Genomic DNA, 72,089 nt, shown 5'->3' with positions numbered 1-72,089 from the left:
GCTGTGTAGCATTGAGAACTATGTCTAGATACTTATATCACAACACAACAATGGGAGGAAAAATTATGTATACATGTATGTGTAACTTGGCCCCCATGCTGTACAGCAGAAAAAAAAATAAATTAATTTTTTAAAAAAGAAAGAAACCCAAACACTTATGGGCAGTTAATCTTTGAGAAAGGGGGGCAAGAACATAAAATGGGGAAAAGACAGTCTCTTCAGCAAGTGGTGATGGGAAAACTGGACAGCTGCATGTAAATCAATGAAATTAGAACACACCCTCACACCATGCACAAAAATAAACTTAAAATGGCTTAAAGACTTAAACATAAGACAGGATATCATAAAACTCCTAGAAGAAAGTGTAGGTAGAACATTCTCTGACATAAACCATACAAATATTTTCTTAGGTCAGTCTCGCAAGGCAATAGAAATAAAAGCAAAAATAACCCAGAGTTCCTTTTGTGGCCCAGTGGAAATGAACCTGAATAGTATCCATGAGGATGTAGGTTCCATCCCTGGCCTAATTCAGTGGGTTAAGGATCTGGTGTTGCTGCGAGCTGTGGTGTAGGTCACAGACACAGCTTGGATCTGGTATTTCTGTGGCTGTGGCATAGGGTGACAGCTGCAGTTCCAATTCATCCCCTAATCTGGGTACTTCCATATGCAGTACCCAAAGCCCTAAAGAAAAACAAAACAAAACAAAAATAAACCATTGGGACCTATTCAAACTTACAAGATTTTGAATAGCAAAGGAAAGCATAAACAACACAAAAAGACAATCTACAGAATGGGAGAAAATAGTTTCAAAGGGGGCAACTGACAAGGGCTTAACTTCCAGAATATGCAAACAACTATACAACTCAACAACAAAAAACAAACAACTCAACTAAAAAATGGGCAGAGGACCTAAATAGACATTTCTTCAAAGAATACATACAGATGGCCAATGGGCACTTGAAAAGATGCACAACATCAAAAGTTATTAGAGAAATCCAAAACCAAACTACAAGGAGGTACTATCTAATCCCAGTCAGAATGGAGAACAGAGTTGTCATTGCCAAGGAGCTGGGTAGGGAGTGGGATGGACTGGGAGTTTGGGGTTAGTAGTTGCAAACTATTACATTTAGAATGGATAAGAAATATGGTCCTACTGTATAGCACCGGGATCTCCTGGGGCAGAACATAATGGGAAATAATTTTTTGAAATAATGTAAAAAAAGAAAAAAGAAACTGATGAAGGAAATTAAAGACAACACAGATGGAAATATATTCCACTGTCATTGATTGGAAGAACTAATATTGTTAAAATTTCCATACTACCCAAGGCAATCTTTAGATTCACTGCAATCTTTCTCAAAATACCGATGCAATTTTTTTTTTTTTGTCGTTTTGCCTCTTCTAGGGCTGCTCCCATGGCATATGGAGATTCCCAGGCTAGGGTTCTAATCGGAGCTGTAGCCACCAGCCTACGCTTGAGCCACAGCAATGCAGATCCGAGGTGCATCTGCAACCCACACCACAGCTCATGGCAATGCTGGATTCTTAACCCACTGAGCAAGGCCAGGGATCGAACCCACAACCCCATGGTTCCTAGTTGCATTCGTTAACCACTACACCACGACGGGGACTCCCCAATGCAATTTTTTTCACAAAAATAGAACAAGTAATTTTATTTATTTATTTATTTATTTTTTAGGGCTGCACCAGCAGCATATGGAAGTTCCCAGGCTAGGAGTCAAATTGGAGCTGTAGCTGCTGGCCTACACCACGACCACAGCAGCATGAGATCTGAGCCATGTCTGTGACCTACACCACAGCTTATGGCAACACTGGATCCCTAACCCATTGAGTGAGGCCAGGGTTGGAACCTGAGTCTTCATGGATGCTAGTCAGATTGGTTTCCCCTGAGCCACAAAGGGAACTCATTTCTTGTTTTAGGGAATAATTTAAAAATTTTATGTAAACACAAAAGAATAACCAAAAAAATCTTTTGAAAGAAGAACAGAGCTGGAAGAACCAGGTTCTCTGACTTCAAACTATATTGCAAAGCTACAGTAGTCAAAATAGTATAGTACTGGCACAAAAACAAACACATAGAACATGGAATAGGATTGAGAACTCAGAAATAAACCCATGCACTTATGGTCAATTAATCTATGACATATGACCCAATAATTCCGTTCCTGGGTGTTTAACCAAAACCAAAACCAAAACAATAATTTGAAAGGATGCATATACTCCAATGTTCATAGCAGCACTATTTACAACAGTTAAGACATAGAAGCAGCCTAAATGTCCATTGAGAGAGGAATGGATAAAGAAGATGTGGTACATAAATACAATGGAACATTAATCATAAAATGACTAATGAAAATAAAAACAAAAATAAACAAATGGGACCTATTGAAACTCAAAAGCTTCTGCCCAGGAAAGGAAATCATGAAAAAAATGAAAGGATAATGCACAGAATGTGAAAAAAAATTTCAAATGAAGCAACTGACAAGAGTTTAATCTCCAATATATACAAACACTCATGCAGCTCAATATCAAAAAAACAAATACCCCAATCAAAAAATGGACAGAAGAACTAAATAGACACTCCTCCAAAGAAGACATATAGATGGCCAAAATGCGCATGAAAGGATGTTCAACATCTATAAGTCATTAGAGAATTGCAAATCAAAATTATGGTGAAGTATCATCTCACACCAGCCAAAACGGCCATCATCACAAAGTGTACAAACAATAAATGGTGGAATAATGTAAGCAAAACATTTTCTTACATCACCCATACAAATGTGTTCTTATGTCAGTCTCCCAAAGCAATAGAAATAAAAACAACAATAAACCAATGGGACCTATTCAAACTTACAAGATGTGCAAAGCAAGGGAACCATAAAAAAAGAAAACCTATGCAATGGAAGAAAATATTTTCAAATGATGCACCAGACAAGGGTTTAATCTGCAAAATATACAAACAACTCATACAAATCATCAGCAAAAAAATGAACAACACAATTGAAAAATGGGCAGAAGACCTGAATAGACATTTCTCCAAAGAAGATGTACAGACAGGCAATAGGCACATGATGAAATGCTCAACATCACTAATTAGAGAAATACAAATCAAAGCTACAGTGAGGAACCACCTCACATTGGTCAGAATGGCCATCATTAGTAAGACTACCAATAGCAAATTCTGGAGAGGATATGGAGAAAAGGGAACCCTCCTACACTATTGGTTGGAAGGTAAGTTGGTACAACCACTATGGAAAACCATATGGAGATACCTCAGAAAACTAAATATAGAACTATCATATGATCCAGAAATCCCATCTTGGGCCTATATCCAGACAAAATTTCATTGAAAAATATACGTGCACCCCTATGTTCATTACGGTACTATTTACAATAGCCAAGTAATGGAAACAACCTAAATGTCCATCAATAGATGAATGGATTAAGAAGGTGTACATATATGCAATGGAATATTACTTAGCCATAAAAAAGAACAAAATAATGTCATGTGCAGCAATGTGGATTGAACTAGAGACTGTCTGCTCTGTGAAATAATTTGACAGAGAAAGACAAATACTATATGATATCATTTGCATGTGGACTCTCAAAAGAAAATAGTGAATATAACAAAAAAGAAGCTGACTCACCAATACAGAGAATACACTAGTGATTACGAGTGGATAGAGGGAGGAGAGGGGTGTCTACAGGTGTAGGGATTGAGATGTACAAAATATTGGATGTACGATAAGTTACAAGGATATTTTGTACAATAAGAAGAATATAATACTTTGTAATAACTGCAAGTGGTACATATCCTTTAATAATTATATAAAAATAAAAATAAAGGAATGTAGAATCCTAGGCCCCATCCCAGATATACTGTGTAAGAATATGTATGTAAACAATATCCTAGTGATTCATTTGTGCATTACAGTTTAGAAGTACATTATATTGGTTTCTATTGCTGCTGTACAAATCACCACAAATTTACTGGCTTAAAATAACACAAATTTATGATTATCTTATGGTTATGGAGGTCAGAAGTCTAAAATCAGTCTCGTTGTTCTAAAGTCAAGATGTCAGCAGGGCTGGTTCCTATGGAGGCTATAAAGGAGACTACCTGCCCTTGCCTTTGTCAGCTTCTAGAGGTCTTCCGCTTTCCTTGGCTCATGGTCCCCTCCTCCATCTTCAAAGCTGGCAAGAAGCACAACATTGTCATATCTCCTTCACTGACTCTGATCCTCCTGCCTCCATCCTAGGGATGGATCCTTGTGATTGCATTATGGCCACCCAAATAAGGGCAATTTTCCATCTAAAAATTATTCATCACATCTATTACTCCACTTAAATTGCATCTGCAAAGTTTCTTTTGCCGTGTAATGCAGCATATTCACAGGTTCTAAGAATTAGGACATAGATATTTGGAGGCACATGATTCAGTATAGCATACCCTCACAGTTAGCTCTTAGGCTTATCAGCACTATCCTCCCTCCCACTTCCATTCTTCTTCAGAGAAGGTTTTCATTAACCAGAAATGCCCTTTGGTAAATACTCTAGTTAATGAAATTTTACATACTACTGCCAGTGCTCCATTAACTAGAAAGAGATTGCCTTGCTCAAAAATTGCTTTGTTCAGTAGATCATAACAGGAGTTAAATATAGTAGCCCAGCTCTCAAGAACTGGAGTAACAAAGTGTGAACTCAAATCCTGATGCTTCCATTAATCAGCAATTTAGCCTCAGTCAAATCCCTTCACTTTGCCGAACTCCAGTCTCTCCTTTGTAGAGAAATAAGAATAGACCCCACCTCAAAAGGCTTGGAGAGAATTAAAGAAAATGGGGTTCCTCTGTTTTGTTTTCTCTCAAGTCCTCCCTCCTGAGTGCTAAGCGTGGGACTGGCCTAGAGCCAGTGTGCAGGAAGTCCTTGGTGACTCTCTGGTGCATTGTAAATTGCTACCACATCCACTCTTTATTTGTGGGGAATGACCCACCCAAGGACATCCTTGGGAATTGTGAGGGTCAGGGTTTTCAAGCTCAACATGCTGCAAATCTCTAGTGTGTTTTTACTTTGCGGGATTGCAAGGCCAATTGGTGAGTATACTCCATAATGGCAATGAATGTTCATGGCTGGGGAAAGACATGTAGCCTAGGATTCCTGGTGGGATAAGGACGTACACAACACCATGAACCAGCAAAAGATAGGATTCCAATTTCACTGGGGGAAGTAGAGATGTTGAATAGACCAAGAAAGAATCAAAGGTGGATACCGGCTTATAAAGCTAGATATTGAGCCAATATTTGGAGAGAGAATTTGTCTAAGCCTCACTGTCTCCTATGATTACCTGGAAAAATGTCCTCTGAAGCCATGGCAATGGCTTTTCAGAAAAAGACTTTTAATCACTTCTGGAAGTTACCATTGTAGCTCAGTGGTTAAGGACCTGACTGGTATCCATGGGGACATGGGTTGAATCCCTGGCCTTGCTCAGTGGATTAAAGGATCCAGCGTTGCCATGAGCTGTGGTGTAGGCCACAGGTGCTGCTTGGATCTGGCATTGTGGTGGCTGTGGCATAGGCTGGTAGGTTGGCAGCTGCAGCTCCAATTGGACCTTAGCCTGGTAACTTCCATATACCACAGGTGCAGCTCCCCCCGCCGCCCCCCAAAAAAGAAAAAGACTTTTATTCACTTCAAATGTGTGCTACTTTGGTCTTTCTCTGCCTAGCTCTCTTCTTAACACATATGCATTTCCTGGCTTTGAAAATTTTACAAGTGAAATTCATCAAAAATTGGCATTGTTGGAGTTGCCGTCGTGGCTCAGTGGTTAACAAATCTGACTAGGAGCCATGAGGTTGCGGGTTCGATTCCTGGCCTTCCTCAGTGGGTTAAGGATCCGGCATTGCTGTGAGCTGTGGTATAAGTCACGGGTGCGGCTCGGATCTGGTGTAGCTGTGGCTTGGAGTGGGCTGGCGGCGGCTACAGCTCCAATTGGACCCCTAGCCTGGGAACCTCCATATGCTGTGAGTGTGGCCCTAGAAAAAGACAAAAAAAAAAAAATTGGCATTTTATATTCCAGTAGGGTGGGCTGAGTGGTCTATTGTTCTCAGAAAGTTTCCCTGCTTTCAATGCTACCAATAAGTTGAATTTGTAAAAATACAGATGTTCCAGAAAGTCATAGTCCACTTCCTTGAAAGTTACTGGATAATTGGCTAAGGACAAAGATAATTAAGATCAGATTAAGAAGATGAAGATTTGGGAGTTCCTGCTGTGGCTCAGTGGGTTAAGAATCCAACATAGTATCCATGAGGATGCAGGTTTGATCCCTGTCCTCACTCACTGGGTTAAGGATCTAGCATTGCTGCAAGCTGCAGTGTAGTTTGCAGTTGCAGCTCGGATCCCACATTGCTGTGGCTGTGGTGTAGGCCAGCAGATGCAGCTCTGATTCAACCCATTACCTGGGAAGTTCTCTATGCTGGAGGTGCAGCCATAAGAAATTAAAAAAAAAATAAGATGCTGCTTTGGAAGCTCATTTGGGTACAGTTCTAAACCAAATGCTAACATAATTTTAATTGTTTGAGAAACAAAGAGGCTATTATTAGCCTTATCTCCCTCTAGGTGAACATGGCCGGCAGGATGGAAGTTAGAAGAAACATTTGATCTTCTGTCATCACTTTCAATGATCTGACTTCCAGAATTGAATTGTGAGCTTCTGTGTCAAGCAGTATATGGAGTGCATGTTTTAGAAGTAGTCTCAGGAGTTAGAGGTTTACCCAGCAAAGTACTTTTCAAGTCATTGCACCTCAAACTACTCTTTCTTTCATTGGATTAGAGGCCCCTGTTTTGGTTGGACAGTGGCTTTTTGAACATCATAACAAATGGGTCTGGGTTGAGTTTGAGCCCAAGGTAGGTGGGGAAGCTGAGAATGAAACAGACTTCTGTGACATTCTGTTTGCCTCTTACACATTCCTTTCTTCTGAAAATTGCCCCCCTTCCAGCCTGGTGGCATACTCAATACAAAGACCCCTACTGCCTCACCCTAGGTGTGAGAACTTTAGCCAATTAAAATGCCCCAATACCATGGACACAGTAATTGGTGGTGTGTGTCTGTATCTGACCCAGGTAAGGCAATGGAGTCCTTTGGGAGAAGTTGCCTTGGGTATTAGAGGAAAAAGTATTCTGCTGCTTCTGAGACTATAAAACTAATTGACCCATGGGTCCAATTTTGTAAAAAAAAGACACAGCCCCATAGAATGAATCCAAAAAGGAAGAAAAGAGACTGACTCTTATAGTTTATTTAAATTCCTGGATCCAGCCATGATGGAAACCCCTGGACTTTTAATTACATGAACCAATAAATTCCTTTAGCTTATGTCAGGTCAAGGAGTTGCAAATAGCATAAAACTAACTGAATCCTGGTAAATACAAGCTATTCTTCTCTCAATCTTCACATTATCTAAAATTCCAACTAATCCTTGAGGTACAGCTTCATTCTTCCCAGGAAGATTTCTTTGACTGCTTAAACTTTCAGGGATCTTTATTTCTACCGAGATTTGACTACGTGTTTCTATCAGGCAGGGTCCAAGCAGGAAATAGAATATACCCCAGATGATCAAAATCAAGAGAATTTAATGAAGGGACAACTTATAGGGCTGTGGATAAGGCTAAGACAACTAACAAGAGATGTTGAGGCTTGTAAAGATTAGCAGTGAGCTGTTCGGTTCTTAGAGGTGAAGACTTGAGGGGAGGAACAGCATGACTGGAGCCTAGTGAGAGCCTGGGGCGGGGTTACAGAGGATAATCATGTGTGTTGAGGCCTCAACTCCTAGTTTGGTAGAGGACTTTACATGGTTCTTCATGGGTGCAAGTAACAGATATACTCCTGAGGACTCAGGAAGCCAGTAGCCTCAGTCGACCCAACAATTTTCTCTCTGCACCTTGCAGGAGTATCATCAATTCTAGGAGCCATCAACTTTATTACCACAATTATCAACATAAAACCCCCTGCAATGTTCCAATACCAAACACCTCTATTTGTCTGATCAGTACTAATTACAGTTGTGCTGCTTCTCCTGTCTTTACCAGTCCTAGCAGCCGGTATTACTATACTATTAACAGACCACAACCTAAATACAACTTTCTTTGATCCCAAAGTTTGAACATATGTTAGGAAGAATAGGCATCCCACTAGATGTTTGCAAGACCTCTGTTTCCTTGTCCTAGTATAAGGGAAGTTTTGAGCAAAAGAACACTCCAAAATGATAACAGACCATTTGCAATAGTTTTAAGTAAATTGTGCAAACCAGTTGTTTTGTCAGAAAGGACTCCATGGACAACACTTTGGATAATATACTCCAAGGGTCTGGAATATAATTCCTGAAATCAACTGAAACAGGCAAGGGCACAAAGGAGAATGAGATGCTGAGGCCAGAGAGATAGAGTACATGCTATTTCCTCAAGTGGTATGAGAAATTGGCCCCATTTCAGTGTGATTTCCAGGTAAATTCACACACTCCTTCATCTTGCAGTTGACATTCCAATTCAATAACATTGCTTCTCTGTAGGTGGCAGCTTTCTCTTCCATCTTCTCCTGGCAGCCTGTGCATACCATTCTTCCTCACTAGCTATTTCCTTTTCGCCTACCATTCTTCTTCTCTAGCTATTTCCTTTTCGCCTCTTGGCCAAGCAATAACTCCCCCAACTAGTCATTTCTGAGCAAATCCCACCTTTGGACCTCCCTTTGGGCAAAGCCATTTTGCACAGCTTGGGCTGGAGAGGAAAGGATAGACAGGCAGGGAGAAGCAACCCCCATCCCCACTTTGTGGCTAGTTTGTAGCCCCGCCAGGCAATAATTATGGCAAATGACAAGTAGAAATTAACCCCTACTGATTTCATTTCCATAAGATCTAAATAACAATCCTTACCAAAGACATCTTTCAAATATCTCTCTGGCAGAAAATATAGGGGTCTGTCTCAGATAAAATATGTTCTGAATACACATCCAAAACAATTTCTAAGAAAGGCAGAATTAAAATCAATATTTCTAGTTTATGCCATTCCCTGCCTTCATGAAGATATGCAACTTAATTTGCAAGCATTTTGCCCGACAAGGGACATTGCCTTCAATGCTGTCTGGATCAGAACCACTCATTTCAGACTTATTATATGTTACACAATATTCAAAATGTCACTCCCACCCACCAAACTGGCAGAGCAGCAACACTTTCAATAATGAATTATTTGTATTTATTTCAATACAGTGGGAACAGAATTTGAAGCGTTAGGAATTCTTTTGCACCTGAAAGCAATTACAAATAACTGTATTGAGCCCAAGATTGTAGCAAGCTTCACTCAGCTTAGATGGTCTTTAAAGGGATTTTAGGGGAAAAAGATAAGATTCTTCCTTGCTAGAACTTAAAAAATTAAAAATATATAAACAAACACACACACAGCAGGTTCTAAACATTTTCATAGTGTGGGAAATCAACTGCATGGCTTTTATACTCAGACAATTAAAAACGCTTAGCAAAGAGTGTTTGAAGTTGAATAAAAGAGAGGGAGAAAGTGTCTTTGTAGTTGAAAGTCATTAAGCACTTAGGAAAAGCAGTTAGGGAAAGCAGAGGTCTCTTTTTTTTTGTTTTTTTTATGATTTTTTTTTATTATTATTTTCCCACTGTACAGCAAGGGGGTCAGGTCATCCTTAGATTTATACATTGCAGTTACAGTTTTTTCCCCCACCCTTTCTTCTGTTGCGACATGAGTATCTAGACATAGTTCTCAATGCTATTCAGCAGGATCTCCTTATAAATCTATTCTAGGTTGTGTCTGATAAGCCCAAGCTCCCGATCCCTCCCACTCCCTCCCCCTCCCATCAGGCAACCACAAGTCTCTTCTCCAAGTCCATGATTTTCTTTTAGCAGAGGTCTCTTATTCATACAAAAGGGACTTTTTGATTCAATTAACTTAATTGGAAAGATATACAATAAAAAATCTGACATGAGACTGACAAGCTGAAATAGTCTTGGAAAAGCTTCATATGCTCTAAAGTAGAGTGGAGGAGGGGAAGAAATGCAACAAATCCAGAGCATAATAGGGTAAACATTTGACTGGGTCTAAACCAGGGTGCAGCTGTAGGGAAAATTGAAGCAGGACTGGGCAGGGCTGTAGATTTCTCTTCCCAAGACGTCCACAAGGGAAACAACTAATAACAAATTACTTATTGCCTGGCCTTGAAGAGAAAATGAGAAGTTGGAGGAAGAAGCACTTCACAGGGTTCAAATAAAGACACCTGTGTAAGAACTGTATTATTTACTTGTTTACTGTATCGGTCAGGGCACGCTGACAAATATTCCCAAATAGAGCAGAAGTTTTTTTCTTGCTGATATTGTGTGTTCAGGCACAGGCTGCAGGAAAGTTGTTAACGTAGTCATTCAGGGACTTTGAGCATCTCAGGGTTCACTCAATACATGCTTCCATGATCTGTATAGTCAGAAAATATCTCCTGGCAATTTAGGTACTGAGTCTAACACTGCTGCCTGGAAGTGACACAGATCACTCCCAATCACATTTAATTGGCTAAAGAATGTCACATACCACACACTTCAAAGATGGTTGAGAAAGTACTGTCTTACCATGTGTTCTAAGGAAGGGAGAACTGGAATAAATGCCATCATCCTTGTAACCACCATCTCACTCAATAGATAATTTGGCCAAGCAGGCACCAAAAACCGTGTTTTTTTGTCCCCCTAGGCACTTTATCAAAAGTCAAGATAGAAAAAACAGCAACAACAGCAACAACACAGTCTTTTTCTTGAAATAAAATCACAGAAACAAAATTAAGCAAGAACATATAAACCCATAAAACAATTTAATGCAACTAGATACAAAGTTTTACTTAACAGTATGGTGAATTGTTGGAAGAAACTGTCACACAAGTATAAGAATGATTCAGAAAAGGAGAGAGAGAGCTGTCCAACAAAGAGTTTGGGCAAGGGATCCTGTAGGAGGGCTCCCCAGCAAAGCCTTGGAGCAAAAGAGTGACTAAACACAGGGCTCATGTGTCTTACTTAATACTGTAGCTCTGTAGAGCAAGTGATATCATTACTACTTTACCTAAGGAAAGTGAGTTTCTGAGAGATCAAGTAACTTTCCCAGGTCACACAACTAGTACAGGGCAGAGATAGTAAGGAATTAAAAAATGTGAGGTATAGAGCAGAGGGAATGGCTAAAATAAGACTTCAGATTTGATTCCAAGGGGAAAATAAGAAAAAAATAGAGCAATAAGGAAAGTATCTGTGATGGTTAATTTTATGTGTCAACTTGACTGGGCCACAGGACACCCAGACATTTAGTCGAATATTATTCTGGGTGTGTCTAAGAGGATACACCTCTTAGTGCTGGATGAGGTTAACATTTGAAATGGTAGACTGAGTAAAACAAGTTGTCCTCCCTCACGTGGGTGAGCTTCATCCAATCAGTTGAAAACCTCAGAACAAAAAGGCAGAGTAAGAAGGAACCCCTCCAGCCTGACTGCCTTGAGCTGGGAGAGAGGTCTTTTCCTGCCCTCAGATGTGAGCATTGGCTTCTCTTTGGTCTCTAGACTCCTGGAATTTGGACTGGAACTTACACCACTGACTTCTATTTCTCAAGTCTTTGGACTCAGGTTGGAAGTACACCATCATCCCTCCTGAGAATCTAGCTTTCTAAGAATTTTCTGACTTCTCAGCATCCATAACTGCATGAGACAATTCCTAATAAAGTCTCTTTCTATACGTCTAAGAAAATGTATCTATATATCATCTATCTATCTATCTATCTATCTATCTATATCATCTTTCTATTCATCCAATTGGTTCTACTCCTGTGGAGAACTCTCATACAGTATCCAAACCATAGCAGCTCTAGGCCTGGGTAGTATGGAAGCAAATTACCACTCATGTTCCAAAAGTCAGGCTTTGAGAGTGCCTGAGTGGCCGTTTCATCAGGCACAAGAAAGTAAAAAGCAAAAATAAAAAATCTCTAAAATGTGCTTTGGCATATTTTAGTAACTGTCTAAGGAGCTATGGAGGCCTAAAAAATATGAAAAACTTTTCTATCCAAAATGGGTAAATAGTATTTTGTAATTTTTTGTCTTAAAGGAATAGATTAACAATAACCAATAACACAAACTATCCATAATGACCTATTTCTGGAGGCTCAAGAGTCTGGGACCCAGGAGCGAAACTTGTCCACAGCTCCAAAGTCAGTTTGGGTAAGAGCTGTTACATCAACTCATAAGTCTCCTAAAGCACATCCACTGCCCTCACTGCCCTACCCAGGTTTGATACATAGGTTGACTGTGTCCCTACAGGTTTCTTAGTACTGATTTAAATCTTGACAAAGAGTATAGCTTGGTAGAAAAGATACCAGCTCCTCGCCCCACTGCCAGATCCATGCAGATCAAGTCTTATCTAAACACACACACACACACACACACACACACACACACTAAATACTCCAAAATTACCAATCTGCCTATATTTTCACCATGAGACCTTTGAATCTCTTTACAGAATAGTCTGAAATTAGAGAAAGACAGCTTGAGTTACCTTGTTAGATCTCATTTTATGACCTGAAATGTATCTCTTTTTCCTCTCTGGGACTGAGTTTCCCCATGTTTAATATGAGAGGAGTGAACAAAAATAATATTGCTTAAAGAGCAAAGCCCTGGGAACTCCTGTTGTGGGGCAGCAGAAATGAAACTGACTAGTATCCATGAGGATGTGGGTTCGATCCCTGGCCTCGCTCAGTGGATCAGGTATCCGGTGTTGCCATGAGACGTGGTGTAGGTCACAGACGTGGCTTGGATCCAGCCTTGCTGTGGATGTGGTGAAGGCAGACAGCTGCAGCTCCAATTCAACCCCTGGTCTGGGAACTTCCATATACTGTGGGTGCGGTGCTAAAAACCAAAAAAAAAAAAAAAAAAAAAAAAGGGTAGGTGGAACCCTAGTTGTTGAGGCTGTTAGGAGTTCTGAGGCTAAAGTCTTTACGGCCATGTAAGACTGGGAGTGACTGGATTCCTTACTCTAACTTCTCAGGATATTTAATGTTCCACTGTGCATTGTAATTCCTCAAGAGGCTCTTTCCTTAACTGCTTTGACCATGGAATCCTTCTATTATATGCTGTGACCACTCAACCTGGCTCTCTCCAAGGTCCTATGCAGATATAATAGTCATCACCCAATGAAGCAGTGAGCACTGCTGACTGTCATAATCCCCTCCCAAAGGGCAGTGCCCTTGGACAAGATCAGGCCTCTAGCTTCAGCCTTTCAAACAGCAGAGGGAAATTTCTGGGATATTGGACTGTCCATGGAATTTCAGGTGAAAGAGACGTTAGGATCTAAAAGGTGATTTTGTAAAGGAGAGGTCACATGCTCACTAAGGTCAACTTGGCAGTTTTGCTCATAGAATTCAGTAGATGCCACTAACTCAGACTCAGATCTCAAAAATAAGATTTTTATCCACATGAGAAAAGCATGGCTTTGGGACAGAAGTCTGATACTAATACTTCCTAGACCATTTATCTTGGGCCAGACCTTGTTACCTGGAAAACATATTCTCTATTTCATAATTGAAAAATTGAAATTTAAGAGTAATCAAATGTTAATTATTTATCCTTTTTATTAGGGTTTGGAGGGGGCAGGAGTTTGGGTGATTCATAAAATGCAACAGCTTTTTATATAGCAATAACTATATGATTTTAGCTATATTATTTTCAGGGCCTAATATAAAATATAGATCCAGGGCTTCTTATATAAAAAATAGGAATATACTAAATATTACTAATGATAAATTTTATGCCATGTGTATTTTCCTATATTAAAAAAGCATAAAATAGTACAAGCAAAAGAACTAAAATATAAAGACTTATCTTTTAAAAATAACCTGTTATTTATAAAATATAATGGAGTAGTATGATATTCAACAATATAAATTTAATTTTACGTAATATAATAAATAATAATTTATGAGTGTGATATTTTAATTGATCTATAAGATTTTTTCTGGCCACTTTTTTTTTTTTTTGGTCTTTTAAGGCTGTACCCAGGGCATATGGAGGTTTCCAGGCTAGGGGTCCAATCGAAGCTGTAGCCACTGGTCTATGCCACAGCCACAGCAACACTGCATCCAAGCTGAGTTTGTGACCTACACCACAGCTCAAGGCAACGTGGGATCCTTAACCCACTGAAGGAGGCCAGGGATCAAACCCGCAACCTCCTGGTTCCAAGTTGGATTGTTTCCTCTGTGCCACGACAGGAACTCTGTGGCTCACTTTTGTACAAGTTTATTTACTTAGGTAAAAGAACTTTTACCTAAGAATTATCAAAAATTCTACTTTTAGCAACTTCATTTTCAACTGATATAATTGAAATAAATGTCAGCCACTCTTGGCAAATGTAAGATCACAAATAATTTTAATTTTGAAAAGCATTTTTCCGCTAACTTGACTCTTGATAGAACTATTAAGAGTATGTTATAGGCTGCAACAACATTGAAATACACTTCTGAACAATTATTAAGCAAATCTAAAAGCTGATGATTTTGTGGAACAACTTTTTCTAAGATTTAACTTTTCATACAAATCAGCTTTGTGTAACTCTGAGTTTAAGTATGTATATAAATTGATACAATGTAATTTTAATGTTTCCTATGACATCTCTAACTTATAGCAATCATACAAAATAGTTTAAGTAACTTCATGATTGGTATAATTCAATATCCTGTCTATATATTTTATCACTGTTTTTAACTACAAGAAAAAATAACATGAAAAGGATTTCTCTTGGGAGTTCCCATTGTGGCTCAGTGGGTTAAGAACCCAACTAGTACACAACTTAGAATAGATTTACAAGGAGATCCTGCTGAATAGCATTGAGAACTTTGTCTAGATACTCATGTTGCAACAGAAGAAAGGGTGGGGGAAAAACTGTAATTGTAATGTATACATGTAAGGATAACCTGACCCCCTTGCTGTACAGTGGGAAAATAAAAAAAAAAAAATACAAAAAAAAAAAAAAAAAGAACCCGACTAGTACCCACGAGTTACCCATAACTCAGTGGGTTAAGGATCCGGCACTAATGTGACACAACTTAGATCCTGTGTTGCTGTGGCTGTGGTATAGGCCAGTAGCTGCCGCTCCAATTCAACAACTAGCTTGAGAACTTCCATGTGCAGCATGTATGGTTCTAAAAAATAAATAAACAAAATTCTCTTATTAGCAGATATTTTATATAAAACTTCATATGAAGGATTTCCTATTATGGCTCAGTGGTTAACAAACATGACTAGTGTCCATGAGGATGTGGGTTCAATCCCTGGCCTTGCTCAGTGGCTTAAGGATCCGGCGTTGCCGTGAGCTGTGGTGTAGTTTTCAGACGTGGCTTGGATCCAGCGTTGGTGTGGCTGTGGTGTAGGCCAATGGCTACAGTTCCAATTGGCCCCCTAGCCTGGGAACCTCCATAGGTTCAGGCCTCAGTCATGGCCCTAAAAAGAAAAAGACAAAACAAAACAAAAATCTTCGTATGAAAAAGGCGTTCTTCTTTGTTAATGTGAACATCTTTAAATTTAAGTACATTTTTTTTAATCCTGTGGATGTCTTTTTTGCAACATTATAGGAGTTTTCAAACTTTCAATGCTTTACAATTTCACCTAGAATTCTTTGAAGGATTCTAATAAATCCCTGATAGGCTTTATTGCAGTGTCCGTATCTACACTATTATTTTGTAATTGTTCCCTGATAAAATTTCCTGCTTGAGCACTGTTCTGACACTCAGACCAAATATTTAATATTTGTATGGATACTGCAAGTTGTGGCTGCTGCCTCCACTGCTGCTTCTGCTGCTACCACCACCATTGTTGCCACCGATCTGGACCTGGCTCTTGGCCCTGACCACTCCCTGGGTACCCTGTAGTGCCCTCAACTAACCTAGGTACGCACACCAGGTAGCCAGGCAAACTATTTAGTGTACCAGCTGCCCACTGGCTGTGGTGCTCACCAGCCTGAACTCACACACTTGCTTGCTGTTCCCTGTCACATCTCTCTTCAGTGTATGTTCCATTGTCCCAGGGAATTTTCTTACAAAACAAAAATTCCAAGATAAAAATATAAAAGATTTCAAGACGGCAACATCAGAGAATTAAACTAAGGTGTTCTGTGTACCTGCGAAGCTCACAGGCTCATAAAGCCAGCTTTATGAGCCATATGCATGCAACAGCATGGGGAGTAGGGTGGAGCAGATGTTGGTGGGGCAACACTAGAGTCCCTAAAGAGACTTGTTCAGGGATATATAGCTAAGCAGAGGCAAAGCTCTGAATCACAGGGTCACCCTTCATCCTTGAAGCTAAGGATTCTAAGCAGGTTTATAATATGGAAATCTGTAGTTCTCCTTCTGAGGATTTGGTTATATGCCTCTCACTCAGTGACTCCAGCCAGCAGTGGCTCCATCCGGGTTCAGATATTTTACCAGAAGCTAGGGTAATCGATCCTTCAGAGCACTTCCTATATGCCAGGGACTTCACATATCTTGTTTCTCTTTAATTCTCACAACAAGCCAAGGAAATGGGTGGTATTAAACTGATTCTATAAATGAGCAAATAGACTGGTAGAGGGTCAGGTTTGCATTCATATCTGTCTGACTGCAGAACTGTTGGAATTTCCACAAGCAGAGCACTAGATCTGAATCCCTTTACTCTCAGAAGAGCTCCTTGGGCCCTCATTTGGACACTGCCACAGAGTTTATATGGAATTTAAAAGGGCTTGATTCCCCTAGCCTGAAATACATTAAGAGGAGAAAATCAGGAGTGTGTGTGGGGGGGAGATATTCCACAATACTTTTAGAAGTGATGATAAAACAGGGTGAAAAATCCTTTTCCCTAAATCCAGGTCAATGATCCCACATTACTTCGGGCTGGCATTCGATGGTTCTGCACAATGCAGCTAACTCTGAACTTTTTCATTTTTCTTATATTGAGTCCATGTTAGGATTTCAATCAACATAGAAATATTTCATCTAAAAGATGGCAGACATTTGTATGAGGAGGGGATCTTTGAATGCACTTGGGGAAAAATACACATAGGGTGAAAAATAAGGATTAATTTGGAGGTTGAAGGTAAAAGTGGACTTTGGAATGAATTTTACAAAGGAAGTCAGAGTTTAATTGGGTGCGGTAAGGACCTCTTGGGACTTTGACAGGTTTCTGGGATTCTATAAATTCCTAAGCACCCAAGACATGATTTGAAAGTCCTAAATTCAGTAGACATAGAACTATCTTTGCCTTCCTTAGAGAAAGATTGTTGATTGATTATTCTGAGAAAAATTCCTCAGGAAGTTTTCCTGAGAAGACGGTCCCCAGTATCTTTTGAGGAGCCTATTAAAATGCAGATTCCTGAATCCCACCTAAGACTGGCCAGTCAGATCTCTGGGATATGAAGCTTGGCACCTGTATTTTTAACTAGCCTCCTAAAGGATTTTTATGTGTTAGCATTTAAGATCATTGACTTAATGCAAAATAACCTCTATCTCTTGGAGAATTTCCAGTTGGGGAAACATGACTGACCATGACTGACCACTGAGGGAGTGTTTTCAGTTGAGGCTATGTTTGCCTTTCTGATAGACTCGTTCTGCCACAAGAAGCTTACCTATTTGTTTCTTAAACTAGTTCACCTAGGGAAGAAGCTGTTTTTGCATTCTTCTGGTACAATTAAGACAGCTGATTAGATACAAACCCAACTGTGTTATAGTTCATTTTGTAATAAAACTTCTTTTCCGGAGTTCCCATTGTGGCATAGTGGAAACGAATCTGACTAGGAACCATGAGGTTGTGGGTTCAATCCCTGGCCTCACTCAGTGGGTTAAGGATATGGCATTGCTGGTGTAGGTTGCAGATGTGACTTGGATCCTGCGTTGCTATGCCTGTGGCATAGGTCAGCGGCTGTAGCTCCAATTCAACCCCTAGCCTGGGATCCTCCGTTTGCAGCAAATGTTTCAAAGCAACAACAAAACCCCTTTTGTCCCCCACACAGTTATATATCTTTAGCCAGGAGGGTGCCTAACAGCTCTAGGCCTGGAATCTTCCTTCTAGGAAGTATAATCACCATGGGCATTTTCTCCAACAGTTGTGGTGATGGGGTCTGAAGAAACTGCCCCATCATCTTCCCTTATTTCACTCTGTTCTTAGTTCAGAACCTCCAAACTCTCCCTAAACTGGAGTTTTCTCATTTAAATCACACTAATTCCTTTTAGCCTTGAAGGAATAAATAGGTGAGTAAGTAACATGTTGCGGTTGTACCTATTGACCCTGAAATCATCTAAGGGACTTGAAAGGATAAAGATGATATAGCAAGATGTCATCAGTTAGACACTAACAAGATAGAGAAAGAGAAACAGAGCCAAGGATGAAGCTGCCACCAAAGCTCACCACAGAAAGTCTATTCACTGCCAGTGCTTTGGCAATCAAGGGAAAGGAATCTGGATTAGTCCCACAATGTAGTTGAGCTCAGTGTCTGATGGGCAACCTCCAGGGAAAGCTAAAGAGATTCACAGGTGTGTAGGCTTAAGATAAAGAACCAGGTCACTGGCCAATGAAGAAATCTCTGAGACAAAAATTCCTCCTCTTCCTATCTCCTAAGGTAGCTGGAAGGGTCAACGGACATTTAAAGGGGGCAGAGTACAGAATACACGTTATTACCATACACATCACAAGTGTGAGGAACTATTGTTATTTATCACCTTAGAGTAATTTGATACGCCTTCTTTGAAGTATTTTATAAATGCATGAATGAATTTGAAGCCATGATTGAATCATATGTTATAGACATATATAGAGTATATAATCTTAGAATTTCCCATGATGTGCTTGAAATTTAGAAGACACTGCAAATCCCTACTCTTCTGTTTTGAAGACCAGCATCATATTCTCAATCACTGTTTCCTCTTTTGTGAAATGAAATTGAATGTGGACCATAGGAACATCATTCATTTTAACAGCTGGATAATATTTCATTTTGGGATCTAATCAACATTCACTGAGCTGATTCTGTTTTGGTGGCTTTTTGGATTTGTTTTCAATTTTTAGCTCTTTAAAACAATACAACAGTTGGCATCCCTATATGTCTCATTTCACATGTTCACAGCATATCTGGTGGCAAGTATTTCAATTTCACCTTCACAAGAATCCCATGTGGCAGGTATTCTTATCATTTTTTTTTTTTTTTTTTTTTTTTTTACAGACATGGGACCTCACATTGCTAAAGATATATCTAATGGCTTAGGTCCTATAGCCAGTAAATGGTATAGCACCTATTCAGTAACATACCCTCTGCAAGTGTAGGGAAGCTGGGAAAACAGGAGATTTTCCAGATACACAGACAATGAATTACATTGCGTAGGAGATGTGATGGAGGTCCCAGCAGGGCAGGGCTCATGATGGAGAAGTCAGGCTGGGCTTGGAGGTCAGGCTTCAACCAGCACAGAGGGCAACGTGGCCCCTCAGTGTGAAAGGCTGCAGAGGCCGAGGCATAGAGGGATGAGGAGCACATGGAGGAGAGGAAAGGCAGCTTTGAGGAAACTGTGCATTTCTTCCTCACATCAAGACCTCCATCCTCTGGACAGAAGGAGTGGATGTGGTGGAAACCCTGAATCCAGGATGAGATTTCTTTCCCAGTTCCCCTTCTGCCTACATGCATGCAGCAATTTTTCAGACTGCCTTGGAGAATCCTCAGCTCTGGATAGCATTGCAGATTGTGGCTGATGACCTGGTGACTAGCTTTGAGGTGCCCTTGTGAGGATTTAGGGGCCAAATAGGTGAGAAGATAGGATGCCAGGGATTCTGGTTCTCTCAATAAAATATCTTCTTGTTATGTTCAATGTAAGAGGAAACTTTAAAACAGAGAACAGATAATTATTATTTTACAGCAAGAGCAGCCTCTATTTTTGTGGAGCTAGAGGAGGAAAGCTTCAGTTGCTTGAAGATGATTGTGTTTTTGGAGAACACCTGCGATAGAGCAGGAGGAACACATCACAAAATGGAATGAGTCCTGTTGGGTATATTACCCTTCTCTTAAGTTCCAGGTTTTTTTTTTTTTTTTTTTTTTTTAAGCTTATGTATAAATGTAATCTGAACTCAAAATAAGGCCTGCTTTTCTTAGAGTGAAATTATAGTATTCAAAGATAGAAAGAAAATAGGTTGAAATGCAATAACCCCTCAGTTCATTACTGGAAGTTTAAGGAAACCCAAGGAACAGCTTTATGAAGAAGAGAAGAGAGAGTTCCTGTTGTGGCTCAGAGGTAAAAAACCCGACCAGTGTCTGAGGGTGCAGGTTTGATTCCTGGCCTTGCTCAGTGGATTAAGTATCTGATGTTGCCATGTGCTGTGTGTAGGTTGCATATGAGGCTCAGATCTGGTGTTGCTTTTGGCTCTCACATAGGCAGGCTGCAGCTCTTATTTAACCTCTAGCCTGGGAACTTCCATATGATGCAAAAGTGGCCCTAAAAAGGAAAAAAAAAAAAAAAAAAGAAGAGAAGACTTGTGCAGAGAGAAAGAGGGAAGACTCCATGCTCTACTGCCACCGATATTTGGGCTCCTGGACTAGTTAAGCCCATCACTGGACAAACTTTCACTGAGGATCCACCATCTGCCAAGATTGGGGTATACCAGGGCATGACTGTAAACAGATAGCCATGGGCCTGTTTTCCTGCCTCAGGAAGCTAAACAGCCTATCTGCGGGTAGGTGGGAGTGCAAGTGCAAGCCCTCATCTATTCCACTGAGACCTAGTCAATTGAGTGGCTTTGGGAACATATAAGGGGCAGACAACATCCTAGAGGAAGTAGCCTCTGAGCTGAAATAACAGTGATATTTTTTGAAGTTCCAATGTGGCACAGTGGGTTAAGGATCTGGCATCACTGCAGTAGTGCCATAGGTTGCCACTGGGATACAAGTTCGAATCCTAGCCTGGGAACTTCCGCATGCCATGGGTGCAGCCAAAAAAAAAAAAAAAAAAAAAAAAGAGAGAGAGAGAGAGAGAGAGAGAGACTGTAACAGTGAAATTTTTGAGTCTTCCAAGTGTCAGATATTTTAATGCATGAGATAATTCACAACAATAAGAGATTAGTATTCACATCCACAACTTACAAAGAAAATATTACTCACAGAGAGGAAGCAATTTTCTCAAGTCACATGGCTAGTAAATGCCAGAAGCCAGTTTCTTTGCAGCTTGTATACTTCCCTAGCCTATCACTTGACTTCTCAATTAAACAAAGCATTCCTGGACTAAAACTCTATGTTAGAGGAATGGACAAGCCACAAGCTGGGGACATGTGCTTTCTCTCCTGCCTAAGTCTGGGACCTTGAGGTGTAGCCCCCTCCTTCTTTGGATATCCAGCTGTTTCTCTTTGGAACTAGAAGCTAGGGAGCAGAGGAAATCACTCATTATCTGAAGAAATGTGACAACTTGTTTTATCTTCATGAGATATTTGATGCTCCACCTCTTCCCCCTGCCCTGCCATCTATCACAGAGCTGTTTGAGTTGCATCCTTATTTTGGTGCTTAAATGCTTGGGCCTGATCGGAGCGGGTGGCAGATCCTGGGAAATGGAGTGGAACCCTGATGGAAATTATTAGGAATGCTTCACATTTTAAAGAGCTCTTCAATCTTTCAAATTGGACTTCAAATGTAGAAGATGGCAGGCTCTTAAACAAGTGAATCACTTCCATAATTTTAAATAATGCCCCCTACTGGGACTGGGCATCCTTTTGTGTCCAAGTTGAGGTGCTTATTAAAGTGGTTGGAATGACAATGACAATATTGCATGTGGGGAGTCCTGGAGGACAGAGTCCACAGCAGTTTCCTGAGGCCTCAGGGGACCAGTGGAAGAGTGTAACATATTCCCTCATTTAACAGAAATATATTGAATGACTACTGCATGTCACAGGCCCTGAACAAGCATAGGAGAGATATGACATTGGACAGGGTCCTCACATGCCTGTCTGCATCCTAGAGGGTAGACATGGGCAAGGCTCCATCCTAAAGGTGGCTGCTTTGATTGGAAACTGAGCTGTTGGATAATTGGGGGGCAAAAGGCCTTCCTTTTAGTCCTCACTCACGCTTTTCTGTTTCCCCCAAAGGTCCTTTTGCTGGTAGGTTGATGCTCAGGGCTTGGGTCCATTATGATGTCTCTGTTTAGAAAAGCCTTGTGGGAGGTCCCATAGTGGCTCAGTAAGTTAAGAAACTGACTAGAGCCCATGAGGATGCAGGTTCAATCCCTGGCCTTGCTCAGTGGGTTAAGGATCTGGTGTTGCAGCAAGCTACAGCCTTGGTCGCAGATGCAGCTCGGATCCCACATTGCTATGGCTGTGGCATAGGCAAGCTGCAGGTACGTCTGATTTAACCTCTAGCCTGGGAACTTACATGTGCCGCAGGTGTGGCCCTAAAAATAAAGAAAAAAAAATGGAGAGCCTTGAAAGGGAGAGTGCTGAAGGCCCAGACAAACTATAATGGGAAGGAAGTGAGATATAAAGTTTGAGAGTGGGAGGGAGTAGAGTTTTGTGAGTCTAAATTGCCAGAAGATCCAGCAGTGTCATTAGGATCTGCTCAACTTTAGTAAGCAGAAGACTATCTGTGAGAACAGGATTTCACGGTTATACATCAGGTTTCTAACAGGGCTCTAGATCTGTGTAGATGTGGCTAAAATTACATACATATGATGGTAGTTATACAGAAAACTTTTATTATTCATCCACATCTGAAAACCCAGAGATTCATTTCAATCTAACAAATCTTAAGCCCCGACTCTTCTAAAGGCCCCTTGACAAGCCTTGGTGAGAGGGGAGATTTATCAGGATTCTAGGGAAAACTCCAGGATGAGCTTTCTCTTCAGAATTCCATTTTCGAATTGCAGTTAATTCTGCTTTATATCTTGCTTCCTGGAGGGCATGCAAATGCATGTTGACCAATCTCAACTCCTTGCTGTGATATTCAAACATACTTGGGGAAATTAAAACAGTGATGCCAGTCATTAATGACCACTTAATTCTTTTTAATCAAGGTGCAACCTGCTGTGTAAATTAGCAAAGTCAGATTTGTTTGAAAAGTAAACAAAGAATAAACAAGGAGTTTATTTTTTTTAGCAATTAGTTCATTGCTAATTGTACTTGTAACCCTGGAAGATTTTGCTGAATTCAACATAGGAGCTATATTAGCTTCTCACTCCCTTGATTAGTTTTGACACCCTCTTTTATTTATTTATTTATTTATTTTGATTACATCACAGATTACATTTTTTTTTTGCCTTTTTTGAATTTTTTTTTTTATTTCCCCAATACATTTTTTTTCCTACTATACAGGTCAACATGCTCTACAGTAGTTTCGACACCCACTTAAAGAGAATTCTTTGGCTTACCTCATTTGCCTCATGCAAATATCCCTCCCTGTCATTGACCCTTTGCTGACTACCCAGGCCTTATATACAAATTGGAATGTAACAGTATCTGATCTTCCTGCCTCAATCAGTTAGATAGAAGCTCAATGAGGGAAGGGTTATTGTGTTGACAGTTCTATCTAGATTACAAGCACAGTTGTTTAAGAAATATGTGTGGAATTAATGTCATCAGGGACATTGCCTGTTCTGGCTACAGTCCGCTATGTGATAGGAAAGTTTTATAACGATGAATAGAAGAAGCAGTGAGCAGTTCAGGAAAAGATGAGGGCTCTTCCTGTCGTTCTAACTCATAACAGTGCCTCCTGCACACCAGGACATGCACACACATACACACAAACAGGTGTACACATTCTGCCTTCCAGAACAAGGACGGGTTTTAGGAACTAAGTAAGAGCAGAGGAGACATATTCTTGTGGCCATAGCTGTAGCATCTTTTTGTCAAACCCTTTTTCACTAAAATCTTTTTTTTCCCTTTAGCTTTTTTTTTTTTTTTTTTTTTAAAGGGCCGCATCTGTGGCATATGGCAGTTTCCAGACTAGGGTTCGAATCAGAGCTACATCTGACAACCTATGCCACAGCCACAGCAACACAAGATCTGAGCCTCATCTGTGACCTACTCCAAGCTCATGGCAATGCCAGATCCTTAACCCACTGAACATAGCCAGGGGTCAAACCTGCATCCTTATGGATACAAGTTAGATTCATTACTCCCAAGCCACGATGGTAACTCCTAAAATCTTTTTAATTAAACTCAATGTGTGATCAATAAATGCCATGATGTGGCAGTTCATTAAAAATTTTAACAAACTGTGTTGTAACAGATTTTAGAATAAAAAATCACGTGCTTCCTCCTCATACATTGGTTTTGCCATTGCTTATTTTTTTAATAATGATTTTTATATTTTCCATTATAGCTGGTTTACAGTGTACTGTCAATTTTCTACTGCAAACCACATTGACCCAGTCATACATGTATACCTTTTTTTTTTTACATTATCATGCTTGATCATAAGTGACTAGATATGGTTCCCAGTGCTATACAGCAGGATCTTATTGCTTATTCATTCCAAAGGCAATAGTTTGCATCTATTAAGCAATTTTGAGTTTATTTTTGTGCATGGTGTGAGGGTGTGTTCCAGTTTCATTGACTTAGATGCAGCTCTCCAGTTTTCCCAGCGTCACTTCCTGAAAAGACTGTCTTTTTTCCCATTTTATATTCTAGCCTCCTTTGTCAAAGATTAATTGACCTTAGGTGTCTGGGTTTATTTCTGGATTCTCTATTCTGTCCCATTGGTCTGTATGTCTGTTTTGGTACCGGTATCACACTGTCTTGATGACTGTGGATTTGTAATAGTGCCTTAAGTCTTGGAGAGTTATGCCTACCGCTTAGTTTTTGTTCCTCAGAATTTCTTTGGCAATTCTGGGTCTTTTGTGGGTTCCATATAAATTTTTGGATTGTTTGCTCTAGTTCTGTGAAAAATGTCATGGGTAATTTGATAGGTATTATTTTGAATCAGTAGATTGCTTTGGGTAGTATGGCCATTTTTACAATATTAATTTTTCCAGCCCAGAAGCATGGAGTATGTTTCCATTTCTTTGAATCCTCTTTAATTTCCTTGATTAATGTTTTCTAGTGCTCAGCATATAAGTATTTCACCTCCTTGGTCAGGTTTATTCCCAGGTATTTGATTTTTCTTGGGTGCAATTTTAAAAGGTATTGTATTTTTGTATTCATTTTCTAGTATTCATTGTTAGTACACAAAAATGCAGCTGATTTCTGAACGTTAATCTTATATCCTATTACTTTGATGAATTTTTTGATCAGTTCAAGTAGTTTTGGGGTTGAGTCCTTAGGGTTTACTTCATATAGTATCATGTCATCTGCATACAGTGACAATTTTACCTCTTCTCTTCCAATTTGGATACATTTTATTTCTTTTGTTTATCTGATTTCTGTGGGTAGGACTTCCAATACTATGTTGAATAACAATGGTAAGAGTAGGCATCCTTGTCTTGTTCCAGATTTGAGTGGGAAGGTTTTCAGCTTTTCTCCACTGGGTATTATATTGGCTGTGCGTTTGTCATAATTGGCATTCACTATGTTAAGGTATGTCCCCTCTATACCCATTTTGGTAAGAGTTGTTATCATGATTGGATGTTGGACTGCCATTGTCACTCAATTTATTCTCTCTAGTCTTCATTTCCTCATCCCCAATGGAGCTGATAATGAATAACACAAATTTATCTTGTTGATAAAATTGTTCCATACAATGAAGAATAATAAGTTACAATTTTTACCTATTAAATAGGCAGGTTTTTCTTTCTTTTCAAGGATATAACTCAGGGTTGGTCAGGCTACAAGGAAATGGATACATTTGGATACCTATGGTAGTGGGGATGTAAACTAGTAAATGTATCAAAGGGAACATTTGGGAACATGTGCCAAAAATTTTAACATATTTATACCTTTGACCTAATCATTGCTGTTCTAGGATTTGATCCTTAAAGAACTAGTTAGTGTGACAAAACTCTGATGAACAACCTTATTTTTAAAGTGCTGTATAAAAAGACATACAATTGAAATAATCTGATATCCAACAATAGGGAAGTACTTAAATAAATCAAAATATATTCATATAATGAAATAGCATGCAACTTTTAAATGACAGTTTAACATGAATTATTAACATGTATATTTTATAATTATACCTACACAAATCCATAAGAGATATCTATCTAAAAGTAAAATTACAGTTGGACAACATACAGTTGGAAAATTTACAGCTGTATATGTGCACACATGTACTTATGTCAAGGGGAAAACGTCTTAAAGGAGCAATATTTTAATGGCAGTTGTTTTTCAGTCAATGAAATCACACACTGTTGGAATTTTGTTCTTTAACCTATTACATTTGTCAAAATTTATATCTCCTTTAATATCAGAAAAAAATTATTTTAAACTTATCTTTTATGAGTCTAAGTACTTGGTAAACTAAAAAATACTGTCATATATTCCTTTTTATTTTTATTTTCTTGTCTTTTTAGGGCCACACCTGTGGCATATGGAAGTTCCCAGGTTAGGGGTTGAATTGGAGCTGAAGCTGCAGACCTATACCACATCCACAGTACTGCCAGATGTGAGTGTAGACTGTGACCTACATTGCATCTCAGGGCAATGCTGGATCATTAACATACTGAGAAAGGCCAGGGGTTGAACCTGCATCCTTATGGATACTAGGGTTCATTAGTGCTTTACCACAGTGGGAACTACATGTCATACATTCTTGTCTTATCCTTTCCAATGGTGCTCTCCACCCCCTGAGCTCTCAATGATACAGAGAACTTTGTTCATGATTGAGATCCCCACTGGCCTTCCCCTCATGGTCCTCTATCCCAAAACTGTCCAGTCTGTACCATCTGGAGGCCTGAGGCTCAAGGCTCAAAGCAACAACCTACCCAATGACAACAAAAACCGGCAACATGTTGATTACCTTGGTAATTTACTGCACATTTAGATAATAGATAATGGACTGGGGCTGTGGAGAGAGGAAAGTTCCAGCTGACACTCTATCATCTCCCAAGCTATGGATTTTGTCATTACCGTATTTACCTTGTGTTACAGTTGGTGAAGATTTTATTTATGATTGATGGCAGCAGATGGGCAATTTATTCTGCTGTTTACTATTTATGGTGGTGAATGTGGGAGTAAATGCAGTCAGAACACTTGGCTAAGCATTTGCTAATATCTTCTATTGACTGAGACACAGAAGAAGAATATCTATGGTCCATGGATACAGCCTTCTCATAGGAAAGGGCCCAGCCTACTAGGAGCTATACTGCCCAGAGGCCCAGGAAAGGAGTGCTGATCACTTGACATTCATTATCTCATGTAAGTGCCATATTCAGCTGAGAAGCACATGTGATTATCCCCAGTTTTCAGAAGTGGCAGGTAAGGAAACTGTCTCTAAAGTCACAAAGCTGGTAGGTATCAGGTATAGGATTTAAGGATAGCACTTCTGACGCTAAAACTTATTCTTTCTGCTACCCACACTACTGCAGTATCTGGGATCTGATTCTCCAAGAAGCACACCCTGAACAAATGATTGATTAAGGAAATGCTCAAAACAAACAAGTGAACAAACACACACCCAAACCAGTAAGGGTATGGAGGACACAGGACAGAGGATGAAAGGAATTCAAGAAAAAAATGTGATTCCAGGTGAAATCCCAGCCATACACTGATTCCAGGGGAACCATGGGGCATAAACTACACCTCAGAGTTTTTCCTGCTTGAAGGGAAAGAGCCTAGCTTTGTAGCCTCACACAGGTCAATCAGTGGCTGAGAGCCATCTTGGGGTGGGGAGGAGGTCATTTCCAATGGGCCAGGCAGCTCTGGCACTGAAAGGCCATCCCTGGAGGAAGGTCCAGCAAAGCAAGGGGGTGGGGAACATGTATAGCTAGTGACAGGCCTCTGAAGGGACCTGGGCAGGACACTACTAATGTGCCAGAGGGAAAGAGTGAGGCTGAGGCAAGAAAAAGCCTGGGTCCAAGGCAGGGGACAAGAACTTCAAGCTAGCTCCCCACTGTAAAGGGCCTCAAGATCAGTCCCCAAGCAAGGGGATGAATGGGATACATCTTTAGAAGGGCAAATGTGAACCTCACCGGTTAAACACATGTTCCAAATATTTCCAGCATCCCTTTGTGACCCACCATGCATCTCACCCCTCATTTACAAAAATATCCTTAAACTTTTTTTTTAAAATCAATTCCAAGGAGCTGTAGGACTAATACTCTAATACTGGTCATAATGAATAAAATTTTAATAACTGGAATGGTCTCTGTTAAATATAGGGCAAAGAGATTTTATTTTTTAAAATAAATGTTCAATTACATAATAATCTTAGATTTACAGAATAATTGCAAAAATAGAATAGAGAGTTCCCATTTACCCCTCATCCAGCTTCCCATAATGTTGACATCTTGTATAACCATGGCACATCTATCAAAACTAAGTTAACATTGGCACATTACTATTAAATAAACTACAGACTTTATTTGGATTTCTCTAGGTTTTCCACTAAGGGTCTGTTTTCTGTTCCAGGATCCAGTCCTGGAAACCATGTTACCTCTAGGAGAAAGCTGATTCTACTACTCCAAGACTGCCAAGCTCAGTGCTTCCGTTGATTTGATTCCTTCCACTCTTAATTTGTTTTTCCTCCATTTTTACACATTGCAGCTTTCCTAATCAAAACCAAGCTCTAAAACCAACCCATACATTTATTCATTTTTTTCTTCTGGAATTTATTCAACATTATTTATTTGGGACATACTAGGTACTAGGCATAAACTAGTTCTGAGACTACATTGATGAGAAAGAACATTACATGTGTGTTCCAAACAGCAGTGAAGATAATTGTTAACTCGATGAACACATAAACAGATGTGAAATTACAAAGTGGGACAAGTGCTAGAGAGGAAAAACTCCACATGAGAATTTTATCTGTACAGAGAGACAGAGACAAGGAAGACTCCTGGGCCTCTGGCCTGTGTGTCGGGTGGCTGGTGGCACTCTTCTGAGATTGGGGATGTGGGAAAACAACCAGGTTTATGGGAGGAGGATTGTGAGTTTGGTATGAAATGCCCACACAGAGATGTTGGATAGGCAGTTGGGTAGATGTGTTTGGACCTCAGTGTAGCAGCCTACTCTGATCTTTCCAGCCAGATGTATTTCTCTTTTCTTTTACTTTGAATCCCTATGACACACTGTCTAAATCTATTTTATGGCACTTATCTCAACCTAATAATAAAAATTGGAGTTTCCTGGTAGCCTAGCAGGTTGGGGATCTAGTGTTGTCACTGCTCTGGCTCAGGTCACTGCTATGGCATGAGTTCATTCCCTGGCCTGGGAACTTCACATGCCACAGGCATGGCCAATAATAAAAATAATAATGATAATGATAATAATACTACTTAGTTTTGTTCTAGAGATATTTTTCTTCTTCACTTATCTTCTGTTACAGGCTCTATGTTTCGAAAAGCATCCTTTATCTTCCCCACACTATTTAACACAACATCTGTATCTAGAAGGTACTTAATAAATGTTTATCAAATTGAATTGGAAGGCATATCAGTAGACAGCATCATAGATCTCTGATGATATCGAAGAAATGGATGTGATCTCCTAAAGAGGCGTCAAACTAGTGTTTCCCAAATGACATTTCACAGATACTTCTCTGTGATATTGATAGCTCTTCCGCAAGAGGGAGGATTTCATGGCCAATTAAATTTATGAACTCTGAGTTAAACAGAGTTAACTTGATTTCTTTACTGTAGGAATTTCAAAAGGGAATAGACTAATAAATGTTTTAAAATGTATTCAATAACTCACTCCCATCCTCACCCCCTTATTTTTAGAGTATCTAGGAAATCTAGTGTCCTAAGAGCAGTTTGAAAATGCTACAAATCTTGTCTGGTTTTCCTACAATTCATCCATAGTGGCCAACATTTCTGCAGAACGAAGAAGACATGATATACACACTGCCCTAAGAAATTACCAGAAACAACCCATTGCCAGTGACATACTCCTTCCCTGGGAATGTAACCCATGGACCCCAGGCCTGTCCTGTCCTATCCCTGACAAAGATGCTCTAAGTGACAGCAGACAGGGTTTCAGCTCTGGCATCTTTCATAGCCCCTATACTGAGTGGAGCAGGTAGCTGCTGTTCCACAGAACTCATGGATCTCTGGGTCTCCCTGGTTGACTAGGCTCCTGAACAAGGCAATCTCAGGTAGAGCAAAGCAGCATCGGATAGGAGAGGGGCTCAGGGATGGGGGGGTGGGTATGAAATCAAGCAGTCAAAGCATATGTCTGGGAAGATAGGATCTTGAGCTTAAGCTCAATTAATTGGCTTCTGTGATTGGGGCAGGCAAAGGGAATGCTTAAGTCGGAAAGGCTAGCAGGGGCAGAACCCAGATGGGCCAGGGTGTGGCATCTGAGTGTGAGAAGGTGGTAGAGGCTGAGAAGGTAAGAGAAGGCCTGGATTTTCTGCAGCCCCATTTAAGCATCTGCTAAGAGCCTGGGTGTGGACCCCTCAGCACAAGAAGGGATGCAGGGATAGAGTGGACAGAAGCAGAGCCTGGAAAGGTGCCACCCAGGAGTGCTTATAATCCTGCAATGTGGAAAAATATGCCTATCTGCAGTTGAGACACTGAGGACAAGCCTACTGGCTGCTTCTCAAGAAGGCGTGACATATTGCAGAGTGCCTTCCATGCCAATGACAGGTGTGGTCAATGATGGAGGGAGGCTTCTCCTCACAGCAGCTGAAGCCATTCACCCCGCAACACCTCACAACCCCTGGTGCTGAGCAAAGATACCTCTTACCCACACACTGCCAAGTGCTCACATGTTAGATCTGCCCTCACCACACAGGAGCCTCAACCAAGACTTCTAGGTCAAAACCCAGGCCTGGCCTTACTTCCACAATGCATCAACTGGGAGACAAAACCTACTATCATACGTTTTTATATTTTGTCTATATCAGATTCAAAGTTGGAAAACTAGACAATTATAGCCAGGTCTACTGTGGAAGCAGAGAATTAAAAGAAAGGGACCCAAACAAGAATTGTTTCAAGAACTTCAAAGGACAGGCCATTAACTGTAATTATATGGGGATGGGACAAAGAATCCCCAAAGAGCTGGGGGTATTTAGTGTTGAAAATAAAAGATTCAGAACGACAAGGAAACTGGCTCCTATATCCAAAACATTGGCTTCTGCCACATAGTGGAGGTCTTGTGATGGCTTTCTGCTCTGATCTGTTCTGATCTGGAGCTTTCAGAATACTTGGCTCAAATTGGCATAAGCAGTGAAAGCATTGACTGAGTTGTATAACAGAAAAGTACACTGGCGAAGGTCTTCAGATAGGGAGTCCAGCAAGGATTCAGTTTTTCCCTATTTCTCTCCTGTTTCCCATGTTGCCAGCTTCATCCAAAGGCTAACTTCCTTTGTGATGACAAGATTGCTTCCTTTTAGCACTTTAAAGCCTGGAGACTTCTTTTCTAGAAATAGAAGAGGGGCTATTGACGTGATGTTCTCAGAAACGATGGTGAGTTACCTCTGACTGGACCAGCTTAGGTTACAATTGCCTTCTGTACCCAATCGCTGTGGCTGGGCACATGGGGACAGCCAATTAATACAAGGGATCACATTCCCCCACTGTCCCTGAGGGTAGGAGGAAACCCATACAAAACATGCTGCTAAGAACAGGGAGATGGGGGCTTCCCTTTCTGGCAATGTACAGAAACAGACACTGGGTATCACACATCCCACGAAGACAGTTAGAGAAGCTTCTATTTGTGTGCAGTTTCTCAGAAGTCCTTGAGACTCCTGCCCCTTCTTTTCTTTTTCTTTTTTTAAGGGCGGATGGAGTCCCAAGGATCTCCCCGAGAGCAGTAGGTACAGGGCAGTGGAGAGTAGACATGTTAGTAGAAAGGTCGAGAATAAGCAGCTCATTATAACACATTCCCTTCTGTTCCAGGGTGATTCTCCACCACCTTTTGTGAGCTGGACCAGACCTACCATCTTATTTATCCTAACACACTCTCAATAAAGCCTCTCTCTAGACTCCTGATGTCTGTCTATGGAGGGCTAGAGGTATGTGTGGAGCCCTATCACACACAGAGAGTTCCCCTGGAGAGGAAGTGCATCCTTAGAGCTTCTGATTGTGAATGTGGGGGGAGCTCTCCCTCCAAGTTCCAGCCTTCCCTGTGTGCTCCCTGACCCAGGCAGCTCTATCTAAGACACTCAGACCAAGACAAGACAGGCTGCTCTTGCAGTTGGAACTAATACCCTTCAGTGGTTGACATGGACATGTACCACCCAGATTCCCCCCCCCCCTTTTTTTTGTCTTTTTGCCTTTTCTAGGGCTGCTCCTGTGGCATATGGAGGTTCCTAGGCTAGGTTTCTAATTGGAGCTGTAGCCACTGGCCCATGCCAGAGCCACAGAAATGCGGGATCTGAGCCGCATCTGCAACCTACACCACAGCTCATGGCAACACCGGATCCTTAACCCACTGAACAAGGCCAGGGATCAAACCCGAAACCTCATGGTTCCTAGTCGGATTTGTTAACCACTGAGCCATGATGGGAACTTCTCCAGATGCTCCTTTAAAGGGAGGGCTTTTTGCCTGGATGCCAGCATGTGGTCATAGATGTCCTTTAGCTGTTGGCCCATCAGAGCCACGCCCTTCCTCGAGCTGCCTGCATCCCATGATTTGGCAGAGCTATAAGGCTATAAGGGCCTGCTCACATCAGCCTGAGGCAGAACAGCTCTGAGGGCTCCAATTTGGCTACCTGAGATTCTAGGGCACATGCTACTGCTTCACTTCCTCTGCCTGATCTAGCTCCCTCCTCTTCCCTTCAGTGGTTTATCTCCAATACAAATCTTGTGCCTGAAGGCCTGTTTCACTGCATGTGCTCTGGAGAGCCCCACCTGAAGCTTCTTGCAAAGGCCAATCTCTGCAGTGTCTGAAGTGGCTTCAGTGACAGGACTGAGGGTACTACTGAGGAAAATAGAGGAAACGGATGGGCCCCTGCCATAGCAAAACTGAATTCCAGAGCCCCCTGTTTTCTTGAGACTCTCCCTAGTTGACCAAGTTATAGAATCAGTCAAGTTAGTTTAAAAATTCTCGTGCCTTCAGGTTCTGGGCTGCTAGAATAAATGTGTGAGGGAAGCAAGGTAGACATGAGGAGCACATGGAACCTGTGAGAAACAGGACCTTGTATGCCTTGCCCAAAGGCACTAAAATAGAAACAAACACACAAAATCATAGTAAAACATTATTATTATTATTGCCCTTTAGGGCCATAACCATGGCATATGGAGGTTCCCAAGGCAGGGGTCTAATCAGAGCTACTGCTGCTGTCCTACACCACAGCCACAGAAATGTGGGATCTGAGCCACATCTGTGACCTACACCACAGCTCAAGGCAATGAGCTTAACCTTAACCCACTGAGCAAAGCCAGGGATCAAACCCGCAACTTCATGGTTCCTAGTCAGATTCATTTCCCGATGTGCCACAACGAGAATTCCATTTTTTTTTTAAACATTCTTATTTGGGCAAAAAACTTTTAAATGTCTATGATTCTTAATTGTCTCTGGGCAGCTGGTTTGCAAGATCTGGACTAAGGGAAAGACTTTTGGCTCTTTTTCTGTTTCCCAGTCTGTTAATAGGACCTAGTTTAAGGGTTTATTTGGACAGCTGAGCAAGATAATTCCCAGAAATAACTGAGTGTAATTCCTGGCCCATAGATCATGCAGTAATTCCAGCTATTATTATAATCATTATACTAGTTTTGTAAAAACAAACAAACAAAAAAATCATACCAACCTTATTACTGTTCTCCACAGAACAAAATCAGTGCTACTTGGCGGGTCCTGATGCTAGGACCTGGTTTTGACAGCCCAGAGCCACCACTTTATACATTTATATGTGTCCTGAACCAATTGATTTCAACCTCCCTCTCCTCCTCCCCTACAAAAGCCTAATTTATATTTTAATTTACTGATGGTAACTGAATTTGGAGAGTAAATACTCTATAATGGAAACAATAGTAAATCACTGCCCTAATGAGTAGGCACAGAGCCTTTTTCTGGGTAAAGTTCTACATTCTGAAGCATTTTCCAAGTAATATCTCCAGCTCTAAATATTTTATGATCAGTTTGAAGCAGTGTTTGGGGCCCAGGTCTCCAAGGATGCCAAGAGAGGACATTAGTGTATGAGAAGCAATTTTCCCAGAGTAATGAGCTCTGCTGGGGCTGCATGATGAACCACTAGGGCAGCAGGCAGTCCAGGAAAGCTCCCACTAAGAATCAGCAAAGCCAGGGGTACCTTGGATGACCCTTTCCTCTTTGTCTATAAAGCAACTTCAGAGTGACTTAAGGAGCTACTGTTATTACCATCCTGAATTGGTGTAATGACAGTTAAAAGTAGACATTTCAGTAGTTCTGCACCTTTTCTATTAGAATTTTTTTTTTGCAATTAACATTTGTTATGTATGTGGATTCTACCTAGTAGTGGTAAAATGTGCCAAGACAATAAAATGTCTAATTTTTTTCTAATGATTTTTTTTCTTTATAGCTGATTTACAGTGTTCTGTCAATTTTCTACTGTCCAGCATGGTGACCCACTTACACATACAAGTATACATTCTTTTTTTCTCACATTATCATGCTCCATCATAAGTGACTAGACATAGTTCCCAGTGCTATATACCAGGATCTCATTGCTTATCCATTCCAAAGGCAATAGTCTGTATCTATTAACCACAAGTTCCCAATCCATCCCACTCCTCCCCCTCCCCCTTGGCAACCACAAGTCTGTTCTCCATGTCCATCATTTTCTTTTCTGTGGAAAGGTTCATTTGTGCCATATATTAGATTCCAGATATAAGTGATATCATATTGTATTTGTCTTTCTCTTTTTGACTTACTTCACTCAGTATGAAGTCTCTAGTTCCATCTAGTTTGTTTTTGATTTGCCCCAGTTGTGTTGTTAGTTATCCACCAGGAGTTTTTCAACCAGGAATGGACCTCAGCTTGTCCCATTCCCTATCCAATGCTCTTCTCATGCAGCACTGCTTCTCCACACACCTCAACTTCCTGTCCGCATTCCAGCCTGCAATTGTCTTACAACTAAACAATGAGCAAAAGAAAGAAGGATGGGTGCTTGAGGACCTTTTAACTAGGTACTGCATAGATTTCTTTGAGATGATACACATACTAAAGTGGGACAAAGGATAAGATGCTGACTGGAGAGCTTGCCCTGCCTGTGCCCCCACAGCTCTTATGCTCTGTGCAAGCCTTGGCCTCTCCTGATACACAGATTCCCACCAGCAAGTGCCCCTGGACTACCCATCCTGAACTGAATTACCACTGCCCCTTCCTGAATTAAAATATGAAAACTCCCCACTCCCATTTTCTTGGATAATTTCTGTGTCATGGAGGTCATTTCCTCTCTTCTCTCTTCCCTCATAGCTTGAACTTTGCCTAAGATATATGGCAGCTTTAAAAGGTTTGGATTTTATTGTGCATGGAAAATTTTAGAATATAAACCTCCATCTTTTCTGCTGACTGCCTGACTCTTTGGGGATAATTAATGAATGTCGCAGGAGATTATGGGCTGGTTTCTGTATTAAGAGTGACCTCTTCACTCCCACCTTAGGTATTTTGTCCATATCAATGGTTTCAGTGGCCCAAGGTGAGGCAATGCAGTGTCAAGTGGCACTAACTTCAGGGACCTTTCGTGAGTGGCGAAGAAACCATGTGTGGAAGATCACGGGAGGCCCTGGTGGGCTCTTTTCCCTTAATCATCCCTCCATTCCCTTTCACCTCCTCTCACCCTCATCTGACCTCTCACCTCCTCTCAGTAGTCAGTCTGGATGCTTCAGTGTGCAATTTCTTTCAGTTCACTTTGTAATTTTCACTGAAAATCTAATCCATACCTTCTGTGTCCCAGGTGCCACATGGTCAGGCAGCAAGGAATGAGACGTGCTCCCTTCCCTCACTTCTCCAAGGCTAGCAGGGGCTGATAAGCATAGTTCAGTGACTCCAGCTGAACAGTGTTAGTGTGCTGCATCAGAGGAAATGTTTTAGAGTATAAAGGTGAGAGGATTGACTCCAATAGAGGAAGCTGGGAGTGTGTCATGTAAAGATGGCAGGGGCATTCTAGACAGAGGTGAGAGTATGGGCAAAGACACAGAGAAGGAGGCCCAGTGTGGGTGAAGGATGGCACAGTGGGAGATAGGGTTAGAAAGTTAGTGGAGGAGAGTGGTATGAATCAAATGTCAGAAGATTATGTTCTGGGCATAATTCTCAGATTGCCACCAAGACCCTCAGCCCTGGTGTATACATCTCCAGATTTTTCAATTAAGTAAGAATCTATGTGCTGTTGTGAAGGATTTTTTTTTTTTTTTTAGGCAAGAAATATGGGATGGTTGTGAGAGATGCAAGCGGGCAGACAAAGGGGCTCTCTGTTGTGAACAGTTTTGCAGATGTGATTAAGTTTCCAGTTGGTTGATATTTACCCAAATAATATTCAGCTCTTAAATATTATTCAAGAGAACATTCTAGAATATTATTCATGAAAGGTAAATAAAATTCATCTCAAACATATTTTGATACCCACTAAGACATAAATTTAAAATTGTGCTTATTCTCAGTGAGTGAATCATGGACTTGGAGAATAGACTTGTGGTTGCAAAAGGGCAGGGGGAGGGAGTGGGGGTGGATTGGGAACTTGGGGTTAATAGATGCAGACTGTTGCCTTTGGAATGGATTAGCAATGAGATCTGCTGTGTAGCCCTGGAAACTGTCTAGTCACTTATGATGGAGCATGATAATGTGAGAAAAAAGAATGTATACATGTATGTGTAACTGGGTCACAATGCTGTAGAGTAGAAAATTGGAAGAACACTGTAAACCAGCTATAATGGAAAAAAAATCATTATATAAAATAAAAAAAAACATACCATTTAAAAAACTGTGCTTATTCTCAGTGAGCTCACATCGCAGTGAGGATGGCAAACAGGTGACTCTTTCGGTAATTGCTTTAGTTACATTGCATTTTAAAGTGTGTGGAAGGAACAGGGATAGTGTGTTGCAGGGCCTGTTATCACTAATGAAAGTAAAGCAATGGAGAAGGGCTGTAAGGAGATGATATCTGAAGACTTTTTTTCTGTATGTTGAGAATTTCGAAACTATTAAAGTACAAAGGTAAGATAATATGTATCCTTATTTCCACCATCCAGAATTATTAAATGTTAATATTTTGTCCTGTCTGAATCCAGTTTTTTTAAAAAGAAATAAAGCAAAAATAAAGCTAAATCCCTTTGACAAGTAGCCTGAGTTCCTTTTCCTTTCCCCTCCACAGAGAAAATTGTTGTCATGTATTTAATGGACATCTTTTCAGTATTTTTGTAATATTCTGTATCATATATGTTTGTATATAGAAGTGTTGGTTTTTATGTGATTTTACATGCAGATAAATTGTATTCATACTGTGGTTTTTCACTGTGCAAGTACTTTTCTTCCAAAGTTATGTTTCTAAGATGTCTCCAAATAGGTGACAGAATCATCATTTACAATGTGCTAGATGGGATTTTGGCAAACATTTTCTGCATAGGGCCATATAGTAAATATTTATGGTTTGTGTTTCAACTACTCAACTTACCACTGTAGCACAAAAGTAGCCATAGGCAATATGTAAATGTATGCTATGGTTCTGTTTCAACCAAGTGGTTAATCTAGATTTAGCCTGTGGACTATAATTTGCAGATCCATGTGCTAGATGCTGCCAAATAGGACTGGAAAGTGGAGCAAGAATAGAAATAAGTTTTGAAGATGGAGATGGAGTTCACCAAGCCAACAAGACTGTGTTTGTGGTATGTGGGGTGGGTGTGTGTGTGTGTGTGTGTGTGTGTGTGTGTGTGTGTGTGTGTATGACAGGGAGATAGGGTGTAGGAGGCAGTTTTGTGCAGAGAGAACTGCGTATGCCAGGGGACAGAGAGGCAGAGAGGTGTAGCATATTCTGGATTGCATTGAATACCACATGCTCAGGATAGAGGTGTCAAACAATGAGGCTGTAAAGTGCCATGACCATCTCCAGACTAGGGAACTTGGGCTTTATCCTGCAGGTGAAACAGGGGAAAGACAAGGTCATATGTGTGATTTAGATAGATACAAAGAGTACAAAGTGACTGCAGAGTGAGAAATTGGAGGGGGAAAAGTCTGATGGTAAGGAAACCCATGATAAGGCCGTCAGAAATAACCCAGGAGAGAAATGACAAGCATATGCAGCAGCGCAACAGTGGTATGGAAGGAGAAGGGAATGGATTTGAGAGGCATATAGAGGGCTAAGTCAGCAAGATGTGGGTGGCAGAGATAGCTCCCTGCTTTTATTCTCCATTTAAGAATCCTAACCAATTCAGAGAACAGGAAGGATTTGCAAATATGAAGGAGACTATGATTAATACAAAGTACTGGGAAAACACCAAGAAAGGAGTTAGTAAGGATTTCATGGAGGAGATATCATTTGGGCTAGGTTTGAAGGATGGATTCAACAACAAAAAAGGCTGCTGGAGGGAGAATGGAGAAGGGGAATTCTATGGAAGGAAAATCCTGGGCAAAACTGTGCAAGGGTGAGACTACAATATGTAGTTGTAGATTGAAGGTAGGTTGGATGTGTACACTATGCACAGGGGAGACATGGGTATGGGGAAGGAGGCTAGAAAGAAGGTCAGGAGCCAGTGAGAGAAGAGTTTTGAGGGTCCCACAAAGGTTACTTAGGGACAAACAGGAGTTATTTCTAGGTGCAGTTTGCATTTGCAATGTGTTAGATGCTGCTGAATTGTTCTCCAGAATGGAGTGAAAGTAGAAGTAGGGAGAAGCACCAGAAGATCTATGTTTTAGAAAGATCTTTATCACAACCATAAGACTTGAGAGATGGAAGAATGAAAAGGAAGAAATATATGATAGGAGAAAAAGAAAAGAGAATAAATATTTAAAAAAAAAAAGAAAGAAGGAAAGACATTTTTAGAGAGAGGCCTAGGTTAAAAAAGAGCTCTTTTCAGAGCCCAGCAGACAATCACAAATTCAAGGAAGAAGATGAATTCTGACTTTCTGCTCCTGGGGACTCATGACTAATGGAAGGTGAAAGTGCAGTCTTTAGGCACCTGGGGAGCTAGTGATGGAATTGTGAGCAGCCATTTCTTGCTTGGAACCTACCTGATCTCCTCCCTCAAATGTTAAGGAACCCCCATCCTACTGATAATGCAATCTGTGAAATTTCCCCACAGTACTAGTGTAACTGTGCCACACCCAGAGTCTCTGTTATCTTCCTCAAGCTCTGTGTAAACTCCCTGATGTATCTCCAGGACACAACTGGAAGAGATTTTCCACCTCACATAGAGGTTTAGGTGCCAGCCTTCTGTCAGGAGTCATTCATGCCATCTCCCACTCATGCCTCCAAGACAAGTCTCCACAATTCTCCACATTGTCCCTGCCCCAGGAGACAGCTTATGTGTCTACATGAACAAGACCTTGAACCATGGGTTGTGTCAACAAGGAACTCTGGCAGAGAACAGGCAGTTGTGTGGTCATCTTGGGATGGTTCTTTTGAGAAAAGGTCTGTACTCCCATCAAGGACCACTGTGCTCTGGGTTTCTGTAACCATCCCACTCTTGCCCCCTCAGACCCAGAGATGGTGACCACTCTGCACCTGCTATCCTGGGTCCCTGAACTGCCTTTGTGTTTTCCCCACACCCCAGTACACTTTTGTAATTGTCCTTTTTTTACATATAATCTCCCTCAAATTGTACTAATTTGAGCACGTTCTTGCCTTTCCAGACTGCAGCTGATACAGCCCCTACTGAAAAGTTGCTCTGCATGGCAATATGTCACTTTCCTCTGCCTCTGGTCTGGACACCCAGAGAAGGACAGGCTCCTCACAGTGTGCAGAAGATGCAGCCTGCATGAATCAGTTTCAAATTAAGCTCATTTTTCTACTGGTATACATTTAGAATAAGACATATATTTGTCACCGTCCTGGGTGGGAAGATGTCTTCTTACAGTGCATGGTGACAGCTTCACTGGTCAGGTAAGTCTAGGGACCTCTAGAGGGCACTCAGCCCTTTCCCCTCTTGGAAATGTTTCCAGTCACATTGGTGATCAACTTCCTACTTTTCATTGGAAATTCTCCAGTTTTCCTCCTTTTTCCTGCAGTCCTACATCTCATTCTGCACTGCCACAAGGTACAGCTTTTTCATTAACAGGACACTTCGTCGTGGGGAACTCATAATATTGTGGCTTCAACTTGCCTAAAATCAATGACTTCTCAAAGTCATTCAGTGCCTCCAGGAGCAAAGCAGCATAGAGAAGGCTATGGAGAGTGTCCTGAGTTTTCTCCTGGGCTTAGAGTAGGGTTAAATACTTCTATAAGTGAAAAATCTTCCTCACACTCCCACCCCATGCACTTCCAAACACACACAATCGTTTTTAGACATGTAGCATTAAAATTTTGCAAATGTTATATATAGGATGGATAAACATCAAGGTCCTACTGTGTATCACAAGGAACTATGTCCAGTGTCCTGTGATAAGCCATATGGGAAAGGATATGAAAAAGGATACATACATGGATATATATGGCTATATATCCATGTATATACATATACATTTGTATAGGTATTACTGAATCACTTTGCTGTACCGCAGAAATTAATACAACATTGTAAATCAAGATACTTCAATAAAATTTAATTAAAAAAAGATTTTGCAGAATACCTATTATGTTTGCTCTGTGTTTATGTTTTTTTTTTTTTTAAACTGGATAGTGTGAAATACACTGGCTTACACTTTATTTTTCATACGAACCCAGTGTCTTGGGAAATTTTCCATAGTCTTACATCCAGATCCCCCCCTGAAGATCTAAACAGGATGCAGCAGGTTTAAATGGTGCAAATCTATAATTCTGTAAGCTGGATAGAATGGACGGCATGGAGCTAAGAGACTTCTTAGGCCACCAGGATGCAGCATCAGAGTGCTCACTGACTCCTTGGATTCACCAATGTAGTCTCAGGTGTAAGGCCCACCCACCCTCAGGAGTAAGCTTTTCCTTTCCAAAAGCCAGGAGACATGATTTGCTGCTCCTAGCCTGAGAAGCAATCACATGAATGGTTCCATCCTCATCATTACACAAAGCTTGTCCTGGTTCAGGGCTGTTTTCTCTCACAGAAAGAAAGCATTTCTTCCCATGCTATATTCTGTGTGTGAAGGGGCCTAGCTACAGGCTGTATCTCCCAGACCCTTGTGTGAGCTGGTCCCCACCTGGGGTCAGCCCTTGAGAAACTGTAGTAAGATTTTGGAGTGAAGAGCAAAGAGTGGCCAGGGTTCCTTGCTCTGTACCTCAGCAGGGGAGGGTGATCCTGCAGTGGCCCCACCCCTTCCATTACTGTCTCAGTTCTGTCTGTCTCCATTCCCTAGGGACAGATCTGCAATGGTTTGAGTTTCCAGTCTGTGCCCTGGGCCCCCCGGCCCTAAGGCCATGCCCCTCCCACCAGCTTCCTGTCTCACTCATCTCTGGTTTTCTCACTGTCCTCTGTTGGCTTCTCAGCTCATCTGTGTAATGAATGCCTTGCCTTAAATTTTCTCTCTTACACTCAGAGTGGACTATGCTTTCTGCATCAGACCCTGACTAATACTGAGGCCAAGAAGGCACCCAGACTACTACCTGCAGACCAAGAAGGAAGAAATACACCATCTCAAAATCCACCCACAACCAGGAAAGAGGAATATAGTTCACAACTCTAAAGGCCTGGGCATCTTGTCCTAGGTCAGCCTCAGCTTAGACCCAGACTCCATTGGCAGAAGGCACCTGCTATATCTGGGAGATGCCTGGGAGGACCAGGGGCAGACCTTACTCAGGCACTTGCTAGGGGTCTTCCACACCATGGTGAGGCTCCAGCTGCTGCCAAGCCCCTGGTTCCTATCTATGCTATGTCCTAAGATAATAAGGTATCTGCTAGGCACCAGCTATGTCACCAAGATCAGAAAACAATGAGATAAGCTGGACACTGTCCTGATCTCCAGAAGATCACAGTTCAGCCTAGGAGACAGGACTCCAGTATGTTTGATGAGAACAGAAACCATGTCTGCTTTTCTCAATGACACATCCTCCCTGCCTAGCAGGGTACCCCGTCATGGTGGTGCTCAGCACGTATTTGTTGACAGTGGGATTATTAAAATCATACAATGATCCATCCATATAATATGAAAGGGAATTAAGTGGCACACTGACAACCAAAGAATAACTGACCAGCCTGCAGGATCCAGGGTCTAGTTACTGAGGAGCCAGATTCTTTCTTCCTTCATTTCTCTTTCTAAGATACTGTAACACCTTGTATTTGACCTTTGAGTACTGGGATATCCTTGGGTCCACCCAGAAGGAAAAGGAACAGAGGAAAAGGTAGTGGCTTCAGCAGCAAGGCAAAGTTATCACACCCAGCTCCTCAGGGGTCCCCTGTCTTCCCAGGAATCAACACCTGGGTAGATGTGGGCTGGCCAAGGGCCGTTCTTATCAAGGAAGGAGACATTGGTACTTGTTGGGCCTTCCTCCTTTTTCTCCTCCTTCTACAGCTGACAATATCTACTATATAATCATATATATATATACACAGAACACACACTATGTGTTGACATTACCCTAATCACTTCATATCTATTTAATTATCACCTACTGAGATACATATTCATATTAAGCCCCCTTTAGAGTTGAGATCCACAGAGTTTAAGGAACTTTCCAAGGATCATGCAGTTTGTGAAGGGTTGAGCCAGGATTTAATCCCAGGCAGTGGGCCTCTGGAGCCCCCTGTCATGCTCTCCTCAGATGGGAGGTCTCTGGGTGATGGATTTTATGTAAATAATCAGAGACCCTGGGGCCCAAAGTAGATGATAAAGTGGCCCACTTATATTTATATGGAAGGTCATCGGTGTAGGGCTAGATCTCAGCCTTGGTAGCTGCTTATCTAGGCCCTATGCTATGCTTGCTACCTAATTTTCCTTAAAATATAGCAGAAAACTTACCAAAATAATGATGAGCATTCTGTAATTTTCAGTGAGCACTGAAAAGTGTTCCAGAAACAAGTTTTCTAGAGACTCAGGAAAAAGTCTTGGTAGTTTATTTTGACGGCAGAAGAAGCAAGAATCTATCATCAGTAAGTTAGGGTTTCAGTACACTCAACTCTTACTTTTCCTATTTTTTCCATCCTAATTATAGGATTATGGCATGGTGGAAGAGAGATGATCCGCATAAGAAAAACCCAGCTAAAGTTATATAGACTCAGACTGCAGGAGAGAGGGATAACAAAGTGCTCTGCAAACACAGGCAAGACAGAGGTAAGGTTCAGCCCAGGGAGCAAAGGAAGCTGAAAGGAGAAGGCAATTCCTGGGAAGACCTTGCAGGGTGAGTAGCTCAGGAATATCATTGTGAACTGGTAAGAGGGAGGACGAGGGAGGGCATGGAGAATGTTTAACTCAGGTATGGCATAGAACTCACCAAGGGTTAGGGAGAGAAAAGGCGGGAAGGTTGTCTCAAGTCAGAACAGGGAGGACCTTCAACACCTAGTGAAGAAAAATGAGCCAGTCTTCCAAAAGCATGGGACAGAGATCACGGTGGGATGTGACAGAATTTTACAGGTTTATGGACATGATGTAGAGAGCATAGAATTGAAAAGCAGGTAATTTTCATGCCTAGTCCTTTGTTTCTTTAATATTGTTCTAACATTTGTTAATCTTTCTTTTTACCAAAGCAGGAGCCCTCAAATTTTGAAGGTTAAGCAGCAAAGCAAGGACACAAAAATACAATAAAGCAGCTTTGGGTATTTTATATTTATGTTTATGGCATAATAAACATAAACATAAATGTATGTTTATAGCAAAAGATACCAGTTTTCTGTTTATATACATCAGTTTTCTGTTATATATAAACTATAAGTTCCATAAACAGAATATATTATATTATATATTATATATGCTATATATAATACATATTCTATTATGTATATTATATATATATAATTTCTTTTAAAAACATTTATTGAAGTGAAGGAGGAATAGATATGAAGAAGTATAATGCTGCAAATGGTACAAGAACATGGCAAACATTCTTGCTATGGAGGAGCAAGAGCATGGTAAAAAGAACACCTTTTGGTAAGAATAGTGAAGAATGTCTGTAAGTGTAATGAGAAGCCCTAAATGGTTCTAGAAAAGTAAGCATATCAGTCTAGGGTAGGGCAGGAAGAGGATGGTAAACTGAAATTAGAATAAGAAAATGATTTAATAAAGGGATTATTAAAAGGGTGTGGGCAAATTGTTCAGCAATTCCATGGACAGTGTAGTAAACTTAATCTAGTGACAGGCCTATCCCAAAAGGATTTGAAGAGGGAGTTATTTCCAGAACCAGAGGGTTCAGGAGAGAAGATTGAGACTTTTGTTGGAGGGAGACACCTGGCATGTGACCACTGTGCAGAAAATAATGAGAAAATAAGTATCCTGACTTCATTTTCCTCCCTACTTTAGTTCCCTGGCAGTGCCCTGGATAGCTAAGTCCAATATTGGATTTAGAGACCTCTGATGTACCCCATGTGGGCTGTGTGTTGGGCACATAGGAGAATGGAAAAGGGTGAGAAAGGGGTTCTGGAACTAAATAGAAGGTATCTGTCCCGGAGAAAAATTGGAGCAGACATTGGGGAAGCGTAATGTGGCTGCACTGGCTTTGTGATGTGTCAGATCAAAGGGGGGTATTTTTTTTACTTTTAATTATTGAAGTATAGTTGATTTACAATGTTGTGATAATTTCTGCTGTACAGCAAAGTAATTCAGTTACACATGTACACACATCTCTTATTTTTCAGATTCTTTTCTCATACAGAATATCAGGTAGAGTTCCCTCTGCTGTATAGCAGGTCCCCATTGTCTGGCCATCACCTACACCACAATGTGCATATGCAAGTTCCAAGCCCCCAGTCCATCCCCCTCCAACCTGTCCCCTTTGGTAATCATATGTTTGCTTTCAAAGTCTGTGAGTCTGTTTCTGCTCTCTAAATAAGTTCATTTGTATTTTTTTTTTTTAGATTCCACATGTAAGTGATATCATGTGATGTTTGTCTTTCACAATCTGACTAATTTCACTTTTATGATAATCTTTAGGACCATCCATGTAGCTGCAAATGACATTACTTCATTCTTTTTTATGGCTGAGTAATATTCCATTGTATATATGTGCCACATCTTCTTTATTCATTCCTCTGTCAATAGACATTTAGGTTGCTTCCATGTCTTGGCTATTGTAGATGGTGCTGCTATGAACATATGGGTGCATATATCTTTTTGAATTATGGTTTTCTCTGGGTAGAGGCCCAGGAGTGGAATTACTGGATCCTGTGGTAGTTCTATTTTTAGTTTTTTTGAGGAACCTCCATACTGTTTTCTGTAGTGTTTGTACCAATTTACTTTCCCACCAACAGTGTAGAAGGGTTCCCTTTACTCCACACTCAAAATGGGTGTCTTGAAGGGAGATGGTTGAACAATCTGCTACAATGATCAGTTTGTGAGAAACTGAACTAAACCATGCTCATCCCACTGCTTAGTGGGATGGGGAAACAGGACCTGGGCATATTTAAGAGTAGTACTGATAGATTGACAACAAAGGAAATTTAAGGAACACTTTATAATTCAGTTCAATCCCAGGGTACATTTTGTCTAGCTGTGGAGCTGTAGAACTCTCAGCCACTCAAGCGACTAAGGGGCAGGATTTCATGATGCCAAGCAAGGCTCATCTTGGGAAACAGGAATAATGTCTCCCCCCAGAAATGTTTTCTTAATTCTATTGCTAAATCTCACATACTCTGATTTATTAAGATCTTGTTTTGATTTCATAATATGATTTTACAGAACATTTACTGAATAAATACAGCAGAACCAAGATATAAGCTGCCATGCCAATTATAGATCTGCTATAAATTTGGGTGACTAACAACTCTGAAGAGGCAGCCTAGAGCAAGCAGAGAGGATCTAGACACTTGATACTTCCATTTCAAAGCACTTAAAAGAAGTGGTTCTGGGGAGCCCATGTGTATGGTTGGTACAGCCATTCTGGAAAACAATATAGAGTTTTCTCAAAAAAAATAAATAAAGGAGTTCCCGTCGTGGCGCAGTAGTTAACGAATCCGACTAGGAACCATGAGGTTGCGGGTTCGGTCCCTGCCCTTGCTCAGTGGGTTAATGATCCGGCGTTGCCGTGAGCTGTGGTGTAGGTTGCAGACGCGGCTCGGATCCTGCATTGCTGTGGCTCTGGCATAGGCCGGTGGCTACAGCTCCGATTCGACCCCTAGCCTGGGAACCTCCATATGCCGCGGGAGCGGCCCAAGAAATAGCAACAACAACAACAAAAGACAAAAAGACAAAAATAAATAAATAAAAATAGAATAGCAATATAATCCAACAATCCAAAACTGGGTATATTTGCAAAGAAAATGACAATACTAATTAGAAAAGATTTATACACCTACATGTTCGATGCAGCATTATTTACAAGAGCCAAGATATGGAAACTACTTAAATGTCCATCAACAGATGAATAGATAAATAAGATGTGACAGATACACACACACATACCCAGTGGAATACTACTCAGACATAAAAAAGAATAAAATCTTGCACTTTGTGACAATATAGATGGACTTTGAGGGTAATGCTAAGTGAAATTAGTCAGAGAGAGAGATAAATACTGTATTATTTCACTTAAAAGTGGAAACTTAAAAACAAAACAAAATTATTAGACACAGGGAACACATTTGTGGTTGCCAGAGAGGAGTGAGCAAAATGGATGAAGGCGGTCAAGAGGTACAAACTTCCAGTTATAAAATAGATAAGTCCAAATGATGACCATGGCTAATAATATTGTATTGCATAGTTGAATGTTGCTAAGAGAGAAAATCTTAAAAGTTTTTATCACAAGAAAAAATGTATAACTTTATATGGTGACAGAGGGTAACTCAGCCTATTGTGGTGATCATTTTTGCAGTGTACACAAATATCAAGTCACTGTGCTATACACCTGAAACTAATAAAATGTTTTATGTTAATTATACCTCAACTTTTTTTAAAAGGTAGTTCCACCCAATTGGCCTCATCTCAGCTAAATGGGAAAACATTTTGGGGCCATGAAAATAGGCAGAACAGTATTACAACCCCTCCTTCAGAGCTAGGTACTTGGTGAGAAATCACACATAATATAGGATTAATTGGCCTAGAGAACCACCTTCATAACTCAGGCACAGAGGAAGGCTGTTTTCTGTGAATAAAAACTTATGGCTGTCAGTCATTAGTGTGTGGGAAATGAAGACATCAAATCCCAATGTCACCTCAGCCCTTGTGAAAGGAATGTGTCAGATATTAAGGGAACATGGGTGGCCAGATACTGAGCTGAATGAAGATGTTCACAGTCATTCCCAGAAGGAAAAACCCTGTGCAAGAAATCAATCACAGAGATGAGAGATGTATTTCTGCCCCCACTGAGTCCAGGTTCTCCATCTATGCCCAGAGGAGAACTTGCCCTGGAGCTGCTGATACAGGGAGGTTTCACCGCCTATCATTTTCACAAAAGAGGCCACAATTTTATTAGGGAAATTGGTAGCGGCTCAAGATATAACCTGCTATTATATCAGCTCCAAGGAACTCCCAGACCAGCTCCTCAACCATCACTGCTTTCGAGATGGCCTTGCCTCAGATTTCTCTGGGAGAATTGACATGGACATGAGTATCAACTTCATATTCAGAGGAGGGCGTTATTGGCATAAGTTGGTGATTTTGGAATGTGGACCCTCTGTATTACTCACACACATCCCAGTATCTGAGGAGGTCAAAACACTACAAGGCAGGGGGTCTTTCTTCAGCATGCCCCTCACCTGGAGACTGGCTAGTACTGCCCCTGCAGAGAGCAGAGAACTCTTCAGGGTGAGTCATTGTCACCAATACCCTCCACCACCCTGAGTTCAAACTCAGGGTGGTATAGTGTATAGGGAAGGACAATTAGTTAGGAATCTGGGCACCTATGTTCTAGTCCCAGATGTACCACTATGTTGCCAGTGACTGCCCACTTTACTACCACCCCGTATTCACTCACACATACCTTATCAAGTTAGTTTATTCTTCTTACGTACTCACCCAAACTTTCACCTTTGGATATAAAGGTCATCTTATTGATTTAATTTTGAGTGAATAACTAAAAACTTATTGACTGCCATTATGTTTCTGGCACATGGTCTCATATGCTGAGAATAGCTCAACAAATAAAATGGGCATATATCCTGAGAATAGCTCAGCAAATAAAATGGGTATAGCTTTTGTTCTCATAGAGTTTATAATCACATTTTTTTTCTTTTCCTAAAAAAGGGGGTGTCTTAAGAACAGGGGCTATGTATTACTCTTCTCTTTTTGCACACTGACTAGTAGGATGCTTTGAATCTGATAGGTGTGAAGTAATCATATTAGGTTATACAGTAACAGGGCTGGGACCCAGGAGGTCAAAGAAAAAATAAGTAACATCAGTGAACGGGAGATACCTTTATCCTTCTCTTGTGCTCTGTCAGTTTTCTACTGTGAGAACTCTAATAAATGTCTTTGAGATACATTACATAGAGAAGGTTTGTAGTAGGAATTTCTCATCTTTCCATGTCTATATCAGTAGTGGCATTGATAATGCTTAAATATGGTACAGGAATACTGGATCAGAGGACAAGAGTAATATATTATTTACCCTTATATTTTGACATCTCAAGACATGTAGCATGGGATAAAGGCTGGGAGATGTTATATACAACTCCTAACACATGAATGACTCTCCTGGCTCTCACCTTTATATCTCTGAGGTCTTGATATGTGATTATCAGTTTATTATAGGGCTCAATTTAAAGTGGGAGGGACTGGGAGCTTGGGGTAAATAGATGCAGAATGTTGCCTTCAGGATGGATTAGCAATAGGATCCTGCTGTGTAGCACTGGGAACTCTGTCTAGTCACTTATGATGGAACACGTAATGTGAGAAAAAAGAATACATACGTGTAAGTGTAACTGGGTCACCATGCTTTATAGTAGAAAAAAATATATAAATAAATGATAAAAAAATAAAAATAAAGAGGAGGGCTTTTATAGTATATCCCGTGTTTCTGTAAATCAGATCAGCTCATTGGTACGGATTGGGTCACACTGATAGTGATTTACATTGGCTTCCTGAACCTTATCACATGCTCATGTGGAAAGTCAAGATCCTTGAAAAGTTTCCTAATATTCCTGGGAATTCCTATAAGGTATTTTTTAATTTTTTTTTATTAAAGTACAGTTGTGTCAATTTCTGCTGTACAGCAAAGTGACCCATTCATGTCACCCATTCTTTTTTTAAAAACTTTCAATCAACTTTTATTTATTTTTATTTTTAAATTAGTTAATGAATTTTATTACATTTGTAGGTATACCATGCATTCTCTTTTAATTAAAAAATTTTTTTTCTACTGTACAGCACGATGACACATTCTTTTTCTCATATCATCCACCACCATGTTCTATCCCAAGAGACTGGACACAGTTCTCTGTGCTGTATTGTAGAACATTGCCCTTCCATTCTAAATGTAAAAATTTACATCTACTAATCCCAAATTTCTAGTCTATCCCATTACCTCCTCCATTCCCAATGGCAACCACAAGTTTGTTCTCTGTGTCTGTGATTCTGTTTCTGTTCTATAAATAGGTTCATTTGTACCATATTTTAGATTCTGCATATAAGTGATATAGGGTATTTGTTGTTCTTTCTGACTTACTTCACTTAATATGAGAATCTCTAGTTGCATCAATGCTGCTGCAAATGGCATTATATTGTTCTTCTATGGCTGAGTAGTATTCCATTGTGCATATGTAGCATATCTTCTTAATCCATTCATCTGATGATGGACATTTATGTTGTTTCCACGTCTTGGCTATTGTGAATAGTGCTGCAATAAACATATGCATGCATGTATATTTTTGAATTATAGTTTTGTCTGGTTACATGCCCAAGAGTGTGACTGTTAGATTATATGGTAGTTTTCTGAGAGACTTCCAGAGTGTTTTCCATAGAGGTTGTCTCTATTTACATTCCTACCAAAGTGAAGGAGAGTTCCCTTTCCTTCACACCCCTTCCAGCACTTATTTGTTGACTTATTAATATCAATTGTGACCAATGTCAGGTGGTACCTCATTGTAATTTTAATTTGAATTTCTCTAATAGTTACTGATGATGAGCATTTTTTCATGTTCCTGCTGGCCATCCATATGACTTCTTTAGAGAAATGTCTTCATTCACTTCACCTAAAGTATTCTGCCTACTTTTCAATTGGGTTCTTTGTTTTTTTTTGTTGTTGAGTTGTATGAATTTGTATGTTGTGAAGATTAAGCCCTTGATGGGTACACCATTTGCAACTATCTTCTCCCATTCTGTAGGTTGTTTTTTTCATTTTGTTTATGGTTTCCTTTGATGTGCAAAACTTGTAAGTTTGATAGGTCCCATTTGTTTGTTTTTGTTTTTATTTCTATTGCCCTGGGAGAATGATCTAAGAAAACATTTGTACAGTTTATGTCAAAGAATGTTCTCTTCTAGGAGTTTTATGGTGTTTTTTCTTATGTTTTGAATGTTTAAGCCATTTTGAGTTTGTTTTTGTGCATGGTGTGAGTGTCCGTTCTAGTTTCATTGATTTACATGCAGCTGTTCAGTATTCCCAACATCTGCTGCTGAAGAAATTGTCTTTTTGTCATTAAATTTTCTTTCTTCTTTTATCTAAGATTAATTGCCACAGGTATCTGGGTTTATTTCTGCTCCTTCTGTTCTGTTCTGTTGGTCAGTATATCTGTTTTAGTGCCAGTAGCACACCACACCATCTTGATTACTGTAGCTTTGTAATATTGTCTGAAGTCTGGAAGAGTTATGCCTCCTGCTGGTTTCCCCCCTCCCTCCAAGACTGTTTTGGAAATTCTTGGTTTTTCACCGTTTCATAAAAAATTTTGGATTGTTTGTTCTAGTTCTGTGAAAAATGTCATGGGTAATTTGATAGGGGTCACATTAAGTCTGTAAATTGCTTTGGATGGTATGGACAATTTAATGATAGTAATTTTTTCAATCCAGAAGCATGGGATATCTTTCCATTTCTTCGAAACCTTTTTAATTTCCTTGATTAATGTTTTATAGTTCTCAGCATGTAAGTTTCTTACCTCCTTGGTTAGGTTTATTCTTAGATATTGAATTTTTATGGGTATGATTTTAAAACTTACCACTTTTGTATTCTTTTTCTAATATTTCTTTGTTAGAATACAGCAATACAATCAATTTCTGAATGTTAATAATGTATCATGCTACTTTGCTGAGTTCATTGATCAGTTTGAGTAGTTATTGTGTGGACTTTGTAGGGTTTTCTATATATTGTATCATGTCATCTGCATACAGGACAATTTTACCTCTTCTCTTCCAATTTGGATACCTTTTATTTCTTTTGTTTGATTTCTATGGCTTGGACTTCCAATACCATGTTGAATAAAAATGGTGTTCCTGATTTTAGTGGGAAGCTTTCAGATTTTCTCTGTCAAGTTTTATATTGGCTGTGGGTGTGTCATAGATGGCTTTTATTATGTTGCTATGTTCCTCCTATACCCACTTTGGTATGTGAATGGATGTTGGATTTTGTCAAATGTTTTTTCTGTATCTCCACATGAGATAATTATGTGGTTTTGGATTTTTCTTTTTCTGTTAATATTACATTGATTGATTTGCATATGAGATAATTATGTGGTTTTGGACTTTTCTTTTTCTGTTAATATTACATTGATTGATTTGCATATGTTGAATTATCCTTGTGAACTTGGGATGAATCCCACTTGGTTGTGGTGTATGACCCTTTTTATGTGTTATTAAATTTGGTTGGCTAAAATTATGTCAAGAATTATTGCATCTATATTCATCAAAGATATTGGCCTATAATTTTCTTTTTTAGATAGTATCTTTGGTTTTGGTATCAGCGTGATGAGGGTTTCATAGAATGTATTTGGGAGTATTCCTTCTTCAATCTTTTGGAAATGTTTAAGAAAGATATATATAATTTCTTCTCTGTATGCTTGGTAGAATGCTCCTGTGAAGTCATCTGGTCCTGGACTTTTGTTTGTAGGAAATATTTTTATTACATATTCAATATCTTTTCTATAAGTATAGGTCTATTCAAACGATCTACTTTTTCTTGATTCAGTTTTGGTGGGCTGTAGTCTCAAGAAAGTTGTCCATTACATTCAAGGTTGTCAAATTTGTGGGCATATAAGTGTTCATAGCATTCTCTTATGGTTGCTTATATTTCTGCAATACCCATTGAGATTTCTCCTTTTTTATTTGTTTTTGTTTTTGTTTTGTTTGTTTGTTTGTTTGTTTTTTGGTCTGTGCCTACAGCATATGGAAATTCCCAGGCTAGGTGTACAATCCAAGATGCAGCTGCTGGCCTACACCAATCCTGGATGCTTAATCCACTGAGTGAGGCCAGCAATCAAACCCTAGTCCTCATGGATGCTAGTCAGATCTTGTTACCACTGAGCCATGATGGAAATTCCTTTTCCATTTCTTTTTTTTTTCTTCAATTTTTTTATTACTCAAATGAATTTATCACATCTGTAGTTGTATAATGATCATAACAATCAGATTTCACAGGGTTTCCATCCCACAGCCCAAGCACATCCCCCCCACCCCCCAAACTGTCTCCTTTGGAGACCATAAGTTTTTCAATGTCTGTGAGTCAGTATCTGTTCTGCAAAGAAGTTGAGTCTGTCCTTTTTTCAGATTCCACATGTCAGTGAAAGCATTTGATGTTGGTGTCTCATTGTATGGCTGACTTCACTTAGCATGATAGTTTCTAGGTCCATCCATGTTGCTAAGAATGCCGGTATTTCATTCTTTTTAATGGCTGAGTAATATTCCATTGAGTATATGTACCACATTTTCTTGATCCACTCCTCCGTCGATGGATATTTACATTGTTTCCATGTCTTGGTTATTGTAAATAGTGCTGCAATGAACATCAGAGTACATGTGTCTTTGTGAGTTGTGGTTTTCTCTGGATAGATGCCCAGGAGTGGGATTGCTGGATCAAATGGTAGTTCTATGTTTAGTTTTCTGAGGAATCTCCATACTGCTTTCCACAGTGGTTGCACCAATGTACAATCCCACCAACAGTGTACAAGGGTTGCTTTTTCTCCACACCCTCTCCAGCACTTATTGTTTGTCGACTTTTGGATGATGGCCATTCTGGCTGGTGTAAAGTGGTACCTCATTGGGGTTTTGATTTGCATCTCTCTAATAATGAGTGATGTTGAACATCTTTTCATGTGATTTTTGGCCATCTGTATGTCTTCTTTGGAGAACTGTCTGTTTAGGTCTTCCACCCATTTTTTGATGTGGTTGTTTGTTTTTTTGGTATGGAGCTGCAGAAGGTGTGTATAGATTTTTGGAGATGAATCCCTTGTCAGTCAATTCACTTGCAAAAATTTTCTCCCATTCTGTGGGTTGTCCTTTTGTTTTGTTTGGAGTTTCCTTTGCTGTGCAGAAACTTTTAAGTTTGATTAGGTCCCATTTGTTTATTATAGTTGCAAATAGTAGTCTCTTGTGATCCTTTGTATTTCTATGATGTCCGTTGATTCTTCTCCTTTTTCATTTCTCATTTTATTGATTTGAGTCCTCTCTCTTTTTTGCTGGATAAGTCTGGCTAAAGGTTGATCAATTTTGTTGATCTTTTCAAAGAACCAGCTTTTCGTTTCATTGATCTTTTCTATGGTTTTCTTTGTTTCTAGTTCATTGATTTCTGCTCTGATCTTTATGATTTCTTTTCTTCTACTAACTTAAGTCTTGTCTGTTCTTCTCTCTTGAGTGAGCTGCTTTAGATGTAAAGTTAGCTTGTTTATTTGAGCTTTTGCTTGTTTCCTGAGGTGGGCGTGTATTGCTATAAACTTGCCTCTTAGAACAGCTTTTGCTGCATCCCATAGGTTTCGGAGTGTTGTATCTTTGTTGTCATTTGCTTCTAGGTATTTTTTAATTTCCTCTTTGATTTCTTCAGTGATCCTTTGGTTGTTTAGTAGCATCTTGTTTAGTCTCCACGTGGTTGTGTTTTGGGTTTTTTTTGCAGATTTTTTCTTGTTGTTGATTTCCAGTCATATAGCATTGTGGTCCAAAAAGATACTTGATAAGATCTCAATTTTCTTAAAGTTACCGAGGTTGGATTTGTCGCCCAGGAAGTGATCAGTCTTAGAGAATGTTCCATGTGCACTTGAGAAGAATGTGTGTTCTGTTGCTTTTGGATGGAATGTCCTATAAATATCTCTTAAGTCCATCTGGTTTAATGCATCATTCAGGGCGTGTGTTTCCTTTTTGGTTTTCTGTCTGGTTGATCTGTCCATTGCTATAAGTGGGGTGTTAAAGTCCTGCAGTATGATTGTGTTATTGTCGATTTGTCCTTTTAAGGTTGTTAGCAGTTGCCTTATATATTGTGGTGAACCTGTGTTGGGTGCGTAGATATTTAAAATTGTTATATCTTCTTCTTGGATTGATCCTTTCATCATTATGTAATGACCTTCTTTGTCTCTTAAAATATTCAACATTTTAAAGTCTATTTGGTCTGATATGAGTATTGCTACTCCAACTTTCTTTTGATCTCCATTTGCATGAAATATTTTCTTCCATCCTCTCACTTTCAATTTGTATGTGTCCCTAGATGTGAAGTGAGTCTCTTGAAGACACCATATATATGGATCTTGTTTTTGTATCCATTCAGCCAGCCTGTGTCTTTTGGTTGGGGCATTTAGTCCTCTAACATTTAAAGTAATTATTGACATGTATGTTCTTATTGCCATTTTATTAATTGCTTTGCATTTGTTTTTGTTGCTCCTTTTTCTTTCCTTTTTCTCTTGTTCTCTCCTCTTCTGGTTTGATGACTATATTTAATGTTGTATTTGAGTTGGTTTTTCTTTGTTTGTGATCAATTGTAGATTTTTGGTTTGCAGTTATTCTGAAGTTTTGATATAAGGGTCTATATATTTATGAGATTGTTTTAAGTTGTTGGTCTCTTAATTGCAAGTACATCTCCAGTGTCCTGCATTTGTACCCATCTCTTCTCATGATTTCTGATTTTGTGGTATAATTGTGCATGGATGATTTTGTATTGTTACTGTATATATACCTTTACTGGTGAGCCTTGTCATTTGTGGTATTTTTGTTTCCTGTTGCTGTCTTTTCTTTTCTGCCTAGAGAAGTTCCTTTAGTATTTCTTGTAAGGCTGGTTTAGTGTTGCTGAATTATCTCAGCTTTTGCTTATCTGTGAAGGTTTTTATTTCCCCTTCAAATATAAAATGAGAGCCTTGCTGGGTAGAGTAATCTTGGTTGGAGGTTTTTTCCTTTCATCACGTGAAGTATATCATGCCACTCCCTTCTGTCCTGCAGAGTTTCAGCTGAAAATCTTCTGATAACTTTATTGGGGTTCACTTGTATGTTATTTGTTTCTTTTCCCTAGCTGCTTTCAAGATTTTCTCTTTGTCTTTAATTTTGGTCAGTTTGATTAATATGTGTCTTGGGGTGTTCCTCCTTGGGTTTATTTTATATGGTACTTCTTGTGCTTCCTGGATTTGAGTGGGTGGTTCCTTTCCCATGTTAGGGAATTTTTTGGCTATTATTTTTTGGAATATTTTTTCTGTCCCCTTCTCTCTCTCTTCTCCTTCTGACACCCCTATAATATGGAAAAATATGAAATGCTTCACGAATTTGCATGTCATCCTTGCTCAGGGGCTATACTAATCTTCTCTGTATCATTCCAATTTTAGTGTATGTGCTGCCAAAGTGAGCACTTTGTGTTTTTTTATAGCCTTTGTTTTAAGGTCTATTTTGTCTTTATATGCTTATTTCAACTCCCACTTTCCTGTCATTTCCATTCACATGAAATAACCTTTTCCATCCCCTTTCAATATGTATGTGTCCTTTCCCTTAAGGTGAGTTTCTTATAAGGCTCCCTTTTTTATCCAGTCTGCCACTCCATGTCTTTTGATTGGAGCATTCAGTCAATTAACATTTAAGGTAATTATTGATAAATATGAATTTAATGCCATTTAAACCTTGTTTTCCAGTTGATTATGTTTCTCCTTTGTTCCTTTCTTTTCTGTTTTTTGTTGGATGGTTTCCTTTTATTTTATGCTTGTTTTCCCTTCTTTTTCATTTTTGTGCATATACTGTTTGGTTTTGATTTGTGGTTTCACTGTTTTTTCAAGTATGTTTCAAGTATATCCTTTATCTGCTTCATCTAGCTTTATAATCATATAGGTTCAAACACATTCTTAAAAAAGAGTCCTGATTTTCTTAACTTTCCGTCCCCACATTTTAGGATTTTGTTTTTATATTTAATATCTTCATGTTTATCCTTTCGCTCTTCCTTGTGTTTATCATTGCTTTTACAAATAGGTTTTTTTTTTTCCCTTTCCTTTTAGATATGTATACTGGCTTCTTTCCAATTATGATGTTCTCCATCCTATATCTTCTTACTTCTTTCGTATTTAGAGGAGGTTTTTCAGTATTTCTTTTAGAATGAGTTTAGTATTGTTGTATTCTGACTCTCCCCAAGAAGTAACATTATCCTCATCTTAGACCCTGCTCTGTTCCTAAAGCAGTGTGCTGTCCTTATACTAAGGTCCAGTTTTTTTCCTAACTATGGCCCTTGCTGTACATAACTAAGGCATTGACACTGTGCCTAAATCAGGCCCTATGTTGTCCCTAAGATCAATATGTGTCCTCAACTAAGGCCCTTATATGTCCTAAATAAGGCCTTGATTATCTTTGTCTAAGGCCCTGAGTTATTTCCAGCTAATGTTCTGACTCTGCCCCTATATCCCTTTAGTCTCCAACTAAGGCCCTGACACTTTGCTTGTGTCCCTACACCATCCCTAAGGCTCTGGCACTGTCCCTCACTATATCCCTGAAATCTCTCTAACTGATGTCCTGATTCTTTCCCTAACTATGGACCTGTGCTTCCCCTTTGCAAGGCCCTGAAATGTCCCTATATAAAATCCTGAGCTGTCTCTAACTAAAGCCTTGACTCTTTTCTAAATTAGGTCCCTTCACTTTTCCTGGCATTTCCATACCTAAGGCTCTGCACGAATCCTAACTCATGCTCTGAACTGTCTCCAACTAATGCCTTGACTCTTTCCCTAAATAAGATCTAGTACTAGCCCTATTTAAGGGACTTGGTTGTCTCCACCTAAGCTTCCAATATCTACAGTAAAGTCTACATCTGTCCCTACATAAGAAACTGATGTTGTTCCTAACAGAGGCAATTCACTTTTCTAACCTAAGGTCCTATACTGTCCATACCTAAAGTCCTGCTTCTTCCCTAATGCCATACTCTGTTCCTAACTAAGACCATGCTCTGTTCCCAACTAAGGCCCTTATACATACTTAACTAAGGCACATATAATAACCAACGAAGGCCCTGATTCTGTCCCTAAGTAAAGTCTTAATGCTGTCCTGTGTCCCTGCCTTTTCCCTAATATGGCCAAGGGCTATTTCCAAACCAGGTCCTGGCCCTCGCCCTAAGAAACTTATGTGTCCTTAAGTAAGGCCCTAAGTATATCAAACTAAGGTTCTGAGTTATCTCAAACTAAGGCCCTGATTCTGTCCCTAATTCAGGCCCTGTGCTATGTCCTATTATGGCCCTAACTCTGTCCCTAAGAAAAGTCCCATTGTTGTCATCAGCCTAGTACCTGCACTGTTCCTAAGGTCATTCACTGTCCATAACTAAGGCACAGTTATGTCACTAAATAAGACCCTTGCTGTCCATCCTATGTCACTGAAGCTATGCCTAAGGCCCTTTGCTCAATAACTAAGACCATTATGTGTCCTTAACTAAGACCCTGGCACTGTATGTAACTAATACTCTGAGTTATAACCAACTGTGTTTCTGAATCTGTCACAATATAAGGCCCTGTGCTATGTCCAGCTATGGCCCTTACTCTGTCCCTAAGAAAAGTCTACACATTGTCCCTAACTGAGGCCCTGACAGTTTCCCCACCTAAGTCCCTATTCTATTACTATTGCCTTGATAGTCCTTAAATAAGGTCCTGAACTGTCCCTAAGACCCTTATGTGTCCTTAACTATGGCTCTGAGTTATCTCCAAATAATACTCTGACCCTGTCCCTAAGAAAAGTCCTAATAGACCCTGCACTATTTCTAATGCCATGCATTATCCCTAACTAAATGTCCTGGGCTATCCTTAACTGAGTCCTGAAACTGTCCCTATCTAATTCCCTATTCAATCTCCAGCTAACTTGCTGACAGTATGTTCCTAACTAAGGCCCTGGGACGTCCCTAAGACCCCGGCACTGTCCTTAACTAAGGCCCTATACTGCCCCTAAGAACATGTGATGTCCCTAGCTAAGGCAATAATTGCTCCTAAATAAGGCTCTACACTGCCCGTGTTAAAACCTTTATGTGTCCTTAATTAAGCCCTGAATTATCTGTAACCAAGACCCTGTGCTATGTCAAACTCTGCCTTACTTTATCCTTAAGAAAATCCCTAGTGCTGTCATTAAATTAGACCCTATACTGTTCTTTGTTAAAGACATGCAGCATCCTTAACAAAGGCCCAATTATGTCCCTAGTTAAGGCTTTGTTGGTCACACCTAAGGCTCTGACCCTGTGCCTAACTCAAGCCCTGCATTGTCCCTAAGTAAAGCCACCCACTATCCCTAAATAAGACCATTATATGTCTTTAACCAAGACCTGTATGTGTCTGTAACAAGACCTTGAGTTATCTACAACTAAGGCCCTGACTCTTTCCCTATAAGTGTTAATGTTGTCCTCAACTTAGATTCTGCATTCTTCCTAGGGCTGTGAATTTTCCTTAACTAAAGGCCGATTATGTCCCCAAATAAGGCTGTTGCTATCCATACACTGTGCCTAACTCACTCCCTGTGTTGTTCCCAACTATGGCCATGCACTGTCCCTAAATAAGACCCTTATCTGTCCTTAACTAAAGCTGAGATTTTCTCCACCTAAGGAATTGAGTTATTATTGCTTATGGCCCAGACTCTGTCTCTAAGACCCTGTGATGTCCCTAAATAAGGCCCTGGGATATTCTTAAAAGAATCCATGCACCTTAGTCCCACCTTAGTCCTTATTCAATCTCCAAGGCCCCAGCAGCGTGCTTAACTTAGGCCCTGTGCTGTCCCTCTATAAGCCCTGCACTGTCTCTAATGAAGGACTTATAAATTATCCTTCACTATCAACCTGAGCTCTCTCCAACTAATGCCCTACTTCCCTACCTAAGACTCTTCACTGTCCCTAGATAAGGCCTTGATTTGTCCATATCTAAGTCTCTGCACTAACCATAACTCAAGCTCTGAGCTTTCTCTAATTAAGGCCCACTCTCTTTACCTAATTTGGGCCCAGCCTTATCCATATCTAAAGCCCTAAGTCTCTCCAACTAAGACCTTCAGTTAATTATATTAAAGGCCCTGACTCTGTCCTTAGCAAGCACCAGTTGTCCCAAACTAGGCCCTTCAATCTTTTAAACTAAGGTTGTGCACTGTCCCTACTTAAGCCCTGTTCATTCCCTAACTAATGCCATGCTCTGTCCCTAATAAGGCTCATATATGTCAAGTAAGGTCCTGAGTTATCTCTATCTAAGGCTCTGACTTGTTCCCTAAGGCCCTGTGCTATGTCCCAATATGGCCCTGTCCCTAAACCTAACCATAACACTAACCCTACCTAAGGCCCTACACCACTCCCAAGACCCTACACTGTTCCTAATTATCACCCTGAGCTGTTTCCAACTAACATCCTCTTTCCCTAAATATGGCACTAGGTTATCTTTAATATGGCCCTGAATTCTCCCTAACTAAAACCCTGAGATTTCTCTAACAAAGGACTTGGCTCAGGAGATTCTTAAAAGAGGTCTGGACACTGTTCCTACCTTTTTCCCTAAGCTCTCTCCAACTCAGGCCATGACAGGGTGGCTAACTAAAGCTCTCCAATGTCCCTAACACCCTACACTGTCCCTATCTCCCTGAGCTGTCTCCAACTGACGTCCTGACCCATTCCCTAACTGTGGCACTGGGCTGTCCCTAACTAAAACCCTGAACTTTCTCTAATGCCTTACTTCTCTCTAGAACTAAGGTTCTGTGCTGTCCCAAGCTAAATTAGGCCCTGAAACTGTCTTTTATCCTTAAGTTATCTCGAGCTGAATCCCTGACAGTTTGCCTAATCTGTCCCTAACTAACAAAAGGCACTGCTTTTTTAACAAGGGCTCTAACAAAGAACTTGAACTATTTCCAAAATAATGCCCAGACTCTAACCCTCACTAAGGCAATGACACTTACCCTAAGTAATAAGGCCTTTAAGTGTCCCAAACTAAGATCTTGAGCTAACTCTATAAAGGCCCTGGCTCTCTCCCCAAGTATGGACCTGATGTTTGTACCGAGGCTCTCCCCTCTTCCAAAGGTTGTGAACTGTCCCAACCTAAAGCCATGACCTTTCCTAACTAATGCCATGCCCTGTCCCTAAGGCTATGCATGGTCCCTGTTTTGTTCTGAACCTGCACCCACAACAATGTGAACTGCAGATCTTTGGCTTCACCACCTCCACTGAGAGAATTAGCTTAACCTGCTGTGGGACACTTCCTGTAGGATTTTCAGAACCACAAAAATTAGAGAGCTCATGCCCTTGTGTAGTCACATTTCACAGGACCCAAACTTTGTGTGCTAGTGTCCTGGTGACCCTGCTGCAGCAGAGCCACCCAACTCCCACCACAGCCCATTATCCTTTTCCTGATCATGGCTGCCCTGCACCTCCCAGCCTGCCCACCCCTTGCAACTGGGATGCTGTGTCTCCTGTTACCAAGGGGAAGTGGTAGAGGTGATAAGAGCCTTGGCCAGCCTGTGTCCTAGGACAGAGGGCATGGTGCACACGTGGGCACCCCATCCCCTTCTGGTTGGATCCCTCCACCTGGAAACAGGGATGATAAACAAGGTGGAAAGATCCTGGGCCCCAACACCTACCTGCCCTGAACTCTCACATGAAGGGGACAGAGACATCTTGAGCTTTAGCCCATGGAGGGGGGCACTTTGTTTCCATAACAAAACTTTACCCTAACAGTTTTTAAAGTCCCTTTAAAAATCCTCCTCATCTGTAATAGACAATAAGGCTTAATTGTATCCCAATTTTCTCAAACCACAGCCTATGCTGAGACCACCACTAAGGTAATGGTGCTTAAGAGAAGCATCTTTACTTTCACTGGAGTTCAGCTTCCCAAGCTCTGCCTTCAGCTTAAAGGAGAAGTTTCTTTGACAACCAAGCTTCAAAACTCTTTTCAAACCTTCTTATTCTAGTCTTTCTGAGCCTAAAGGGACAGTGCTATCACCACCTGCCAGAAAGTGATTCCTGCAAGCCTGTAGTTATTGGTTGCCTGATGCTATTGATGAATTCCTAGAGAAGCAAACTTTGCAAGGTAATGACTTCTGGACTTGGCACTAGGTCTCTCTCCACAAACGGGGTAGAGTGGCTGTTTTCACAGCCCTGGGTGGAAGCGCTCACCTTTTATGAAGCCAGGACTTAATCATTTACAGGTGCTTCCAGGGTCCTCGTTCTTCCTAAACCCCCCACTCACATGGCTGCTGTTTGCCAGTCTATACAGGACCTTGGTTCTCTTAAAATTAAGGTTATTTTATACACAGAGAATGGATTGAATGATGACTCCAAAAGATGTGTCCCCCATAACCTGTGACTAGGACCATACCTGGGGAAAGTGTCTTTCCAAATGTAGTTGAGATGAGGTCATCTTCTGTAGGATGGCCCTAAATTCCATGGCAGAGACCTGATAAGAGACAAAAGAGGAGACACAGACACAGGAGAAGCCACATGAAAATAAGGCAGACATAGGAAAGAGGCAGCCACAAGCCTAGGGACCCCTGAACATCCCAGAAGCTGGAAAGGGCAGGAAGGACCCCCACAGCAGAGAGATTTCAAGACTGAGATATATTGATCTCAGAAGTCTAGACTCCAGGACTTGGGGAGGATAAACTGCTATCGTTTTAAACCACCCAGTTTTTGGTCCTTTGTTAGAGATGCCACAGAACAGTCACTGAGACACTGCTCTGCAGGATCCTGGAAGAGTGGGTCTCATTAAAGGCAGATAGAAAACAGATTATGGAGAACTCAGAGTCAGCATTTCCCACCCCACCCCCTCCAAAAAACCCCAAAGCAGTGGCTGGACACCAGAATGCTCAGGGATCAAGTCTGAAGCCCATCCCTAAGGGTGCTGGTTGCACAAAGCCTCCCCAGGTTCTTATGCTGTACATGTGGGGTATTTCAACCCTGATTGAGGACTTTTTACATTGCCATTCACACTACTAATTAAGAACCTGCAAGTTACACAGATGAAAACCCAATCAGGACACTCATTACACTGATGAATAATTCTGAAGTTGGCCAGAAGTGGGAAATTTTCTCCCATGCAGCTAGCAGCTCCCCACAAGAAGGGTCCTCATTGGAAAGCTGATAGACCATGTAGAGGGGTGCCTGAGTAAATGCTGGTAAATGCTGCTCCTGAGCCTTATCCACCCTTCCAAGGTAAACCATCTGAACATGTGCAAAGACCTTAAAAGCTGGAAGAAAGGGCTTGGTGCTATGCACATGATACCATGCTTGCCGAGTTGGCATTTGTAGGCCATGTGGGAGATGGTCCTAGCCTAGGGGCTTTTCTGAAAGCTTTCTATCTGCCTACCTGAGTTACCCATCTTAACTGAGCCCTCTCTGACTTTTTTCTTGCTTCCTCACCTCTGCCTGGGGAAATCGTCCAATGGCAGATATGGGCGACACATCCTCTTCCTTAGCAGGTTGTGGCTTGGCAATTCCTGTGGAAGGTCCAGCAGAAGACCCCTCAGGCTGGGCCACCTGAAAGGCTATGGCTCCTCACAGCCTCCAACCAGCCCAGCCCCACCGTCTGAAAATATGGTCTCAGGTACAGCTGCAGGTACTCTTACTGCCTGGAGGGGCTATTTATACAGACCTTAACCCAGTACACCTGGGAAGGACTGGATGGCTGGGTCACACTGCCCAGGTCAGCCAATCTTCACCCATCAGGGGCTCATGGTTGCAGAAAGTGGGCCTTGCTGCACAGGCTAGGTACAAGGAAAAGGTGTGAGGTCAGGATAGACATAAAGCTGCAGCTCTAGCTTGTTTTCTAATCATTTTAACTGGCTGATGAGTGGGAGACAATTTCAAGAAGACCCTTTCTTCATGAGAGAAATCCAGGAGTTAAGGAGTAGAGGGGAGGTGGGTGGAGACAGGGACAAGCTACCCTGGTGCAGTGGAAGCCTATGGAAAACCCAGTGGAGGGAGGCTGCTCAGAGTGAAGCCAGGGGCACAGACATGTCCAGGAGCTGCTGTTTGTTAGTGCAGATCCTGCTCTGAGGTGCTCAGTGTAAGCTCTAACCAGTGGGGCTGAGGGTGGTCTGCAGCGAGGCCTATGTGCATAGTGCCTGTGTTCGGAGCTCTGTCAGGGTACCTGCCCTTGTGAGCTCCATATCCTGGGAGGGGCCTGCCCTTGTGAGCCCCAGGGGCTGCTGGGTGCCTGCCCAAGTGAGCTCCATATCCTGGGAGAGGTCTGCCCAAAAGAACTCTGTGCACTGGGAGGAGTGTGTGAACAAGCATCCTCTCTTTGCTATCAGCCCAGAGTTGCTTAGCATGATTTCCCTGTGGGCATTGCTGGAATAATATGAGAAACTGAAGATGCTGCTGGTCCTTGGGCCCCCACCCAGGTTCACCCAGAGTGACAAGGTCAGTAGGTGGGTGCTAGACACTGTGCATGCAGGAGGCCCTATGAGTATCTCTTTCTTCTCCTACCTGACAACACATAGCCTTCCCTAGGACAGAATGGACAGCCCCTCCCCCCACCCCAAGCTGGTGGGAGCTCCTGGTGACCTTGCGGAGGACATTGGAGGGAGGGACCAGGCAGAGCCAGGTTGGGGACCGTGGGGGTCTTTCTGGGTCTGAGCTGGGAATGGATGAGCAGGTGGTGAGTGTGACCTAGTAAAGCTGCTCTGCTGACATGACACTAAACCCACTTCATAGGGACAAGCCTCCTGGGTGACCCCAAAACACTATTGTAAGAAAACTCCAATCAAAGGAAGGATTTGTAACATGAATCCCATGGAAGGTAATGTTTGCAAAGTGAATCTTCCTAAGAGGAGACTGTGAGCTGGTGCCCTCAGAGGAGGGATGTGGAACCATCTAGGGACAGGCAATCACCCTGAGTGGGCAGTGTGTACACTTCTACTGATAACTGTCCATGGCATAGGCCTGATCCTGTCCATATTAGGATCCATTAATTTAGGCATCCTTGTTTAGCAGATGTTTTTTAGGCATAAAGGGGGAACAGCTCATAAGCGTAAAACATTTTCAGAGGAAACTAATATTAGATGACTGTACTGCTCTGTTGTTGATTTCTTTTAGTCATAATTCTCCTGGTTTTAGATCTGATGTGGGGATTATAGAGAAGTCAACATTTAAATCTTCATAAACTGCGCATTTGTAGCTTCAGTATCATTGATTACCTGCAGTTTTATGGTTAGGGAAGGATTACTGATTTTATATATCATGTAAATAATTTGCAGTGATGACAGGACAATTGAGATCATGATGGTGGCTAACAAATTGTTGAAATTGTCCTACTTGTGCATCTAGTGTATGCGTGTATGAACCAATTTAGTTGTCAACAGGATGGATGCTTTAGCAGGGACCTGGGACAGTGGAATCAGGCCACTTCTGGTCTGTCCTCTGGGAGCCTGGGCTGCACTACAGGAAGCTCCTGGCTGAATTCTGGGTCCTGACCAGGTGGTCAGAGAAATTGGTACTGTTTTTGTTTTGCATGTTGAAATGTTTAAAGACAAACATTTTGAGCAGTTTCCAGATGTAGGTGAAATGTGGAGCCTGCTGTTGATTTATTCTCCAAGAAATGGACATCCTATTTTTCACAAAGGGTAAGCCCCTGACCAGAGGTGAGAGGCCTCACCTATGTGCCCTGTGCCTCCTAGGAGAGCAGCCCTAAACTTGTTTAAACCTGACCGAGTTCTGTCTACATAATATATTTAGACATCTCCATGCCCTGTCTACACTGTGTATATTTAGACCTGACCAGGTTTTGTACAGGCTAGGATGTGGGGACCTGTGTAGAGAGCTTTGAGGGGAGGCATGGGGTCCTGAGTAGAGACACAGATTGGCTTCAGTCCTGGACAGTTCTGTGCCTCTGTCTAAATGTCTGTGCTTAGATGTCAGATCTGGACTGAGGTGTGCTTGTCTGGTCAGAGCCTCTGCTTTGGGTGTGGTTCTCTGCTCTCCTAGGGGTCATTGCTGTGGGAGGGTCCTTAGTTACCCCTGGATAGGGTCACCTTCCCTGAGGCTAGTGGAGGCTCCTCAAGTGAGATATCTCATAATTAAACCAATTCACCTGTGAGTTCCTGCTGGGATGCAGTGCGTTAAGAACCTGACTGCAGCAGCTTTGGTTGCTGCAGAGGTGTGGGTTTGATCCCCAGCCTGGCACAGTGGGTTAAAGGATCTGCATTGCTGCAGCTGAAGCACAGGTCTAAACTGTAGCTCATATCCAGTCCCTGGCCAGGGAACTTCCATATGCTGTGGGTGTGGCCATTAAAAATATAAAAATTAAATGAATTCACCAGAATGCACAGGGTGAGGAGGGGGGCAGGTTTGCTTGGTGAATTAATTGCTGGGCATGTGGGTCTGGATATAAAGCCAATTGGCAGCAGGGGAAGTTGCCTCTGGGGTCTCCTACTTGTCTGTCCCTACTCAGCAGAGTCCATACCTGACCTTCTCTTTCAGCCCTGATTTCTCATGAGTTTTCTCAACACTTCAGCAGGACAGAAAATGGCTAAGCCTGCCAGAACCAGGGTAGTGTTGTAACCATGCATTCCTGTCCCCATTTCTTGTTTTTAGGAAATGGACCCCATTCAGCCTCCATGACTTTCCCTGAGTTCCAAGGGGCAGGTTCAGAAAGTTGCTGATCAGGGAAGGAAGGAGATGCAAAGCCAAGGGAGGAACAGTCAAGACACAATAGTCCAGTCCTGGGGAAGGATCCCGGTTCCCCTCAAGGGATGCACATAACAATATAGGCATCTTATACACCTAAGAGAAAAGTTGTATTCCGTATGCTTCTTTTAGAAATGAATACTTTAAAATTGAACAGTTCAGAGTCCTTCGTTGTCCTTCTCCCTGGCTTAATTACATCCTAAACACAATCACCCATAAGCTAAAGATTAGGCACCCTGAGTACAGTTGCCCATGGGTTAAAGATCATTAGTGCATTATGGTTTTCAGGAACTTTCTTAGTTTGTCCTAATTTCTTTTTCTTTTTTTGGGGGGAGGGGATGCACCTGTGCATATGGAAGTTCCAAGGGTAGGGGTCTAATAAGAGCTACAGCCACTGGCCTATACCATAGCCACAGCAACAGGGGATCTGAGCCGTGTCTGTGACCCACACCACAGCTCATGGCAATGCCAGATCCTTAGCCCACTGAGCAAGGCCAGGGATTGAACCATATCTTCATGGATCCTACTTGGGGTTCATTAACCACTGAACCATGATGGGAACTCCCTCTAATTTCTAATTAGTATGCTCTTTTCACAACTACTGTTATTCTAGGCAATAACCCAAAGAGTCAAATTGGAATCTCAGTAAGACATCATTTAAAAAATTATTTTAAGTGAACTGTAAAACACTTCACACACCCTTCACTATTGTCACCTTTTTAAGTGCAGTTTTCCAAAGCCTCAGGTACATTCCCCTTGTTGTGGAGCCATCACACTATCCATAGAACTTTTCATCTTGTAAAACTGAGTTCCACAACCATCAAAGTCTCACTCCCCACCCTCTTTGACAGCCCTCGTACCATGGTCCACTTCTTTTCATGAGTAGTCACCTCCAGGGCCCCATTTGAATGGAATCCTGTGGTGTTTGCTGACAAGTCAACTGCTTTCCAGATGGTCTCTGCTCCTGAGGCAGGAAGGACTCTGCAGGGGGTACTCAGAGAGTCTGGGGTACGATTCCAAGAGCATGGAGTTCATGTGGGACACTGTGTCAGGATCAAGACACTTTCTCAGGCCACCACATCACCCATGAGGAATGTTCCCATGATCCAACTCAGGAGGGCATTGTGGGTGGCCTGGGACCCCAGGAGTCCTCTTCCTGTTCTGTAGTTCAGAAAGCATGTTCACCATGGGTCCCGGATTCACCCCACATCTCAGCTGTCTCCCTCTGTCCCATCTTGAATACAAGAAAGCTGCTTCTACTGATCATCAGGTCCACAGCAAAGGCCTGGTCCTGTTGATATTGGAGTCCTTTAATTTAGGTGTCCATGTATGGCACCTGTTTTTAGTCCTAAAGAGGGACAGTTTATGAGTGCCAAACGTTTTCAGAGGAAATTAATATTTGATTAATACTTGACTGTTGACTTCTATTAGTCATACTTCTTCAGGTTTTAGATCTGGTGTAGAGGTTACAGAGGAGTCAAAATTTAAGTCTTTTTAACCTGTGTAGTCATAGCTTTAGTATCACTGATGAACTGTATTTTTTGTTGTTGTTTAGGGAAGGGTTGTTGATTTCACGTACCATGTACAGGACTCACAATGATAACACGGCAATTAAGATTAGAATGGTGGGAGTCCTCTCTGTGCAGTTTTGGTCACCTGCCCAACACAGTTGGTTAAATGATTCAGTGTTGCCATGACTGTGGTGTAGGGTTCAATCATAGCTCAGATTTGATCCCTGGCCCAGGAACTGCATAGGCCATGGCATAGCCAAGAAAAAAAAAAAAAAAAAAAAAGATTGGAGTGGTGACTGATAAATTGTTTACATTGTTCTACTGGTGCATCTGAGGTAAGTGTATGGATCAATTCAGTTGCCAATATTAGTGAAATAATATAGAGGACTAGAAAACTTATCAAAAAACAATTATATTTTGACCATGCCTCTGGCATGTGGAAGTTCCTAGACCAGAGAAGGAACATGCAACCCTTAAGCAACCCAAGATAATACAGTAATAACTCCAGATTAAGAACCCACTGTGCCAGAAGGGAAGTCCCCAAAATAATTATTAATGTGTGATCATGAAAATGTAAAAGTTTTTCCATAACAGGTGATGTTGCCTCTGGAGAGCCTTCCTGAAATGGATACGCCTACTGATAAACAGGATTTTTGCCTATGATTTAACTTTGAATAAGTTATATAAATTTATCTGTTATCACACTTATTGAGAAAGACATAATGATTATGGTGTTGGCTTGAAACCATTGACAAGTATTCAATTCCTTCCTTATTATTTTTTTTGGCTGCCCCTACAGTATGTATAAGTTCCTGGAACAAGACTCAAATCAGCACCACAGTAGCTACCCAAGCCACAGAAGTGACAATGCTGGGTTTTCAACCCACTGAGCCACTGAGGAGCTCCCTCTTCCTAATTTCAAATATACACAGGTAGGCACTTCAAACAGAATATGGTGGAGGTCTCTGAGTTGTTATTAGAGAGAATGGCCACCAGAGGGTGCCCGATCACTGGCAGAGCCCTGCAGCTGATTGGAATTGGTATATACCACCTCAGAGATGGGTTGGAGATGGATGGTGGCAGATGCCCCAGGACGTGCCTGGAGATGAGGTGTAGGCTAAAGGTCGCCTCTGACTCTCCAGTCTGAATTACCTCATTTGCCTGAAAGGATATTGTCCTGCCTTCACATCCATGGATCGCTTTTAGACAGCTTGGGTAGCCCAAGGTTCAAACAGCTGGACCGGCTGTCAGAATTCTAACTGCCTTCAGAGTCTTCAGAGGCAGAAATCTGAACCTAAAAGTAGTTGGCATGAATATTAGGCATGTAGTGGGCAGGTTGCATCTAACCTGGAGACTTGTCTCTTGAGGGGTCTCTGAAAACATTCTCCTCTTTCTTTGAACTGAGGTTCTCCTTCCTTTAGTTCACCCTTGAGTAAAAAATCTTACCTCAAGCCAAGTCATGCAAATTAAGAGGGGAGGTTGATTAGTTTATCTAGTTTCTGGATTTGGGGTGGGTTTGGCTCATCAACTAAGAGGAATGGGGAAGGATAAGGAGGACTGAGTACCATGGCGGACTTTGAGAGAGAAATGACTCCCTCTGGAAGGAGCTTGGTTGTTCTAAGGCAGGGGGAGGGAAGAATTAAATAAGCTATCCTGGCAAGAGCCTGGGGCAGTCAAGTCCTGGGTTTGTTCAAGAGGCAGGAGGAAGGGCTCTGAGTTGTTGTTAGAGAGAATGGCCACCAGAGGGCGCTTAAGTACTAGGCAAGCCCAGCAGCTATCTAATGTTGGCACTTCCATGCTCAGAGATGGGGTTTGAGATGGGGATGGTGGATCCCCCAGGAGGTGTCTGGGCAGAAAGGGGTAGGTTCCATTCCAAACTGGCTCACCTGTTAAAAGGTATATGGTTCTGCCTTCATATATCTGGGTCACTTTCAGTTGGCTCAGGTAGCTCAAAGTCCACCTGAGTAGACTGGGGGTCTGACAGCCTTTGGTTTCTCTGGGAGCAGAACTCTGAATCCATAAGCAGTTGGCTGTAGCATTGGACATGCAGTTTTCCAGAGTCAGGCTTGCACAGTTTTTGTCATCTTGCACAGCTTTTGCCTGGGCTGGTGGTCGTGAATGGAGAGGGAGAGGTAAATGTAGAATTCCTTTTGTGGGCAGATGTGTCCATCCTAGAGACCTGTCTCTTGAGGGATTACTGGAAAAATCCTTCTTTTCCTTCCATCTTAGCACCTCCCTCCTTTCATGCACACCTGAAGAAAAATCTTACCTAAATCCAGGTCACATAAGGGGTGGCAAAAGAGTATGTGGGGGGAGGATGAATAAAGAAAGCCTGAGTCAAAGTGTGTTCTGATGATTGACTTAAAGGAGTGCTGACAGATAGGGAGCAGTGAGGGATATGGGAGATTTTGACAGACCACCCTCCATAAGGATCTTAATTTTTCTGAGAGACAGAGGGGGACCAAATCAGGGTCACAGGTGTTGAAAAGCTGTGCAGAAAGAACTGGTTGGGATAAGGAAGCAGAAGCATAGGGTCTGAATTGTTGGGAGAGGTGAGGGCTGCTAGAGAATGAGGAACCCTGATTTTTTCCACCTGTTGCTTGTTGTTAGCCCTTCCAGGCTCACATATGGGGTTGGAGATGGTGCTGGTGGAACCCCCGACTGTGTGCCAAGTGAGCAAAGGTGAGTTACAGGTGGCTTCTGACTCTCGGGTCCAATATGCCGCTCCTGATAGTGGGTACATAGTTCTTCCCTCACAACTAGGGGTCATTTCTGTACTTGTCATAGAGCCCTAAGGCCAGAAGATTTCAAAGGCTATCTTGGGCCTGAATGCCTTGGGATTCCCAAGTGATATAACCCTGAACCCCAAATAATTTGTCTTGAATCTTGGGCATGCAGTTTTCAAGAATCAGGCTTTTGTTTGGTGTGGCATCAGGAAAGCAGCGCTTGTGGACCTGAATGGAGTATGCAGAGGCGATGTTTTTGTTGGGCCAGGCTGTGCTCAGCACTGGGATCTATTCACTGAAATTTCCTCCAGGTTTCCTTTTTATTTTTTCTACCTGAACCAGTGCTTCCTGTCACATGCACCTGGGGAAAGAGCATTAGGTAAAACATTGTCACATGTATTGAGGGGGGCAGATGAATTTCCAGCTGGTGACCTGACTTGAAGTGGGATCAGCTGATGGACATAGAGTAGTGATGTTGAAGAGGGAGAAGGGAGACAAACACTGCCCTCCCTATGGAGGGACATGGTGGTTCTTCAATGAGAGTAGGATGGAAGTCAGCTTCCAGTGAAAGTAGGATGGCACTTCCAATACAAGGCTCAAGGTAGCAGAACTTTTTCAGGTTTGGAACCCTAGTGCAAGTATAGTATTGATAGCCACTCTCCTCAATACAAATACTTAACTGATATCAGCAGCTGAGACACCCTTATACAATGAACACTTTCCAAAAGAAATCAGAGGCCCTTTTGAGTGAGCTAGTAAAACAGTTTTTCTAACATTGTTCTTCTATGAAGCGGAATGCTGTATCTGGTATATGATGCCTAGAGTGATTGCTAACATCTGGCAGGTGGGTTCACTTTTATACATGGCATGGGATGTTGACCTAAACTCAGAATGCTGGCATTTCAAAGGTTAGCTTTAGAGAAAGTGTAATCAAACATGTTATTTCTCTTAAGAAAGTTGCAACTGTTTGTAGCTAGAACAAAGCACTCTTATGCCATGTGTTCTTTCAATAAGTGAAATATAGGTTTGAATTAGGCAGCACAAGATTTGTTGTTAAAGACACATCACAGTTCTTAAAGCAGAGAAATGACCTGGTCTAGTCTAGCCTAGCCTAGATCTGTGTTTCCACTGTGAATAAGAGAGGGTAAGAGAAAGGTACTCTTGTTCCCAGACAATATGTCTTCTAGAAGGAGCTCCCTGCCCCAGACTCAAGTTGGCATAACTTTTTTGTCATGTTTGGATTCCTAGAGCAGGCATATTATGGTAGCTTCTATCCTCTATTCCAATACCTAACTGAACTTGGGAGCCAGGACCTATTTCACCTTTATACAAAGAAGAACTCCCAAGAGAAACAAGAGGCCCTTTTGAGGGAGCTCACAAAAACAGTTTTTCTAACAGTGTTCATCTATGAAGGGAAGAGCTATGTCTGGTGTGCAGTGTCTGGAATGATTGATAACACCTGGCAGGCATACTCCCTTCAGTACATGGACTTCAACTTAAACTCAGAGTGCTTTGTGTTTGAAAGGTTAGCTTGATAGAATGCATAAACAAACATGATAATTCTCTTTGGAAAGTGGTATCAGTTTTTAGACAGAGTGAAGCATGCCTTTGATCTATGAGTG

General features: G+C 41.2%; 1 long non-coding RNA gene across 1 annotated transcript; it reads right to left on the bottom strand.

Moving 5' to 3' along the window:
• On the bottom strand, positions 29,440-63,140 carry LOC110261431. The gene is made up of 3 exons (XR_002345514.1): positions 62,964-63,140; positions 61,924-62,001; positions 29,440-31,543 (listed from the first exon to the last, which is right to left on the bottom strand). It is a non-coding gene; the product is annotated as an uncharacterized LOC110261431 (long non-coding RNA).

Source organism: Sus scrofa, chromosome 6 (assembly GCF_000003025.6).
Source record: "Sus scrofa isolate TJ Tabasco breed Duroc chromosome 6, Sscrofa11.1, whole genome shotgun sequence".
NCBI classification, from domain to species: domain Eukaryota; kingdom Metazoa; phylum Chordata; class Mammalia; order Artiodactyla; family Suidae; genus Sus; species Sus scrofa.
This window is presented reverse-complemented; position numbering and strand designations above follow the sequence as displayed.